Source organism: Rhynchophorus ferrugineus, unplaced genomic scaffold (genome assembly GCF_030347505.1).
Source record: "Rhynchophorus ferrugineus isolate W39M unplaced genomic scaffold, kcgeb_rfMv2 rfM11, whole genome shotgun sequence".
In the NCBI taxonomy this organism is placed as follows: domain Eukaryota; kingdom Metazoa; phylum Arthropoda; class Insecta; order Coleoptera; family Curculionidae; genus Rhynchophorus; species Rhynchophorus ferrugineus.
The window spans coordinates 27,652,782-27,724,870 of record NW_027472590.1 but is presented as its reverse complement, the minus strand read 5'-3'; the positions used below and the strand labels follow the sequence as shown (position 1 = coordinate 27,724,870).

General features: G+C 31.6%; 5 protein-coding genes across 5 annotated transcripts; 4 read left to right on the top strand and 1 right to left on the bottom strand.

Moving 5' to 3' along the window:
* The first annotated feature begins 42,013 nt into the window (after positions 1-42,013).
* LOC143205127 (KIF-binding protein) lies at positions 42,014-44,019 on the top strand. The gene is made up of 2 exons (XM_076418211.1): positions 42,014-42,305; positions 42,360-44,019. The coding sequence occupies exons 1-2, from the start codon at positions 42,095-42,097 to the stop codon at positions 43,940-43,942; spliced, it is 1,794 nt and encodes a 597-aa protein (XP_076274326.1). The 5' UTR covers positions 42,014-42,094; the 3' UTR covers positions 43,943-44,019.
* An 82-nt stretch (positions 44,020-44,101) lies between these two features.
* On the top strand, positions 44,102-51,207 carry me31B (ATP-dependent RNA helicase me31b). The gene is made up of 9 exons (XM_076418216.1): positions 44,102-44,296; positions 44,612-44,772; positions 44,930-45,035; positions 45,473-45,641; positions 45,703-45,845; positions 45,898-46,015; positions 46,074-46,369; positions 46,437-46,632; positions 49,670-51,207. Exons 2-9 carry the CDS (start codon positions 44,726-44,728, stop codon positions 49,930-49,932), a joined length of 1,338 nt encoding a protein of 445 aa, XP_076274331.1. The 5' UTR covers positions 44,102-44,296; positions 44,612-44,725; the 3' UTR covers positions 49,933-51,207.
* A 2,448-nt stretch (positions 51,208-53,655) lies between these two features.
* On the bottom strand, positions 53,656-55,763 carry Tpi (Triose phosphate isomerase). The gene is made up of 4 exons (XM_076418218.1): positions 55,627-55,763; positions 54,550-54,778; positions 54,248-54,491; positions 53,656-54,189 (listed from the first exon to the last, which is right to left on the bottom strand). Exons 2-4 carry the CDS (start codon positions 54,770-54,772, stop codon positions 53,913-53,915), a joined length of 744 nt encoding a protein of 247 aa, XP_076274333.1. The 5' UTR covers positions 54,773-54,778; positions 55,627-55,763; the 3' UTR covers positions 53,656-53,912.
* A 155-nt stretch (positions 55,764-55,918) lies between these two features.
* Positions 55,919-56,490, top strand: baf (barrier to autointegration factor). The gene is made up of 2 exons (XM_076418222.1): positions 55,919-56,119; positions 56,182-56,490. The coding sequence occupies exons 1-2, from the start codon at positions 55,994-55,996 to the stop codon at positions 56,326-56,328; spliced, it is 273 nt and encodes a 90-aa protein (XP_076274337.1). The 5' UTR covers positions 55,919-55,993; the 3' UTR covers positions 56,329-56,490.
* Positions 56,491-56,793: 303 nt separating this feature from the next.
* On the top strand, positions 56,794-70,485 carry Cka (Connector of kinase to AP-1). The gene is made up of 9 exons (XM_076418209.1): positions 56,794-57,292; positions 57,846-58,272; positions 58,332-58,532; positions 58,587-58,697; positions 58,751-58,938; positions 58,989-59,142; positions 59,291-59,544; positions 59,605-59,971; positions 68,539-70,485. Exons 1-9 carry the CDS (start codon positions 57,068-57,070, stop codon positions 68,709-68,711), a joined length of 2,100 nt encoding a protein of 699 aa, XP_076274324.1. The 5' UTR covers positions 56,794-57,067; the 3' UTR covers positions 68,712-70,485.
* The last annotated feature ends 1,604 nt before the right edge of the window (positions 70,486-72,089 follow it).

The window sequence follows — 72,089 nt, the reverse complement described above, 5'->3', positions numbered from 1 at the left end:
ATACTTAACTGCATTTACTTCTTCTATATTCCCTCATTATCATAATATATATATATATATATATATATATATATATATATATATATATATATATATTTAAAAATTTCTGTAGTATGTTTAGGCCTATCAGTTTTTATTATTGTATCACCTACGAAGGTTTTCACCTGCAACGTTTTTCAAGGTTTCCCTATTTTATCTATTTGACATTTCTTTGTTAATTTTTTTTTTAATCCAATACTATTATAAAGAGTGTTGAGATTAATATTCTGCCTTCCGAAAAACAACACCGTAAAAAACATAACAAATTTACATAAAATTTTAGTGGGATCCATAGTTGGGATTAGTAAAACAAATTATAGGCATTTTGTCTCAAGTTGTATCAGTACGATAAGTCTGAACATGTAATGTCACTAAGTTTTTGATGTGACAACGATAGGAACAACATATATATAGTAGCTGCAGTGCTTTCTAAATAGTATAGAAGAACGATAAGCTTTATTTTAAGGGAAAATGACCTCATACAAAATTCACTGAAAATATTATTTCGCACTGTTTCGACATTGTGGTTTCATTAGCATGGAATGATGAGGAAATGAATTCAATATAATAATCGCAAAACTTCTTGTTTTAGTCTAGAATTGCCATTCACATCGACACCGAAGCAGAATAGATATAGACCTGCAATGAACTGATATATTGCTGTGTATATTGTGATAACTACAGAGTATACTGTATTACGAGTAGCTGAAACCGAAAAAAAATTACCACAGTCTAGTGACGCCAGTTTGATGAATACAATGACTTATTGTTGCAAAAGAGACCAACTACAATGAGTAGCAGGCGCTAAGTCATCATCCTGTATGTTACAAGAGTTGTGAAAGATATACTCTTGCAGCTCAAATCGTAAGAAATGCGTGTCGTTTGTTGTATGTTTTAAGTTTTTGTAATAAGTCATTCACTAAAAACTATAATTCACTAAACCCATGAATTACTTTCTTTGGAGATGACGAAGCCGCTAACTCTTTCGCGGTAAGATTTTCAACGAATTTATAGTTTTTTATGAGTTTTATTATTTGTGGGGCAATAAAAATGCCTTCTTTTAGAGATAACCATTTTACTAGTTTTATTCATGGCTTTGACAACATTTCCCATTAAATCAAGTTTTATACGTAAGGGTGAAAGAGTCACATTTTCTTGTGGAATAAGAGGTTTCATATTTAAAGTTTGATTTACTACAAACGAAGCCAGTTTTTTGGCCAATTTTTAAGTTGGTCGTGGTTTTTGATATCTCTACTATCTCAACCAAACTGAGAAAACAACAATATTTCGTGAAACCTCTCTGTAGTTCAAGCAATACAGCAACAACTGTTAAATCAGGACAAACTTTCCAGTTTTATTCTTTGTTTTTGATTAAATTTGAAATTAGTTTCATGTTTTTAGGCGATTCCTTTAAAATCACTGAATATGCAATAGGTATGGAAGGATATGGGCTATCATTGTGGAGTAATACTGCTTTTAAACATAAATAGTATTCACACGTGACGTGTTAGATAACCATATCAATAAACAATATTTTTATCAATGAAATAAAGAATTCACAACTTATTTATATTAGAAAAATTGTTTCAAGTTTCAAGATTTTCTTTTCGACATTCGTTTTGTTGGAAACTTTTAATTTTTTTAATTACATTTGTTTTTTTAATTTATTTATGCTTAATAAATAATTTCTATTAAATATTACTAAAATATATCATTAAATGTCACTAAAAGCTGCTATCTAACCCTATTTTCCGACGACATTCCAATATTAACCATATTTTTGACTAGAGAAACTGATTAAAAATATTTGACTCGGTGCCTTTCCATCCGAATGGGCCTTTACCTTTGAACGTTATGAATCGAGCGTCGACACTAGCCTGCGATACACTTTCGAAGGAATAAAGGAAAAGGAAAAGGAGCAAAAGCGACGGTCGTCAATCGATATCGCAATATCCCATCGATTAGTAAACCACGCCCCTCGTATCGTTCAGGTTACGATGTTTCCACTACGCGTCGGCGACTCCATCCAGAGATACGTAAACAGGGAGAGAAATGATGATGAAGATTCCACGCTATTATCCGTATTGAATAAATGCGATGCAAAATATAAAATAGTTACGAAAATGGAATCAAACGTTTTAGTTCTTCAGTAGTGTATTTATATCTGATCATTTATATACTACTGTATTAGAAAATATTAAAATAAATAAACGCAAAATGGTTGTTTAATTTTGTAAATTTATCACATTTACGAAAAATTACCTTTGGCCTCTTTGGAATGCATTTGTGATGATGTTTTTCCGCCCTCTATAACCTTTGACAAAACATTTTCTTGAATTTACAGGACTTCAACAATGTTAAATCAGACAAATTATTATTATTCTCTTAGCTATTAGTGTCTAATGGAGTTTATGTTATAAAATGGCACCATTTCTTCCTTCCTTTCTATCATTCTTCCTGTAGAAGATCACTTCCATAAGTGACCAGGGACATATCGCACTGAATTAGTTTGTTACTGGAATAATATGGGTCGTCAACGGTATCTCTGAAGGTTGGCTATGTTGGATTTGCCAGTAGTAACTCACAGTTCGATATCTAACAAAAATATCTCAACAAATGGTCGACAGAAGCTGTAATTAAGGAATAGCTTAAAGTACATAAAATAAGTTTCGGGGAAACCATGTTAGAGAATGAACTATTTCAAATTGTGACTTAGTAAATATAAATGAAATATTTAATTATGTTTTATATAATTTAGTTTTTTAATAAAAGGCCTGAAAAATGATACATAATAGTTCAAATGTCTTGAAAATATAGCCACTATATTACATAGGCTAACTTCTTCCTCTCCATTGTTTTGGGATGTGGCAAAGAATAACCACAATGGATATGCAGGTCGAGAAAAATAAACTATCAAGCACTGTTTGGATATCTAGAAAAGACTGTTTACAATAACACTCTTCGGCTTGGATGAACTTCATCAGACACACACAAAAAGAAATTGATAAATGATGGAATCGTAAACTAGTGTTATATTGGAAATTAACAGCTTAGTCATTGACTGAAGTATTGGCTCAGAATGAGACAGTGAGGGAACGAAACTTAAAAGAAAATGAAATGTGAATGAAATTGTTAACTGAACTAATAATGACGATAAATAATTTACATAAAGGAAGCATATGTTTTATATGCCCTTTTACATGTCCTATCCAAATCAAACCAAATTTTTTGTCCGATCTGAAGTTCTCTGATGATAGATATTGGGGCTTCTAGTGTACCTCATGATATAGTTCACACCCCAGAACCATACGGTTTGAGAGTTAACGAACAAAAGACCAAAGTCCTGAAAACTGACGGATTGCCTGCTATTGTAAATCTTAACTGAACTAGTAATGACGATGAGTTCTTTACATAGAGGAAGCAGTTATGTTTTATAAACCCCGTTACATGTTATAAGTCAAGTGATCGACGGATAGCTTTTTCCCCTGGACAAACGCGTAACGTAAATTGACGAACCTTATTCCGTTTGTGTGTCCGTGTATTTTTTTCCTCGGCGAAAAAGGTCGTAACTCTTAAGATATCATAATAAAGAACCTTCCATTTATTTTAGTCGTCGGTCTCAAAGCTCCGAAACTTTTATAGGAAAATATCCGAAAATACGTAACATCGAGGAGGAGAAGAAAAAAAGGTTGTATCTTGTCGCTTCGGCCATAAAATACGAGTTCATTTTGCGTTATTCCAAGCCGAAGATCCGAAAGGCCCGTCCAAAATGACCCTTATCAAACTGCCCATAAACCGCGAACCATTTTTGACGTTTTCGGGGTGGGCGAGGGCGAATCGCTTCGCTCTCACCCCCCTCCGTCCCCCGCGCGTCGCGCCGTCCTGTTTTTTTAGAATAAAAATCGAGCCGAAATTTTACAGGACACTGGGGAACGGGGGGGCCGCAGGACGGTATCGGTTCGAGGTGCGGGAAGACAGCCCCTAGCCTGTTCAATGAATAAAAATGCGATTAACTTGGGATTACCTCGTGGAGGGTAGGAGTGAACCTTAAAATCGTTTTATGGCCATCATAATTTCTGCTATAAATAACTACAACATCATGGACCCTACATATAAGCTGTATTCCTTTTAAATTGCATCAAATATTTTGTAATTAACGCAATGTATCGATTAAAACGTATTTGGTTTCCTATTATATATATATATATATATATATATATATATATATATATATATATATATATATATATATATATATAATTTATTTTAACATTATAGTACATATTTTAACATTCTAATACATATATTATCGAAGGACTTAGAACTACAATTAAGAACACAAGTATAATAGTTTGTAGGTAGATTTATTTTATTTACATTGAACTCTTTTCCACACTACCCATGAGGTAGAGTTTCTAGGCGCGTTTTTTATGTAGTGATATCCCCCTGGAGGCTTAATCCACCTAATTAACAATTGTATATCTGAGAAACGTATTTTACTTTCATTCGAGATCATATTTACTTTTTTCGTTTAGTTCTTGTTTCCTTCGATGGTGTGTTTACTTGGCAAGTCATCTTGGTATCACTATATTTTTATTTCTTCTGCTACTATCTGGGTACACCATTCTTGATCAAATTAATCACAGAATTATGTCCAATGCATTTACCATATCTACAAAACAGTTAGTATTCATCATCTCCTCATACGTTCTAATCTAATGCTTATGTTTAATTTTGAACAATTACAATCATATCTGTGCACACAAATCTTACACGCCCTACAATACCATTTTCTACAGTTATATTCAATTAATATGTGCATACCTTTAGTTGTTTCCACTCTCATCACTCTGTCTCAGGAATTTTCATCATTGCACAGCATTATCACATATCCTGAAAGTTTCCTTCAGTCACTTTCACTTTATGACTCACTGTCCAATTCAATCACTAAACTGTTAATTTCTAATCTATAATATAATAACTAACTATATATCCATATACACAATTTTTATAACATATAACATAAGTAACATCACAGATTTTGAAATCCTTATTCCCCTGTTAAAAACATATTTTACTGGTATGGTTGCTGAACACGTCACATTCCTCAGTAAAAGTGTGAATACATTTAGGCTTAAAACAATATTATCCCACAATGATTTTAAAAGAAACGTTTGAAAACATGAAACTAATTTTAAACTTAATTCTTAGACAGATACAAAGAATACAAGTGGAAAGTCTGTGCTGATTTATAAGTTGTTGCTATATTGCTTGGACTACAGGAGGCTTTTACGAAATATTGTTATTTTCTTTGTTTATAGGACAGTATAGGCACCAAAAACCACTATGATGTTAAAGATTGGCCAAAAAGAACTGACTTTCTTTGTTGTAAATCAACCGAATTTTTATTGAATCGCTCAGAAAAATTGCAAACGATGAATGCTTGCATTCCCATTTTGATCTTCCCCCTAATCTTGAAATTGTGAGTGATGAACAAGGTGAATGCTTTCGCCATGGTATAAAACAGCTAGAACAGCATTTTCAAGGAAGATGGAATGGTAAAATGTTAGCAGATTACTGCTGGTTTGTAATGAAAGAGGATTCTACCGTTCACAAAATGAAAAGTTTATATTTCGTCATTTTCTTTCAACATATATAGCTTATTTTTATTTTTTTTTTAATACATATTTTAAAGTCTCCTTTTACCAACTATGGGTTTATCTGGACTGGGCCTAAAGTTTAAAGTGGGCCCCGAACTACGGTCCTCAACATTAAGCCTACCGACTGGCGAGTGACCAAGTTCTTAAATCATCCCAGAAGACATCCGGTCTTACCCAGCCTGGTTACTGGCGTGACTGGGATCATTTTCCTTGTCGGATTTTACAATCTTGCCTTAGAACATTCACAAATTTTACCCTTTTTTCACCTTTTGATTGATATTTTATGAATATTATTTAAAAATATTAATTTTCATACTGTCTTTATTTATTTATAGTACTTTAATGTATAATAACTTTAACATGGTACGTGTTCCAAAAAATCCGTTTAAGTTTTTGTGTTCAGCGGTACTCAGTTTTATTTGATGTTATAGAACAGAGAAAAAAATGTCACACAATCTTATTGTTCACTATTATGTTTTATTCAGGAAACTGTAACTCTTGCAATGGTGTAACAAACAGTGGATCTAGCCTATTATTTAGCTCCCTTTATTTCAGAACATTTCGGTATTAAATATGTTGATGATGATGTCCGATATTTAACAAAAAAAACAGAATATATCTAACAATTGCTTATTTAAATGAAAGGAAATCTACGGTATTCCTAAGCTAAGCTATGCTAAATCATACTATCAATAATACAGGAAATGTATATCAGTAGGTATATAGAGAAATCAAATTTCAAATTTTCAAAAATATTGTTATGCGTTATATCATATATATCCGGTATTTCTATCTGTCATTTCAGTGCCTAGTGCTACTCGTTGTTTACGAGAATAGTAATTAGATGACATTTTATTGATCAACTATCTCGCGATCAACAAGAAAATAAGCCTGTTAGCTTTTCACACTTTTCAACACCTAATTTTGAAACAAACAGTGCATATAGCCTATTGTTTAGCTCGTGTTTATTTGGAAAGTTTCGGTATTAAAGATGTTGGCTTCCATGGAGGTTTATAAAAATTACTTCGCTTAATTTTTCGTGCATAAATCTTCCATATGACGATAAGCCTTCAATGCTGTACAGCTGGACAGAATTATGGTTTCATAAAAAAAAATGTATCAAAAGTAATGTGAGCAAATTCGTTTTGAAAAACATGAGAAAATAAAATTCTAAGTTACATGTTCCTCTACCCACTACAGTGCTTTCCGATCTTTAACAAAAAACAGAAGATACCTAACAATGTCTTATTTAAATGAAAAGAAACCTACGGCATTCCTAAGCAGTACGAATGTCCGTGATATGTAACGAACAGCACACAATACTGGAATAGAGAAGCGATTTTTTTTTCGTCCTGTTCCCAACTCCGGACTTTTCCCGTAGTGCTCCTCACGCCGACTAGAGATTGACAAAGGGAATTCATTTCGTTCGTTAAACAAAGGGCATCAAACGAACGACCAGCGGACGAATGTCATTGTTGGAATGCAGCGGCAAATCAAGATTGGATTTCAGTCTCGTTGCCCGTCCAGGGGTCGCCACTGCTAGTCTAATCTGGACCTCGCACTCGACAGGGTCTTAACCCACCTCCTTGCACACTCCCACTCCCCCATCGAACTTGTCGTAATCTCCTTTTTTTATATCAATGGAATCCGACCCCGTTTGCCCCGCCATCGAATTTGACGAAATAGTAGCAGTTCGAGGGGAACTAATTATTAAATGGATCTACTGTCGGGTGTCATACAAGAAATGTTCAGATTTTTGTATCATATTATTGAATTTACAAACCAACAAAAACACCGATAAAAAAATTGGTAAGTCATGGAGTGCTGAAAATTAGAGTGAACAAAATTATAAAGCTATTAAATTAATTTCTAATGAACTGTGAATAGCGTCTGCAGAATTTAATGTAACTATAAAAGCTTAACTAGATTTTCATATTTTCTTTGATGGTTTTAAGGTCACATATTTCCTAACGTAACAGTCTATAGTGTTGATCAATATAAATGTAGCGTCATTCCATTATTTAGTCTAATATTCACCGAGGAAGGAACACTAAATATTCTTAGTCGATTGATTTCAAAACCTTATGTAACAGGTCAATTGAAAAGTATCCTACCATAGTAAAAAACATATTTTGGCAAAATTAGTTTTTTTAATCAACATAACCCATCAAGGGTGATACACAGATTATAGTGACCCTCCAACTTTTCGATAGCATTTTTGTAGTACGATTTGTGCTTCAAAATAGGCCTCGGTTTCGGCGATCACCTCTTCATTCGACAAAAATGTCTTCCCAGCGAGCATTCTTTTGAGATCTGAGAACAAGAAATAGTCACTGGGGGCCTGATCTGGAGAATACGGTGGATGAGGAAGCAATTCGATTTCTTTCAGATCAAAAATACGATGGTCTGAAGGATGAAGATTTTACTTTGAGATAGATGAAAGACATACAAATATGGTTTCTAGCCTTTTTGTAAATAATATTTAGTCTTTATGTAAATATGGTTTATGGACAACATTATTTACTTGGTAAACAAAATTACTATTTTTACTTCATAAAAAGTTAGTGATAATTTTCATATTAATATATTTGCTAGTCATTAAATCTTTACGGTTTGCGTTCTTTTTTAGTTCACAGCATTTCCTTTACTATTGCAACATATGTTTGATAGTAGTTTTTAAACGATATACAAAGCAAAATATGCTAGACTAAAATGTTCAATACCAGTTACATAACAAAGTATATGCGCTTGCGCAAAGCTTGCCAGAAGAGCACTCCGACTAGTACTTCAAATAAATGAAAATGCGAATGTGCTAAACCGAAATTACCTTCTGTTTATTTTATTCTTATTTTAGATTTATTACTCCACAATATCTCACAAATATCACCCACCGCCTTTGGCGCATGTGCATATTGAGCTCCATTTAATTTTAAAACACAAAATAATCCGAGTTTGCCTCATACAGCTTTATCTACTTACATTTTTATATTGTGATTATTAGATATAATGTCTAAAATATATATTAAGCAGCAGAAAGTTATATAAACAAGTAAATAGGTTCTGGAGGAAAATAAAAAGCGTAAAATTTTGAAATAACATATTTTATTTAAAAAAATGAAATTAATTTCTATATGCCTTTCTATTTTTATAAAAGCACCATATTTAAATTAATTTACATACTTGAACAATTAACAAGAACTCCAAGAACCATATAAATAAATATTACCATAAAAAAGACCAAAATCGTTTAGATCAAACGCAGCCAATATAGTAAAAACCAAACGAGAAAGCCACCATTATATATGAAAACAGTGAAGTTTTCCTAAGAATCTCCAAATATGATCGCTACTATTCTTGAACCACAAATCCCATTAATGAATCGAGCTTTCGATTAACGTATTGCGCATTTACTAGCCTAAAATGAATGGATTATCGAACTTTTGAGCTAAAAGAAATATCAGTCAATACAGCATTATTTTTACAAAACAATAATTTATTTACTTATACTCTCATATAATAATGCATTGTATTTTCTTTGTAATTAGATCATTAGGGTGTCGTTGATAATTTTATATTTTGTTTATTTGATCCAGGTCTGTTTTTGTTAGCAAATTTAATTATTTTATAATATCACTGTACATTGTTCTTTCATGTTAGCAAAATTCGATCTAATTTGTTATTGTCTGATTCTCTGAATTTCACATTCTTCGACTTTCACTCTCAACAAATTTAGCTACATATTACCTATAAAATAAGATTTAAATCATTACTAAAATATATTGTTTAAAATAAATGTCTAATTATTACCAGTTACTACAATTTTTGCTACTATTCTTGATAGACAAACTTTATTAATGCCTTGACTACTTCAATCACAACAAGAATCATTTTCTTCTCTCTTCTTGTTATAATTAAATTTTGACATATGTTGATACCTATTCCAGGTCGTTGAAAATGATGTGTTATAAATTTGACAGCTAACATTCCCACTATAAATAAAATTGATGCTATTTGGACTTTATAACCTTTAAAAATGTAACTTTACATTCTGCACTTGCTCTTATTGTTCCATATTTTAAAACCTATGTATGTTGGACCACCAAGAATAACACAACAATTTAAATATTATAACACAAGGTCTAAATACTCAAGATTTTGTTGTTGTCTTGACTTGATCGACTGTATCAATCGACTAGAAAAGAATGTCCCGCTATTAGAAAAGGAAGACAATATAGTTTTTTCTTTTCCATACAGGAGAGTGCGCATGCACCAAATCCCGAGATATTTGTGGAGTAGTGTATCCTATTTTAGAGTACCGAAAGGCTGGAAAAACTGGAGCATGCGCAAAGAGTAAATCGCCAATTCTTGTGATGTGCAATATTCTATACTATCTAGACAGTTCCGCCAATGGCTTCAGTTACTTCCAGTGTGCGACGACGTGCAGCCAAAGGAACAGACCAGACGCCAATCGGACAAATTGAAAAATACTCATTAGTTGGATGTTTCACACTCACCTAGGTCCCTTGTCGAAGGAATCCGGTCTCGTATCGGAAGGCAAAAGAAATTAAAAGAACTAAATATCCTGAATTTTTGGCGTCAAAGTACAAAGGCGGCCACGGTAAAAGGTTCCGGGGGCTTTTGTACGCTCTAATTCGACGTTTTCTGTTACCTATATTGCTTTTATTTCCAAATCTCCCCTCCGTCGCCGCCGCCACGACCCCCGATCCCCCCGCCGACCGTCCTTTCTCCATCTCACCGTCCACCCTCCACCGCCGTCGGCAACGGGATATAAATTAAAGATCGCCGAGAGATCGCCTCGGGCTGCGTTATTTAATCAGGACCGTTTCATTGACGAAATCGGTCAACAATAATGCATCGTCAAAACGCTACGAATTAAGTAAAACACTAGATTATTCGGCGAAGTCACGGACATTTCTAAAATTGGACGTATAACAGCAAAAATTACCTTATTTTTTAATGGAACTTTCCACAATTTCATTATAACAGGTCAATTGAAAAGTCCCCGGCCTGCCATAGTAAAACACTTTTTTTGGCAAAATTAGTTTTTTTTATTCAACATAATTCCCTTCGAGGGTGATACACTGATTATAGCGACCCTCCAACTTTTCGATACCATTTTTGTGATGGCATTCTTTTGAGGTCTGAGAACAGGAAATAGTCACTGGGGGCCAGATCTGGAGAATACGGTTGATGAGGAAGCAATTCCAAGCCCAATTCATGGATTTGTGCCATCGTTTTGCACTGACTTATAAAACGGTGCATTGTCTTGGTGAAGCAGCACTTTCTTTTTCTTCAAATGCGGCCGTTTTCGGTGATTTCGTCCTTTAAACGGTCCAGTAACGCTATGAAATAGTCGCTGTTGATCCTTCCTTTTTCAAGGTAGTCGTGAATGATATGATATACACGTTCAGTTGATATAACAACCACTTTTGGGTGTCCACTGCGTTCACCGTCTGCGATGCTCATTTCATCACGTCTAAACTTAGCATACCAATCTTGATATTGATATATATATATATATATATATATATATATATATATATATATATATATATAGATAGAATTAAGTAAAACACTAGATTATTCGGCAAAGTCACGGACATATCTAAAAATGGATGTATAACAGCAAAAATTACCTTCTTTTTTAATGGAACTTTCCACAATTTCATTATAACAGGTCAATTGAAAAGTCCCCGGCCTGCCATAGTAAAACACTTTTTTTTGGCAAAATTAGTTTTTTTTTATTCAACATAATTCCCTTCGAGGGTGATACACTGATTATAGCGACCCTCCAACATTTCGATACCATTTTTGTGATGGCATTCTTTTGAGACCTGAGAACAGGAAATAGTCACTGGGGGCCAGATCTGGAGAATACGGTTGATGAGGAAGCAATTCCAAGCCCAATTCATGGATTTGTGCCATCGTTTTGCACTGACTTATACAACGGTGCATTGTCTTGGTGAAGCAGCACTTTCTTTTTCTTCAAATGCGTCCGTTTTCGGCGATTTCGTCCTTTAAACGGTCCAGTAACGCTATGAAATAGTCGCTATTGATCCTTCCTTTTTCAAGGTAGTCCGACGTTGTTACCTACGTAACAACCACTTTTGAGCGTCCACACACCACATATATATATATATATATATATATATATATATATATATATATATATATATATATATATATATATAGATATAGATATAGATAGAATTAAGTAAAGCACTAGATTATTCGGCAAAGTCACGGACATATCTAAAAGTGGATGTATAATAGCAAAAATTACCTTCTTTTTTAATGGAATTTTCCACAATTTCATTATAACAGGTCAATTGAAAAGTCCCCGGCCTGCCATAGTAAAACACATTTTTTTGGCAAAATTAGTTTTTTTTATTCAACATAATTCCCTTCAAGGGTGATACACTGATTATAGACCCTCCAACTTTTCGATACCATTTTTGTGATGGCATTCTTTTGAGATCTGAGAACAGGAAATAGTCACTGGGGGCTAGATCTGGAGAATACCGTTGATGAGGAAGCAATTCAAAGCCCAATTCATGGATTTTTGCCATTGTTTTGCACTGACTTATGAAACGGTGCATTGCCTTGGTGAAGCAGCACTTTCTTTTTCTTCAAATGCGGCCGTTTTCGATGATTTCGTCCTTCAAACGGCCCAATAACACTATGAAATAGTCGCTGTTGATGGTCCTTCCTTTTCCAAGGTGGTCAAATATTCGTGAATGATACACGTTCAGTTGATATTTTTAGAATGTCTGCTATTTCATTCAATTTCAATTTATGGTCATTTAAAATCATTTATATATATATATATATATATATATATATATATATATATATATATATAGAATACCATATTATACATTATATATATATATATATATATATATATCGATATTACATAGATTGGAAAACGATATTTCAACGAAATCCCGTTGACGTATACGATTTTCCATGTCTCTTTTCCTCCCTCGAATCGAAAGCAACCCCCCCCCCCCCTTATCGCATCTAACCTAAATATTTTTCCGCAAAATTGTTCTCCCGAAAAGCATTTGTTTAGATCGGCGAACGATCCAATCCGAAACCGAGGGAAAATCAGATTATGTATGACGGCGCACGGCTCCTATATTGCAGTCGTCGGAAAATTGGATATTCCTTCTCTCCTTTTGATCTCCACTACACATTAGAGACTTTCTGCGGCGGGCAATCGCCTCTTTCCGTTATAAATATTGGAGCCCAATAAAAGTTGTTACTCTTTTGGATTCTCGTCGGCGAGCCGGGACATCAAAGGGCGGCCCGTGGAACCGATAGGTAAGTCAAAGGGGGTGGCGATAAATAAGGCATGGACTCACGGACCCTCGCCGTATGTATTTTAAATGAGGCCGTTTTAAGAAATAACAGCACGACCATAATAATCTAATTGACTAATGCAAAATTTGATTACACGGGTCAACACAAAATTTGACTTGGACTTTAAAGCATTAAGTTCCAATTCTTTAGGCAGTAATTAGACGAAACAAAAATATATGGCATGAAAAAGTTTGCTTTTTATTTAGGAAACCGCTTGAACGATATTTTTCAAAATCTGTAGTGTTAATTTTTAATTGAAAATGAAACCATTTAAATGAAGATTTTACATATTTTTATTTTAAGTTTTACTATCAAAATAACTTACAAAAATGTAGAGAATAATTTAAAAGTGCACGCTTTTACTTTTTTTTTTGTTCATAGCTACTATCTCTTTAAAAAACCCAAATATAGTCTCCCATCATGTTTTCATTATATTTCGAATTTAATTATTAAAATCTTCTGTCGTAATAAGATGGTGTTTTGGTTGTTCTGGTGTAGGTTAAAACTCCTTATCGGAATTAGTTTTATGAGCACTGAGAGATGAGCTACTTTTCCGCTATAATTTTTTCGGTGGCTCAGGTACTGGTCATGTCAGATCATATGCGACTGGAGCAGAAGAGGATTCCAGATCAGGATATTCGATAGGTTTCGGTTCATTTTTACCTCTACGTCTTTTACTCGGATTCACAATGCAAAAGTAGCAGTCGTTAACGTGATCTTTTGATTCTCGCCAGATTCTTGATGTTGCTAATTTCACTGACCTTTTTTCCCCTCGATACCAACGTAAAATATAGAAATTTAATTCACCATTTGATTAAAATTTGCTGATTACCTTCCAAACATCTTTTACAATTATTACAAGCAACATGTGGAGCCCATGTCTTGTCTTGATTCCGAACAGGACAGTTAAAATATGATTCGTAGGCTTCACAGAGAACGTGAGATGTATTTAATTCGTATTTCACGTCACGAACTTTAATAAATTTCCCACATATATAACAAAATGCATCACCATCATATGTACACTCGACGCGACGACATTTTAAGGTATTCTAGATTTGTACAAAACACCTGAACGTTGTTTATCACTCTAGTGCCATCTATAAGCGCTGCATGAAAGTTTAAACCCCACTCTGATCGCGCGGTATTTTTAAATGTATTAAAAATAATTAAAATTTATAAAAAATCAAATATGAGTATTATTACAACTACTACAAAAGCAATCATTATACCAAAAAAAAGGTATTTTCTTTTCGTTTTTGTTCATAACTAAGCGGAAAATCATAAAATAAACTTTAGGACAAAGAACGAAAATTTTTTCGTAGAGTCGTGTTATTTACATTCATATCATAGAGGTGTAAGGGGGGAAATAGGTCTAGGGGCTTCAACAATTTCAAACTGAATACGTCAAAGTAAAATTCCAAACCGTTTAATAGTTAGGTCGGGCGCAAAATGGGACGCAGCTTGGTGAGGTGACGCAGTGAGGGTCAGGACTAGCATACACGGTTTAAAACTGCCAGACGCTGATACCGCGCAAATGCGATTGCAGTTTTCGCTTCGCAGTAGAGCTCTACACAGTAGTAGCCTTGGTACAATGGCAATTGATACTTTACTAATAAGGACCAAAGTGGAATTTAGTTCAGAACATGACTCGGATGACGAGTTCGAATATGAAATGATAATGTTTATCTCCTAGATGACAAGTAAAAGGTAACTGAAATTAATATTTTTCTTATATTTTTAAAAATTCACCGTGACTTTGGGCGAAAAACTACGAAAAGAACGCTGCGTTCCGCAGGAATACGTTAACTGAAAGTCGTCACGGCAGGCTGCGAAGCAGTATTGTACGCTAACTATTGTTCTTTAAACCCACAAAATCTCGCCGTGGATCCCGCTGCGTCACCTCGCCTCACGGCCTTATAAGTGTTGTAGTGAGTCTATATATTATATATATATATATATATAATCTATATATATATAATATATATATATATATATAATATAGGTGACGCAGCGGGATCCAATACTCGTTAAGTATACGAATAATTTACAAGATCTATAACTTATTAGGTTAACTTGTGAATTCAATATAATTTAATTTATTCTATTTATATTATATTCTTCAAATAGGCGTCTGATTTTCAACAACTGGCAACGATGTAAACTAAAATACTAGTGCGCACGTGGCATATATATATATATATACTCGTTAAGTATACGAATAATTTACAAGATCTATAACTTATCAGGTTAACTTGTGAATTCAATATAATTTATTCTATTTATATTATATTCTTCAAATAGGCGTATAATTTTCAACAACTGGCAACGATGTAAACTGAAATACTAGTGCGCACGTGGGGATTCTCCAGAACTAGACTCTTGTAAATGTTCGTTTCAGATTGTTTATGACGCCAATTTTGTGTGTCTCATATAGAGTACGTTCAACACTCTTAAGACTTAATTATAATCACTATTATTTGATTATGTGTCGAAATAAAAATACGAGAGGTCCTTTTCCTTCGAAGAAACAGCACAAATTAGATAGATTAAAAATGTGTGAGTGCAAAATAGCATCGTTTCTACCTGGTACGTATAAAATTATTTATATAGAGCTTTAGTGTTTATCTATATATGTACAATATTCTTGACAAAAATACAAAAAAAAACAAAATGAAAATATTACCCACAGTTTAAACCCAAAATGTATCCAAATGGGGCGATAACAAAATTACATTTGAGGTAAATGTGTTTCACTACATGAAAAGTTTCAGTACAAAGACATTCAATATATATAGAGCCAAATTTTTTTGCCCTTAAAAAAAGATGTTTGTAAAGTGCCATCAATTAAAAACTTAATTATTTTGAAGGAATTCATTTACTTAAGCAAGTGTATTTTGATTAAGATACTTATAATTAACTTTTTTGCTTACTTAACCGATCTTATTTAATTTAATAGTATTAAAAAAATATGAAACAAAGAGAAAGGCGCTATAGATAATTTTGATTATATTTACTACGAGATATGTTGTGTTTTCAATTAGATTGTAGCCATTTTTATATCCACATTTAATCATTTTTTACTTACATATTTATATTTCTTTAGTTTCTATTATATATATATATATATATATATATATATATATATATATATATATATATATATATTCTTTACAGGGGTCTGTAATGGTAATTTAAACGAAATTCAACTAAATGGCATTCGCAGCGGCTTCTCTCCTAAGTCCACACAAGACTATTCTTAAATTATAGGTATTAAATTAACACTCTATATACTACTCTATGCATAAAACGATTCTTGTATATTGATCTCCAACCGTACTTACTGATAAATGAAAGACCGAAAGTTATAGCCGGATAGAGAAAAATAAACGGAAACATATACAAATATTTTTCCAATTTCGCTAATGCTCCGGGACACTTTCACCCCTAGTGTTTCTTTAACATGTCGTAGTTCTTTTTTTATCCAGGGAACGCGCTGGATAAAAGATTATGGCCGGGAGAATGTCCCGGAGGACTATCGAAAAATTCGGGTCGTGTTTTTAGATAAAACTACTGAAAAAAATGAGTTTTTGCCATTTTTATCGTGTCTGGGATAAAATATGGACGGGCCATAAAACAAAAACGAATCACTTTAGCTCCCGAACTTATCGATGGTACGGTATCAAAATCCTAACAATCAATTGCCGCCCATCTATGTTTAATAAACGTAAAACAAAATAAATCTGCAAGATTTCATCGACAAAACCAACATCAGAATCGAGATACTGCAAAAATAATATAATTATATATAAAAATTCAACTTACAACTCAAAGTACTCAATAGACTTACAAGAAATATTTACACAACACTTTACTAAAGCAACACTTTATTTATAAGTTTTATAAACATCTTATATTGACGTATAATTTGTCATAGTTCCGTTACCATAGTAACTATTAAATATGACAACTGTTATCATGAAATTAAAAATTATTGGAAGGAGATTTTTGCGAAGTTTACACAATCTGAAAAAGCAAACGAATATAAATTATTTATTATTCTCAACACTCATCAAGGATCAGTATTTCAAATAATACGAAAAGTTATAAAGAATTCAATTGGAATAAAAATCCAATTATATCTAAAAGGGAATTCTATCTAAATTGCATATTTCTTGTTTTCCTATTTTTGAATATGTCAAATATGTGTATACTATTTTTAAAAATACTTCTGCAAAAAATATGTTTTCTGGATACATCTATAGATAATATATATAATATAAACATTACCAATAAATTAAAATATATATATGGATGAAGTAATATCTATTTAAATTTGAACTGATACTATACAACCAGCAATACAATTAGTATTAAACTTTCTCAATTACAGTTATTAAATATTCAATTTTTACACAAAATTGTATATATATGGATATAAATATCAAAAATTTACAATTTCATAAGAACGAAAAAGAATAGCGTGTGCCTAAGTCATTTCTAAAAGATATTCGCCAATATTATACCAATTTATTCTTGAGTTATGGGATAAATTTGGCGGATGAAGTTTCTGTACTAACGAGTTCGAATATATAGAGTTATGGAGTTTATTCACGTTTGATGAAATATTATATATAAATACGTACTAATATAAATCATATGTACATATTTAATCTACTAATTAATACTACCATAGTATCATGATCATTTTGAGTACAATTGAAGACGATCCGTTGGTAGCGACCATTATTTAAACTAGGCACACTCTAAATAAGGAATTTCGCCGGTTGCGACCTCATACATATTCCCTTATATTTGGATTCCGCTAGACCTTCGCATTAATGCTGGATATCTTCCCGTGTTGAATACTGTATGAGTTTGTCCTACCCTTACTTTCAGCCCACTAATGGCAGCCACGAAACCCCTTACTTATTGTCACTAACTGATTTACATTTTGGGACCAGAAGTTCTTCTTTTTTTCGTGTTTCATTTTCTAAAGGTTGCTTCTCCTTATCTGAATTTCAGATGGTTTTTTTTTAAGTTTTGGGAGATATGCGCAATTTTTATTCTTAATAAACTAAATATAATAAATGTACACGTAATTTTATGGTTTTCATGGTTCAAATGGGGTCTTCTTCGTATCACCTGTTATTAGTTATTTACATTATAATATCTTATGTTAAATAGTTGATATGACACCATTTATTCTAGTTAAAAATACAGTTTGGATCATTACACCAACCCAATCAGGAATAAAAGATTAGTAACTTAAAAAAGAAGCATTCTAATTCAAAATAATATGATTCTAAAATATGATATTGAAAAGTCCCAATAGAATAATTTTATTGAAATTCTGTCCTTCTTCAAAACAAAACGAATTATTCATTAAAAGCTATATATTTTATTTTAATTGCAAGTAAAATTAGTCAAAAAATATTTTTTAATTACAGATAAATCTATCATTTTAGCCTCACCACAATTTTTCTTGAGAGACCTGTTATGCCATCGGACCCAATTTTACAAATTTCTGAATATGTATTTTATCAAATATTCCATATGTCTCTGTTATTACATTGCATCAAACTTTTTGCAAAAAGTAGTTCTTATGTGAAAATTGAGAAAACATGCTCTTTTAACTTTCGAAATGGACGAAACCCCTTATATTATAGCAGTAAAATATTGGCAAAATCTAAATAAGAATCATTCTCACAACCAACAATACACATTATTGCAACTGTAATGAAGAACAAATACATAACCTATTTTAGTGATGTTTCCAGTTTGTTAATTTGTTTATTAATAATTAAATACAAAGTACATATACTCTTTATAATTAATGTACGCATATAAAAGATAGAAATAAAGGGAAAAACAACAAGCTATGTATTTTAGGAGACTAATCAAGATTGATTAACAATATAATTGAGTAACAAATATTTGTGCAAAAATTATATAAAGTAAGTATTGATCGTTTAAACAGCTTATTTCTTAAAAAATAAGGAAATATTGCCTAATTAACCTTTATATCTTGAATTATCATGCATAATGATATAACTTAAATTAATAGATAATAAGTAAGTTTATACACAGATACAATTATAGCCATTTAAGTATTTTGTTACCAGTTATATTTTATATTATATATGAAAATATGTTATAAAAAAGTTTTACTGTTAAATTAGGTAAATTGTTACATTTTTAAATATACCCTGGTACATAAAATGATGAATAAAATATTTTATTTAAAATTAAACATTTTAATTTATTTGTTATTATTACCTAGTTTGCAGAAATATTTGTTGTTAATTGTTGCCTTTGTTGGTTATTTATCAATTTTTGCATCTAATTTTATAAATATTTAATTGAATATATTTCAGTTTAAATTTATATTTTTCAGATTTATTATTAAACATATTCAAGGATATGTATTAATAATTTAAAACAGATATTAGTCAAGATGAATATTTAAATTAATGTATGCATTATTTTATGATCAATCTAAATTGACTTACCTTCAGCAAAGCAATCCAAAAACACTCAATCACCATTACATTCTCACTTTTTTAGATGATAAATAAACCCTCTCCGATGCAACCCTTGGAGCCTTCACCCTTCCACTGATCCAAATTTAAATATGGCCACCCTCCAGGCAGTTTTTTAGAGAAAGGGGTGGGGCTAAGGAGGAAAATCCACCTTGCAGCTAAGTTGTCACAGGACTGGGACGAACAGTTCGAATGAGGCCCTTCGGTTTAAAAAGCCCAGGAGTGGGGAGCTATTCGTTGTTCGAATAATACTTTAGATGGAGCAAATATTACAGGAGGGTGTTTAACCCCTTTTTTGGTATCATTTGCAAATGGGAAGGGTTTTTTAGGAGAGGGGTCTAAACCCTTCTGTTTGAAAAGGGGAACTGATGATTATCGATAAAAACTGATTAAATGATTTGAGAATATACAGTACAGTTTTGGATTGAATAGTGATATGTTGTACAATGAATATTTATATTTCAATACGTTTGACAGTATGTACATCATTTGTTTAAATATATGACAATATAGATTACTTTTAAGTTAACTTGATATTAAAGGTAACTTCTAGTAAAATATTTTCTGTAGAATACCAGTCCCTATATTTTTAGAAACTGCTTTTGTTATTATTCTTTTTACTGTGTGTGAAAATAATTTTAATTTTATGTACAATATTTTAAAATATGTAGGATTACTAAATAAGGTTGATGAAAAATATAATGTATATATGGATGAAATCTATAATTATTTCAACTAAATATATATATATATATATATATATATATATATACATATTTAATTTTAAAAGTTTTTTATAATTCCAACCCTTTTTTAATCTGGCATCTGTCCATATATATCCTTCCACCCCTAATGTAACAGTGTCGCGTGCCACCCTTTTTATGGCGTAAAAAAGGGGTAGTAAAAAATCATTTCATACCACTATTAGTTTTCATTAAAATATATATAGCTGATTGATTGATAACTATTGGAAGAAACAAGTTTTTTTGTGATATATTTTAAGTAATAAAAGTTCTTTTTGTGTTTTATTCTAAATAAATATTCTACAACTACATAATGATTTAACCCTTGACACAATTCATAATTGTATGACGTGTTGTTTTGTTTTCTTTAGTAAGTTGATGTGGTATCCAATTCTCTAATCGAAAAATAAAGCTCATGATTTGTATAACGTTAATATGACTGAGGCATAATTGTTCGATCGAAGACAATTAAATTTTTTTATAGAGGGTAATTAATAAACCAAAACTAATATTACAGTCTCAAGGCAGTGTGAGTACTGTTTTGGTCGAAATAGCATTATTTCTATGGATTACGTTCAAGGTGGTAGAACGATGAAATAATATTATTATCGTAACCTTTTAGATCAACATTACTCTAACGTCCAATTCTTGAAACGTCTGGCACGCGAAATTGCCAGTTCTTGTAAATTATACGTATATTTAAATAAAATAAATATAAAATAATATAAATATAGTAATATAAATAAAATAAATTATCTTGAATTTAGAAATTAATCTACAATTCTTCGATTATATTATTTAACATACAAAATTCAATTTTATCCTTGCCAAAATTCTCATTTCTATTCTCTTTCATAGAAGCCTTTTTCTTTTTAAAGAAAATAATTTTAATTTTATGTACAATATTTTAAAATATGTAGGATTACTAAATAAGGTTGATGAAAAATATAATGTATATATGGATGAAATCTATAATTATTTCAACTAAATATATACATATTTAATTTTAAAAGTTTTTTATAATTCCAACCCTTTTTTAATCTGGCATCTGTCCATATATATCCTTCCACCCCTAATGTAACAGTGTCGCGTGCCACCCTTTTTATGGCGTAAAAAAGGGGTAGTAAAAAATCATTTCATACCACTATTAGTTTTCATTAAAATATATATAGCTGATTGATTGATAACTATTGGAAGAAACAAGTTTTTTTGTGATATATTTTAAGTAATAAAAGTTCTTTTTGTGTTTTATTCTAAATAAATATTCTACAACTACATAATGATTTAACCCTTGACACAATTCATAATTGTATGACGTGTTGTTTTGTTTTCTTTAGTAAGTTGATGTGGTATCCAATTCTCTAATCGAAAAATAAAGCTCATGATTTGTATAACGTTAATATGACTGAGGCATAATTGTTCGATCGAAGACAATTAAATTTTTTTATAGAGGGTAATTAATAAACTAAAACTAATATTACAGTCTCAAGGCAGTGTGAGTACTGTTTTGGTCGAAATAGCATTATTTCTATGGATTACGTTCAAGGTGGTAGAACGATGAAATAATATTATTATCGCAATCTTTTAGATCAACATTACTCTAACGTCCAATTCTTGAAACGTCTGGCACGCGAAATTGCCAGTTCTTGTAAATTATACGTATATTTAAATAAAATAAATATAAAATAATATAAATATAGTAATATAAATAAAATAAATTATCTTGAATTTAGAAATTAATCTACAATTCTTCGATTATATTATTTAACATACAAAATTCAATTTTATCCTTGCCAAAATTCTCATTTCTATTCTCTTTCATAGAAGCCTTTTTCTTTTTAAAGGGAAAATATGTTGTAATTTAATAATTATTTATTTGTTTAATTTTAATGTTGTGGATTGACTCTATATGACCAACGAACTGTGATTTTGATAATGTACGCTCAAATCGAGTCATAATTAGCTGTACTTTTACTTTCACAGGATAAATCATGTCTAAAAATATCAGTTTGTTGGACACGTAATATGGGGCATCAACGATGACTCGCAACACTTATTCTGGAACTTCTGGAGGATATCTATTTTAGATTTGCTAGTAGTGGCCTATAGTTCAATACCATAGGTCCAAATGGGCCTAAATATTGACTTATACAGCAGAAGCTTGTTATCTAATGATAATTTAGATTTACGCCCTATCAATCTATATATTTGGTTTAGTTTAAGCCCAAGCTGTTTGGGTATTGTCACCATATGTTTTTCCATATCAAACGTCGATCAAAATGCATTCCCAGATATTTAATATTGTCTGTTGCGGAAGTTCACGATTATTCAATTTTACTGAGGGATATGTTCTCCTACAAAGGGTGATGTCACATGGGTAGATTTTGTCTCATTTGCTTTGATACGCCACGTTTTCAACCACAGTTCGACTTTTTTAAGATGAAGTTGGAGGTTTGTTGTGGCTGATATTGAATCCTCGCGTGAAAACCGCTGAATCGTCAGCATATGTTGCAACAATAGTATTTCTTGGCGTCGGTAGGCTCAGTAAATTCAGTATCAGATCAGTAATTCGTAGTTTAAAAATAGCTTCAACATTCCTCTTGTTTTAATTTTAATTATTCTGATTTTTGACCCATGTTAAAAAAAATTTCGTATTAAAAGTTTTTTAAAAGACTGGTAACCGGGGATGGTTGGAACAAATATGTTGATTTTTATGGAAATTATACTGAAAAGGACAGTTATATTATTATACTGAAAAACCCAGTTCACCAAAAAAAACCGAAATATAAGATTACAAAATCTTATATCTTATCTGTGATATATTGACCGGTTCGTTATGAAAGAAGAATTATATTTCGTCTTTAGCGGGGAGGATAAGCAAAAACTTTTCGTCTCTCTCTCCACCCCATCCTCCTCCAGCTCCCCAGCCCAATCCGGCAGCTGCCAAAGCAAATGATGCCAGCTAATTTCCCCGCTTGCAGAATGTCTTTTATTTCATTATGCCGTTATTGATTGGCGTGAATGCGACGAAGATTATCAGGACTGGCTCCAAGTTTTTACCTGAATACTAGTTCTCTAGCAAATCAACGCGGAAGAGTTCATTTTAATTCTTTATAATTTATTAGATTTCATGAATGATTATTGGGACTGTTCATTCACGAAATTAATTATTAATGTTGTTTTCAATACAGATCCTTTCTCTAACCATATTCCGCTTCATTTGACTCATTGTTGAAAATATGTTTCTATCATTTCTTGTGAAATATAACTATATATTCTACCCATTAAAACAGCCAAAGCACGTCATCAAAATTTGTGACGTACTGACTGGTTTATAGTCTTTCTTATCACTAATGTTTTAAATAATTTTGTGAACATTTGACAACATGGTCGACCAGTACAAACACAAATAGAGTTTTTCATAGTCATTCCAATAAAACAGCCAATGAACGCAATTTTTTTTATTATTTAATTATTACATTGCTACTAGTCGTTTCCGTCTAACATACAATTTGTCTTTATGATAAATTAAATCTAGGTATACAACTAGAACCCATCGGCCCTATCTCAGTCTCTTGTGAAATAATGTTTTTCATGTCACTGCTGTATATTTTATTATATGTACCTCACTACACAACATTACACAAGATCAGATGGTTTGATTCTTTTGAGTCTGTGTCCTGTTCTGGTGGTATCCAAAAGCTGCAATGTTTCAATATTCTCATAAGAATGGAGTATTTCCTCATGCCATCCTACAATTCTCTTGATTTCTTGACTGACTGTGGGTATATGAAGGTCTCGATGTAGGTAATCAGTCCTATAGTATTTGGGTGCGCACACAATACCTCTCAGGACTTTATTCTGAAAAATGTGTATTTTATTTAAGTTACTCTTTGCAGAACATCCCCATAATTGAACTCCGTATGTCCATATATGTTTCAGTATTTACTTATATAATAGCAATTTATTATGTACTGATAATTGTGATTTTCTTCCAATTAGCCAGTACATTCTACTAAATTTCAATTCCAGTTCATTTCTTTTCTTCTTTATATGTTCCTTCCAGAGAAGTTTTGCATCAAGATTCATTCCCAGATATTTGGCGTTGTTGCTATATGGAATTATAGTATTATTTAATGTTATTGGTGCTTCTACGGTCTGTTTATAGGTGAACTGCACATGTACATATTTACTTTCATTAATTCTTATTTTCCAAGCTTGTGTCCAGTTATTTATATTGTCACTTGTCTGTTTCGTGTGGCTTCTTCACTATTGTCTCCGACAGCTATAATTGCAGTATCATCAGCAAATGTAGCCTTCGTAATATTCTCCATTTGTGGTATATCACAAGTGTAGAGTAGATAAAGCATTGGTCTCAATACACTTCCTTGTGGTATGCCTGCTTTAGCTTCTTTTATTGTAGAGTAAGCTTCCTCTTGTTTAACTTTAAACATTCTGCTGTAATGTACGATTTTAATAGTTCAATGTGGTGTTTTGGTAGCATTTTCTGTAGTTTATGAACAAGGCCATCATACCAAACCTTATCGAAGGTTTGTGCTACATCTAAGAATATAGCTGAGCATACTTTTTTATTTTCGTAGGCTTTTCAATACCTGTTATTCTGTGGACCTGGTCAATTGTTGAATGCTTGTTAATAAACCCAAACTGGTGTGTTGGTATCAGGTTTTTCCTCTCTATGACTGGTTTTATTCTTTTCAACAGAAGTTTTTCAAAAACCTTAGATATTACTGGCAGCAGTGATATAGGTCTATAGGCTTTTATTTCGTTTGGTGACTTCACAGGTTTTGGGATCATTATAATTTCCGCCATGTTCCAAATGCCTGCGATATGTTTTAATCTAAATGTTGTTTTGATCGAGTTGGTGAGTTCTATCAATCCCTTTCTTGGTAGTTTTTACAGTAATTCCTCTGTTACAAAATCGTAGCCTGGTGATTTTCTGGGGTTAACGTCATAGATGAAGTGGAATATATTGCCAAATGCAGTTAAAATTAAACTAGTTAAAAAGAGACAGAATGCGTGGCAACATGTAACCGAAACAGTCTATAGAATTCGATTTATTTTGGTACTAGAGCATTTGTTGCCAAATGCCTACAAAATTCTTCAAAACCTCGTGATGGTAATTAGAGGTTACAAACCGACAAACGTTCTAAACCAACATTCTAGATTAAAACGGCAACAGTGCGACGTGTTGACGACATAAATTTTGATGACATGCATTGGCTGTTTTATTGGATAAACTATAGATTGATTTGATCAAATGTTTCGACGCATTAGATAGCATTCTATATTTTTTAACTAAAGCAAAAAAAATCAATCCCGCTTTCATTTCAGATGAAGAAGTTAGTCAAAAGTAAATTAGCTTATTCTTTCGGCGACTTGGATGGGATTTTTCCTTATTCTTCAGGAAACCTGTGAAAATACACAGCTTCATTAATATATCAGCATATATATAATATATGAAAGCAATCAGCATTGCTTTGAACTTTATCAATTCACCTTTGTTGGTTTTTGGTGAAATTGGATCCTCTCAATAAGTCTCGGTCACTCTCAAGGTAAGAATATGAGCCACTGTCGTAAATCATCTTCAACGTCTATTCAACCATCATCATTTCACAAAAAATCCTTTTTCGTCTGTCAAGCTCTTGCTATATTCGATTTCAATTTTCATCCAACACAGCTTGTAGCTCCATGTACATTATATTTGTGTATTTATTCAATGAAATTGAATTAATAGTTTTTAAAAAAATATTTTATCATATTTAAGACCAAATTGAACATTCAAAGTCTACAGGGAACACAAAATGTTGTGTTGGATATGTTAATGGAACATATACGCGCTTAAATAAAAAGAGTAATTCAGAATTTCAATTCAGTTTGGTTATGTATGACTTTTTATCTTTCAAAACTCATATTTACAAGATTATAACGTTTGTCATTTTGTAACGTCTAATTATTTTTTTATATATATTTTTACCAACTATGGGTTTATCTGGACTGGATCTATAGTTTAACGTGGGCTCCGAACCACGGTCCTCAGCATTAGAACCTACTAACTGGCGAGTGACCAACTTTAAAAATCATCCCAGAAGACATCCGGTCTTACCCAGCCTGGTTACTGGCGTGACTGAGATCATTTTCCTTGTCGGATTTTACACTCTTGCCTAGAACATTCACAAATTTTAAACAATCACAAACATAAATTTACGACCATGCCCCAGTAGAATTCGAACCCGTGGCTATCGCAACAGTAGGAGGACTGTCCCATCGCCTTTACCACTGCGCCACCAAGCCGGCTACGTCTAATTATTGTAGCTAATGTTTTAAATAATTTTGTAGATCTTTGACAACAGATTCGACCACTACCAACACAAACCAAATTTTACAGATTGATTCGGTTGCATGTTCCACTAGACAGCGTTCTGTCTCTTTTTAACTAAAGTAAAATAAGATAGAAAAATCCATTCCGAGCTTACAATTAATTTTACATTTTTAAAAACTGCATTTTACAGTATGTTCGACGTCATCCATGACGTGCATTGACTTTTTTGTTGGAAGAACTATATATGGAGTTACTTTAATAGTCGACCAAGTAAATTATTTTGTAAATTATATTATATCAGAATGTTTTAGCAGAATTTTTAAACTTAAAGCGCAAAATTTTCTTCATACCTAATAATAATACAGAATTAGTTTGTTATTTCTATATTCATTTCTAAAACAGGTATTTGAGGAATGAATTACGGTCCTGTACACAGAAAGAAGGGGGCGCTGGAGTGCCGCGAGCGCGCTTTCAAACAATTAACCCTGCCAATAATGGAAGGGATCATATTTTTCTTATACCAACTTCCTATATGTGAAATATCAGACGACGAAGGCATTCCTGCCAAAACTAGTTCCGTTTCATTATATATGGATTTTTAATACGTTCTTATATTACCAGATCATGCAATCAAGAATAGCCGTCCAATTGGTACACAAAATACAATAACAAATATTTTAGGCTCTGACCGACGAGCTTTCAGCTCCTACTCTTACCATACGGTAGATTATTCGTCGTTTCCGTTGTACGAGAATTAACCACGGACGCGCAATTTCTAAAATTAAAATCTGGCAACGTTGTACGGCAAAATGCCAAAAGGAAATTTTTAATCGGAATACGAATCCTTGTACTTTACATGTGAAACGATATCAAAACAAAAAGTGAATGAAATAAAGCACTATTAAAAGAAATTATTTAATTTTAAACAGTGTTATTTAAGATTTTGTGTTAGATTCAGTTAATATCATATTGTTGAAACTATTAAATAGTTATAGCAAGTCTAGATAAAGCACGATTAAGTATAACATAATTACGTAAAATTATATTTTACATTTCTTGTAGAGGAAACAAATTAATACGTTCTCTTTATTAGAAGGTACATATCATAGAGAAATAGAGATTTAACATTATAGAAATTTTAGGGAAATGTTTCGCGACATCCAACATCTACATATCGACGGGATCTGATTGGTTCATTTCGTTTTATGGTTTGTTTATTTATTTTGTACGCCATTTTCAATGTGCCTTATATAGAGAACAGTATGGTCAGCTTTTTATATCGTATATAGATTAAATTATTATTTTATTTTATTACTATATATACAAGTCTGTAGTTGAAATGCATTCTCGTTCTAGGAACTAATTCTCTAATTCTGGCCGGATTCACAGATAGTTAGGAAATGCATGATCATTTTCCGTTAAAAAAGTACCCGGTGATCTTTAAGAAATCGACAGAAGACATTAAAAATCTTAAACTGGTTGGGTTAAACATGAAACACACTTATAATCGTTACCGCGTGTCATGGACATTTTTCTGATACAATGATGATGATGAAAATAATACCACGAGTCCAGAATATGTACAAATGGAGGTGGATCAAAATCAAAATGATATAGAAGGTAAATTGGAGGAGTCAGTCACATTTCTGTTCATAATTGTTACCATTAATTTTTAAACTGTCTTACTATATTTATAGTGCCTATTTCCATCGTTCCAGACCCACGATCAGGGTGTTCGAAGCAAGTGTCATCGACATTTGAACAAACTCCAGAAGATAATGGTAAAGTTTATATTCATTCAGTCAGTATCCCCCTTTCTGCTCATTCTTACCGTTAATTACTGGACTCTATAACTTCAGTCCAGATGGTCCTATAATAGCAAATAAAGTTTTACTTTGTACCGTAGTGGACATCTCAGATTATTTAATAAAACTTATGAAAAAAGAAATTAATTGTCATTTTTGTATATATACAATTATGAATAATTCAGTAGACGAACAAATTGAAACTGATTTTATCAATATCTGACAATATCTCGTGCCCCAGACTCCAACAAAATTGTTTTATTATACTGTCAGTAGATCTTGAACTATGCCTTATTTTATTCAGCGATTTTGACACGTTGACATAACAAAATGTTGTCAAGTGTTTAAAAAAAAGTAAATTTAAAACCCTTCAATTATACATTCCATAATGATCTTTCAGATAAAATATTGAAAGTAATAACAAAGTTCGCAGTATATATATTCAGTATAAGAAAACAAAATGACAGAACTCTGATAGATCCTATTAAATTGATGGCACTAAACAAATATGAAAAAGGATTTGCAATACACCAAAGTTTTTTGGTTTTATATATATATATATATATATATATATATATATATATATATATATATATATATATATATATATATATATATGTATATATACATTTTATAGGTACATATACAGCAGTGAAAGATCTCAAAGAATATTAACAAAATGTACTTTTAATTTCGAAATCAGCTTTTAATTTAATTTGATGTCTGATGAACTGAGAACAGCTAAGAACGATGTAATTTTATTTAAAAAATTATGTAAAGACATTATTCTTTTAATCAGCCTGGTGTATTTTTTTTGCAATATATAAGAATACATAAATGAAGTACTGAAAATATGCATCGGTTAAAATGAAACTAACTACATAATTTTCATAGATGGAACACATAAAACAAACAAAACAATTTATGAATTAGTAACTGTAAATTTGTTTAGCATATGCAGACATTTTACTCTTGTATCAATTAATTTGATTATTTATTTTATATTAGAATGTCCAATGAGGAAATAATTTCCACTTATTAATACTTTATTAATTAATGAAACTTAATGGAAATTACATTTAACTAAATGCTATTTAAATAGATTAATGATTGTTAGCTCTTGAGATAGCATGCATATATTTTAATATACAGATATTTATTATTTTAGTTAATTTCTGATCTTAATTGAAAATAGTGTGAAAACAAGTTCAAAAAACATATAATTTTTCCCTTTACTTTATTATGAAAGAAACATGATTAATTTTATAAATTGTGTTCAAACTTCCACCACAGGTCGATCATTAGTATACAATAATTACTAATCCGGAATAGTTTGTAAAATATGGTAAATTTTATTTTCTGCGTAAAAATGAAGGCATGTCTCGCTACATCTCGCCACGGGGGCACCAGAACGGGAGGGGGCCTAAAGATAAGTTGTTGGAGCATCGAAGCGTATTAAAAATAATCACCCCGAGGGAGGTTTATGCTACATTACTTCGCATGACGACAGTTCATGTTCCTGCTTTAAATCAGAAGGAATTCCTCGCAGATTTGGACAATTTGCCATAGCACATGGACCAGATCAAATCTAAACGGAAATGGATGCGAAATTTTATGATAAAATATCGCTAGTTTCGTATATTTATGACCATTAATATAAATATATATACATACATATACATATATATATATATATATATATATATATATATATATATATATATATATTCCACACGGTTCGACTGTTTTGTTCAATTAGTGATGTCAGACGAAGATGTAAAATTCTTTCTTGCATAAATTGTGAGAGAGGAAAGGACGGAGATAATTGCTTGGAGCAGTTGATTTTATATGTAGTTATATTTTTTCAACGGTAACGTTGAAAACGACAATACGTACTAACAATAATACGTACTAATACGTAACAATACGTACGTAACGAATAACAATACAATAGACAATACAATAGAACAAAACCTAAAAACGAAAGATGTACAATAACCATAAATACTAAATAAAAATTAAGTAAATGCTTTATTTATTATTGAACGGAAATATTTTCTTAACAAAAATCAAGAGAATAATCGGTATATTACCTATTATTACCATAAAAACAGTTAAAAGTACTTTACAATTTATCATTCGCAATTTTAATCTTTTTACCCTATTAAATTAACAATCTTGAAAAGTATCATTCCAAAATGCTGCTAGATTAATATACAATATATTGCTATTTACAAGCAAACTACTAAAAATATCATAAAACTACATATATGTAATGTAACTACATGTAAGCATAAATTGGGTACATTTTTATCAAGGTCGCGGCTAGGACGACAGAGCCAAAACGTTAAAAATCAGTCGAATGAAACTAGTAGAACCAAAAATAGTAACTAAAAATACACGACTGAAACAGTCGATAGTAAATAGTAACAAAATCAGTCGGACTGAAAATAGCGAATGACAGTCGACAGTCGACTGAAACAGTCACTGGTAAAAAGTAGTAATATCGGTGGAACTAAAAAAATGACTGAAACAGTCAATAGTAAGAAGTAGTCAATTTCTAAACAATCGATGGTCGATTTCAGTCAATAGTTCCCAACACTAATATATATATATATATATATATATATATATATATATATATATATATATAAATATATATATACATTAGTGTTGGGAACTATTGACTGAAATCTATATATATATATATAAATTTTATTTAAAGGATTTTTTGAATTTTGGAGAAGGAAACAAAAATTAAAAAATTGAATTGAATTCAAAGTATTTCGTAGTTACCTTTCCCATTCTTTAGACAATTTGCGAATTCAATCTTGAAAGAACGATGTATCTTTTTAAACTATCCACGAGTCTGATGAATTATATAGTATCAAATATATATAGTGTATATTATATTTTATTCAAAGTATTGTCAATGGATAGCTGCTACTTTTTCCCATCCTTCAGGCCATTTAAGCATCTTTTAGGGGTATCCACGCATCGACACATTTTTGGCATCTTCATGAAAAGTCCTGCTCAAACAGGTTACAACTCAACACCATATATTTGAACCAGAAGGAGCAAGGTCTGAATGATACGGCGGGTGTGGTAACGCTTCCCATTTTAATGTTTCCGAGTATTTAATCACCGGTCTTACAACATGTGGTCGTACGTTGTTATGTTGAAGAATAACATTGTTTTGTATTCTGACCGCTTTTTGCGTAGTGCTTGATTCAAACGCATCAGTTGTAGACGATAGCGATCCCCATTCATAGTGTTCTTAGGATTTAGCAGCTCATAGTATACCACACCAAGCTGGTCCCATCAAACACAGAGCATTAGATTGGAGCCATGGATATTCGGCTTTGCCAGTGTTATCCTTATATTTTTCGGTTTGGATTATTGTAATGGATCCAGTTTTTATCCTCCGAAGCAACATTTGAGATATGAGCGAAAGCCCTTCAATGTCTCTTGGCTTCATTTTGTACGGCAACAAATATCTATGCTTTTGGATCATACCCATGTTCATCAAACGATTCAAAATGGCTTCTTGTGCTACTCCCAAAAATTCCATATACTCATTCAAATCCTCGTCCTTTTAACAAACTCTTTTTGTTTTTGATGTCAGACTATAATGAAATCGGTGAAGTATGGTTGCCATAGGTTTCACACCATCATTCGACGATTTTCAGTCGCCCTTTTCTTCAAAAATGTAAAATAATAAAATTTCCCGCAAATATAATGTAATCGGCGCAAAATCGGACATTTTAAACGCACTGAAAAAAGAACTTGAAGGATTTTTAAAACCAGTTGTTATGTCAGATGACTAGATATGGAATATAGTATAATGTATTGGCTAATTGAAAGAAAATCACAATTATTGACAACGCTAAATGTCCCGGAATGATTCTTGATGCAAAACATCACTGGAAGGAACATATAAAGAAGAAAAGAAAAAAACTGAAATTGAACTATAGGAAAATGTACTGGCTAACTGGAAGAAAATCACAATTATCAGTACATAATAAATTGCTATTATATAAGCAAATATTGAAACTTATATGGACATACGAGAGTTCAATTATGAGGATGTTCTGCAAAGAGTAACATTAATAAAATACAAATTTTTAGAACAAAGTACTGAGAGTTATTGTGGACGCACCCAAATACTACAGGACTCAATACCTACATCGAGACCTTCAGATACTCACAGTCAGTCAAGAAATCAAAAGAATTGTAAGGGGTCATGAGGAAAGACTCTATTCACATGAAAATGTTAAATGTTTGCAACTTTTAGATACCACCAGAGCAGGATACAGCGTCAAAAGTATCAAACCATCTGATCTTGTGTAGTGTTGTGTAATTAGGTATACATAATAAAAATATAACAGACATGTATAGACATTATTTCGTCAGAGACTGAGATAGGGCCGATGGGTCCTCCTAGTTATATACCTAGATTTAAGTTATCATAAAGATAATTTGTAGGTGAGTCTGAAAAGACTAGCAATAATGTGATAATTAAATAATAAAAAATTACATCGATGCTGTGCATGAAGTGATATATATGAACAATGATTTTCCAGTACACCTAACAGGTCAATTGAAAAGTCCCCAGCCTACCATAGGAAAACTCTGATATATACACTGATTATAGAAACCATACTGACCTTTGCTTCAAAATAGGCCTCAGTTTCGTCGATTATCTCTTCATTTAACGAAAATTTCTTCCCAGCGAGCATTCTATTGAGATCTGAAAACAGGAAATAGTCGCAGGAGAATACGGTGGATGAAGAAGCAATTCAAAGCCCAATTCACGGATTTTTGACATGGTGTATTGTCTTGATGAAGCAGCACTTTTTCGGCGATTTCGTCCTTCAAACGGCCCAATAACGCTATGTAATAGTCGCCGTTGATGGTCCTTCCTTTTTCAAGGTAGTAAATGAAAATTATTCCGTGCAGTCCACTCGGATGGCTGTCGATTGGACTTCGGAGTGAAATGATGGAGCCATGTTTCAGCCATTGTCACAAATCGACGCAAAAACTCGAATTTATTACGCTTGATCATCTTCAAACATTGCTCTGAATCATCAACTCGTCCTTGTTTTTGGTTAAAAACGCTACCCACTTTGCACAGAGCTTTCTCATATCCAAATATTCGTGAATGATATGATATACACGTTCAATTGATATCTTCAGTATGTTTGCTCTTTCATTCAATTTACGGTCTTTCAAAATCATTTTGTGGACTTTTTAAATGTTTTTGTCGGTAACAACCACTTTTGGGCGTCCACTGTGTTGACCGTCTTCGAAGCACATTTCACCACGTCTAAACTTAGCATACCAATCCTTGATGGTTGATTTGCCTGGGGCAGTGTCCGAAAACTCGGCATCAAGCTAAGTTTTTGCTTCAACTGTATTTTTTCACTTCAAATAGCGATATTTTATCAACACGCGAAATTCCTTTTTATCGACTTTTTTTCACAATAACAAAATTTGCTTCACTCAAAATGTTATAATTCACAAACTAATTATGCGAAAGCTGTCAAATTTATACATGCGTCTTTTGAGGGTTGGCGTTAACTAAAAAACATATGGATTTAATTCTACTAGTGCCATCTATGTGTCAGGCCGGGAACTTTTCAAGTGACCTATTGGTATATGACTGGACTATATTTTGGGACTCGAACAGATAGAAACCGAAAATATCAATGAATATTAATCCATATGGAGCCCTAATTGAACGAATACCTGGCCAAAAACTTAACAAAAGCACACGAACTTCCACCATATTCACCTGACTTTTCACCTCTCATTTCGCTTTAAATTCGGATAAACAACAGACATGTCATGACTTTTCGATCAGTTCTTGGTATTCCTCGACGGGATGTACGAATTAATCCTCTCTCATTTTAGTATAACAAAGACTCAACGGAGAGAAATGCATCATTTGATAGTTACGGTGTTCCGAGTTCACGGATTTGCCCCTTTTAAAGTGTTCGCCGTTTTATTTTTTCGGCGCTCATTCCACACTAGCATTAATCACGTATCGGGCTTATAAGAAAACTGAAACTCTTAGAAATATCTATAATAAATCTGTATAGGAATAAAGGGAGGCAGGCGGAACGGAGAAAACGTAATTACCAGAAGATATAATTACAACGGAAAGTTGCACAAAGTTTTGCGCTTCCCATAATTGATCGTCTTATTAAAGATGAGTTAGCTTAGACCCGCTTTTGTCTAATCTGGACGCTCGACCATCGGTACCGGTAGAGTGCCAACGCTATCTCGAAAAATGGATTGAAAATAATAGAGAATTTTCCTTTAAAATATTACTTATAGAATTTAATATTGTTAATTTATTCATCACACTGTCACTAGTAGTAATGATAAAACGCTAACAGCTTGGGCTTAGACTAAGCCAAATGTATTGGCTGATAACTCACATTTGGACCCATGGTATTGAACTGTAGGGTACTACTAGCAAATCTAACATAGATATCCTCCAGAAGATCCAGAATTAAGTGTTGTGAGTCATCGTCGATGCCCCATATTACATGCCCAACAAACTGATTCAACGCGATATCCACTTAGAACCCATAAGGAGTGTTAGTATGATTCGAACTGTTAGTGCAAAGTACTCTGAAAGACTATTAGTGCATCCGAATGCTCTCGCCAAACAGATAAATGCGTGCGATTACATTGTAGTGCGTAGGCTCAAACGCAAACTACCATACGAACTGGTTAATAGACAGATAGAGTGAGATTTAATAATCTCTAGAGTAAGTTAGAATAAGAATATCTAGAAAAAGATTTAGATAATAAGTTGTACAGCATATCACTTACTTAAGTGATCTTCTACATGTCAGGATAGTGATATTAACATATATAACGGAAATCATATGATAATACTTATTGCCCACGGGTAGATTGTTGAAAATCTAAGAGATTAATGAAAAATAATTGTTACTAATCGTTGCCGACTAACCTACCATTTGTCTTCACAATAAAATTAAATCTAAATTTAAAAAGTGTACGGGAAAGTAATTACCGGTTATTCTAACATGTCCCTAAGCTTAAGTAGTCAATATTATAATTTGAATTATATGTCATTTTATTCTAATGACATCAAGCTTCAAAGCATTACCGTCACACATTTACACCTTTGTGAAAGTATCAAGTTTCCTGTCTGAAAACGTGCATTTGCCGTACGCATTACTTTTCTTATTCAATCAAAAGAAAAAAGCCTCTGAAAGCCATCGTTTGCTGGTAGAAACTTACGATATGCATGCTTTAACCTTATGCGTAAGATAAATAACGTTCTGGTAGCCCGAAAATGTTTGAACATACGGAACTCCAATAGTTATTATATGACGACCCAACCGAAACTCAAAAACAATTGGCAGAAGCGTTAAATGTGGCCCGATAAGAAGAGAAATGATTAGCGATCGATTAGGAGCAATGGAGAAAATCCAAAAGATGGGAAGATGGGTATCACATCAATCAATGACAGGTAAATAGAAAATCGAAAAATCGTCTGTGAAATGCTGCTTCAGAGGTATGATAGGAAGCCATTTCTGCATCGAATAGGAGCGGGTGATGAAAAGTGGATTTATTTTGTGTGTGTAAAAGTGCAAAATTATGGTCATCACCTGACGAAGCCGGCCAATCGACTCCAAGGCCAAATCGCTTTATTCGCAAGACTTTGCTCTGTGTTAGGGCCCGAAGATACCGTAAAGATATTTTATAGCACGATGACGCGCCGTCTCATAAATCAAAACCGATAGACTTAGATATTAGATATTACATATTAGATAATATCGCACCCACCGTACTGTCCAGACCTTGCCCCGTCTTACTATCAACTATCCGCATCAACCGGCCTTTTTGGTATGGCATTCATAAATTGCCTGAAAGATGGGAAATATATATAGAATCAAATGTCCGATACTTTGAATAAATAAAATTTTCCATTTTCTTGAGGATTGTATAGTTTTTCCGAAAAAAAAATGGTAACAATTTTCTGGTACAGCTGGTATAATTAGGAGGACCCATCGGCCCTATCTTAGTCTCTGGTGTAATAATGTGTATGTATTAACAATGTTTTTTTTTCTGTTAAATAAACCTCACTACACTACCCTACACAAGACCAAATGGGTTTATACATTTGACTACGTGTCTTGTTCTGGTATTCCGTTCAAGAATTGTATTATTTCTAACACTTCTAACACAAAAATATTATTTTACTGAATAGTAGTCTACGCTGGGTTAGTTCTGTATTACTTTTATAGTTACTGTATTTACATAACATATATACAGTTTTTAAAACAGTAAAATTCCTCTTAAATTCTGACCAGATTTCATCCATTTCATCCTAGATAATAAATGATATGAAAGTATAAAAATTATGAAACATAATATATTCAATAAAATTTGTTACGGTTTCAATATATAATTAAGTAACTAACAGATCAATTGAAAAGTCCCCGGCCTATCATAGTAAAACACATTTTTTGGCAAAATTTGTTTTTTTTAATCAACGTAATTTCCTTCAAGGGTGATACACTGATTATAGAGACCCTCCAATTTTTTGATACCATTTTTGTAGTACGATTTGTCCTTTGCATCAAAATAGGCCTCAGTTTCTTCATTCGACGAAAATTTCTTCCCAGCGAGCATTCTTTTGAGAACAGGAAATAGTCGCTGGGGCAGATCTGGAGAGTACGGTGGATGAGGAAGCAATTCGAAGCCCAATTTATGGATTTTTGACACGGTGCATTGTCTTGGTGAAGCAGCACATTCTTTTTCTTCAAAGGCTGTCGTTTTTAGGCGATTTCGTCCTTCAGATGGTCCAATAACGCTATGTAATAGGCGCTGTTGTCAAAGTTACTCAATAAAAATTATTCCATGCGCATCCTAAAATACAGATGCCATAGACTTGCCAGCCAACTGTTGCGTTTTCCCACGCGTTGGAGCGGGTTCATCGTGTACAGTCCACTGGGATGATTGGACTTTGGAGTAGAATGATGGAGCCATGTTTCATCCATTGTCACATATCGACGCAAAAACTCGGGTTTATTATGCTTGATCATCTTCAAATACTGCTCCGAATCCGAATCTTTGGAATTTTTGGTCAAAAGTGAGCTCGCGCGGCCCCCCTTTGCGCAGAACTTTCTCATACCCAAATATTCGTAAGTGATATGATGTACACGTTCAGTTGATATCTTTAGAGTGTGTGCTATTTCATTCAATTTCAATTTACGGTCATTCAAAATCATTTTGTGTATTTTTTAAATGTTTTCGTCGGTAACAACCTCTTTTGGGCGTCCACTGCGTTCACCCTCTTCGATGCTCATTTCACCACGTCTAAACTTAGCATACCAAAACTTGATGGTTGATTTTCCTGGGGCAGTGTCCGGAAACTCAGCATCAAGCCAAGTTTTTACTTCAACTATATTTTTCCCTTCAAAAAACAATATGTTATCGACACGCGAAATTCCTTTTTATAAATTTTATTCAAAATAACAAAAATTCCTTCACTAAAAATGCTATAATTCACAAACTAATGATCCGACAGCTGTCAAATTTATACACGCATCTTTTGAGGGTTACCTGTTAATCTATCAAGAATTACAGACAGTGTCTAAGTAATTTCATACTCTAGCGATCAAATATCTCAGGTTGCCATGGACAACAGTCTGCGGCTTCAACTGTTATATTATTTTTGTTCATATATTCGAAATGCTTATTGTTTCCTCAATTTTGAATTAAAATTGAATTTATACAATAAAATTGCAGCTTCAAAATTAATTTTATGATCTATCGAGACCTGTGATTTCGCAATAAAATTGGATTTCAAGTGATTATGTCATATATGTAAACCCTTATTAGAATAAAAAATTTAAGGGTAAATACATTTAGTTATTTGATAACTACACCATTCAGTTAAGTAAAATATAAAAAACTATTATGTCTGAAAAAAATGGGTATAAAATTCCTATTTTGATAAATATATTATTAAACCATTTTTATTTGTAATTATTTTCAAAGAATAATTTTTCTATTAAAATTGATTGAATCTACATTTATTCTATTATGATTCTAATTAAAATAACACCTTGTACTATGAATATTATGAATTATTCTTGATAAGTCAAGGTAAGGTGGACTATTCACTGTATGGGATAATCAAAAGTATTATTACTATTGATAAATAAATAAACCAAGAAAAACACCAGTATTATTTATTGTACATATAACAAGGCAAGTTTATATTTATAACAATGGTGTTGGGAAACATTTCATTGGGTTTTTACTGATAGATGCCTTTAAAAGCCTTTAACCTATTTTATTCTTAAATACTTTAAAAAGTTTTTTTATTATTTTATTATATTATTATAATTATTAGTCTCCAGGTATATTTTTTATATTGCCAGTAATTTTATTAACATTTATGGATATCAATTAATCATTTTGATATTATTCTCTGTAAGTTTTTATAGATAATAATATATAACTTTACTAGACTCTTACACAAATATTGGAATACATTTATAAGTACTATTATAAGTTATAAAAGTAAAGAAACTAAAAAATAAATAAAATCTTCTTTATCACCTTTGAATTCTTTATAGATGATATAATATCCATGCCACACAAATCCAGAAATTTTGTTAGAATAAAAAAAAAACCTTTGATGTAGGCTATTCAAGGATACTATATTTTAGGAATTTATATTATTCAATAAATGTTAAAAGTTTTGTGGAAAGCGTTTTAAAATAAAATCAACAACTTCCCATGGACTAACATGATTTACAATCCTTTTGAACAATTAAATGATCAAATCTTGTAACTTAAGAAGAGTAAAAACTGAAATATTTTCATAATAGAAATATATTTAAAGAATAAGTTCTGGAAACCCATTCAAAAATAATGCGGGATTCTTATTTATTTTTTAGATTTTGATTAATATCTTGCCAATAGTAGTAATCATTTTAATTAGCCAATATTATGAATAAATATTTAGCAATATATTAATATCTGTTAAAACTAATGTATTGATTTATAACATATTATTTTAATCTCCTTTTACCTACGAGGGTTTATCTGGACCGGACACCTGCAGTTTAACGCGGGCCTGAACAAAGGCCTATCGACTGGCGAATGACCAACTTGGAAATCATCCCATGGGATCATTTTCCTTGTCGAATTTTACACTCTTGCCTAGGGACAATCACAAACATAAATTTACGACCATGCCTCAGCTGGATTCGAACACGGAATTATCGCAACAGTATAAGGACTACATCTATTTCCCAGTTTTATATTGCGAAAAATTAAAAAAATATTCCGATTTCAAAACTCTTTTATTACTACCAAATTAAAATTATAACATATTTAACGTGGATTTTTGATTGTTTTCTGCCAAATTACAAATCATCCTTAGAATACAATTTGTCTACTACTACTAACTTTTGTTTACTAAATGCGCCTTTACATATGATACGCGCTATCGGGTGGAGCACTCACTACTTTTTTACCATTAACCAAAATATCCATTTCTATCGTTTCTGAAACTATCTCCTCACTGGTGGTACGTCTGTAGTTCAGAGCGTTTACGAATAGTTCTTCTATACTTTGGTATGGTATGAATCGTCTTAGACTTGATTGATTGGAACCCGTTCTGACAGCACATCCATTCTTCGAGCTTCTGCTAATGGCACTCTTGTTCTTGATACCAAACATGTTGATGACGTTTTGTTATTTAATGAAATATAATAAGTCTAGAAGACTACACTGCAAGATTCAAAACCCGTCTTTAACTGTATCTTACGCTGTGACTCACATTGGTTATATATCAATTTTGAGGGCTCAGGTAGACGGTAGTTAGGTATTATAAATTCATAAAATAATATATATTTTTTATTACAATTTATTTTTTATTTCGAATAATTTAACCATTTACCATTTTTTATTAATTCATTACGTTATAAAATTTATTTATTTACATTATTAATACGTAATTTTTGAGGTATCATTTTCAAAACCTTAATACTTAGGTTTTATTTTTTATATAATTTTATAATTTATGATTTTGCTTCAAGTGTATTTCTGGTAATTTAATTTATTAAACTATTTATAAATAGGCAATTAAGTATTATATGTACATATATATGGCAATTTCTATTATTTATCTCATATAACTGAAATAAACTAAGAATTTTCAATATACAATTTTAAATATAATACTGACGACAAAAACGCGGAGGTGCCAAATATATATAAATGATAATTTTAAGAGAGTATATACTTCTATAATAGTGTTATCTTATAAATATATTATTTATATTTAGACCCTTAGATATCCTAATTTAGTTTATCAGTTTAACTGGTCTGTTTTGTTTAAAGTTTAAAAGTGATATTCTTGCACCATTTTACTAATGTCTCTAGGTATTTGATGCAAATATCAGTTTCGGATTCTCATTTCCTTTCTGGAGTTTCTATTTGTATTTAACTACATTATATTTCTAAATAGCTTTGTGATAAAATGGCGAAGGATATTTTATATCTAATAAAATAAAATTTATATATTATTACATATTTTTTCATTCTATTTAAGCCGACATATCGGTCAAAATTAAAAAAACAACTTCTCGTGTACAATAGATTTAGGATATGACAAGCTTACATCCATAACTTTTAGTAATTTAATGTAGTAAATACTTTTATTTATACATTTATACATAATATAACTATTTAATTTAACAGTAAAAATTGATATCCAATTTTCTTTTGTCATTTTGATAACATAGAAATTATATTCTGATTTACACGTTAAATCCTAAACAACTTACATCTTGTCGTTCCCTCGAGAGTAATATAAAAAACAACTCCCCCAACATATTTTTTCTTAAATACACTGGATCTGCGAATATTTCCTTAAAGTTTTAATAAAAGAAAAATTATTATTCAACACTATAAATATTAGAATAAAATAATATAATACATGAACACATATATAATATAATATAATATTAATGTAATTAATAAAATAATTGCTTTCGAACAATGAATGAAAAAAATTTACCTTCAACATTTTCTCTGAAAACATGAAAATTAAATGTCTTTGTAGATAGTTATAATACAATTCAGCTCGGTGCGCCCTCTTCTAGAATATGTTAGTAGCCTTTTAGGTTGGTGAAGAATTCTACTTTGCGCATTCTTGCGACATCGTACGGGATGTCTTTGAAGACAACTATAACTAATTAAAGATTCCTTTTGGTTGTCCAACTGACATTCACGCAATTCCCGATAGATGCGAACATTGCTGGATTATGTCAGGTAATAAAGAATTCTATTTTATGTATTTTGTTGCCATCTTCCAATCATAGCTTGAAGCTAGTCATAATCGCCAGAAGATTTCTTCTTGCTGCTAAGCAAACTTTCGCACATTTTCCGATAGATGGCAACAATGATTGTATTGATTGGTCTTGTCATTTATATTTATGTCAAATTATTGAAAATTTCTATAAACATTATAAATTAAGATTTAAAATATTAAATAGGAAAGCCTACATATAAAATGACTATTAACAAAGAAGCATTCGTTGACTTGCAAGAAAAGTATGAAAAGGTTATAAAATTGCTTCTAGAAGGCCCCAAAACAGACCCCGAAAATGAACCGTTTTTATCCAAATATTCTGCCCGGCAAATTTTAATTGGAATGAAGGCGAATATCGAAAATCTAATGAGGACGCACTCAGCGGACACCGTTGAGAATACAAAACTCACCGGTATAAAGCTTATTTGAATCTGTTTAATAGTTTATCTCATTGTTTTCATTTTAGCAATGTATGGTACAGTTCATCTGTACCTTGGAATGGTTGCCATTGACACTGAAGAAAGTTCTTCAGGGGAAAAACATTTGGAGAAATGCAAGGAATTATTGGAGCCTCATGAGAACCTTCCAGAAGTTATTTTAATTGTTTTAAATATGTATAATCAGTTTGGTATATTATGGTCATTGCGGGATCCTGAAAAGTCTAAATCCTATTTGGAAAAAGCTGAAACACTTTACAATGATTTTAAGAAGTCTGGGATAGTTCCCATTGATATTTCGGATTTGTTTGTATCTTCTATAGAAACGTATAATGAGGCAGAAGCTATAAAAAACTTTGAGAAATGTCATACATTAACTTTATATTATTTAGCACAAATATTTGGTAAATTAAAGGAGGATTTTAAGAGTGCTATATATTGCCACATTACTTTACAGAGACAATTGGAAATGAATGATTATGAGCCAATCGATTGGGCATTGAATTCAGCTACATTGTCACAATTTTTCATGGAGAAATGTGGTTTTAAACAAGCTAGGCACCACTTGGCAGCTAGTAGTTATATACTGGATAAATATAAGCGAGAGGAAATAGATATTGATTGTGAACACAATGACGAGTTTGATGCCAAACTAGAAACATTTAATCACAGAAGCGCCGATGTGGCACGTTGTTGGACGAAATATGGTATTTTTCTCTTATCTAAGTCAAAAGAGAGGCTCTTGGCTCATACGGAGGATATTGATGAGAGATGTCAAGCCGTGTCAGATTTAGCACTTATTAAATTAACAGATGATATGAAGGTAACAGCAGCTGATTTGCAAAATTTGTCTTTTAGTGGTATTGATGTTACCAAATATGAAGAGCAAATTTCAGACCAGTTTATCTTACACTTGGGCGATGCAAAAAAAGTCTTCCTCAAGGCCCAAGACTGGATTAAAAAAGCTCAGGATTATTATAATTTGAACACGTTGGCTTCTGATTATATTGAAATCATTCTGGACCAAAGCCAGCTGTATTTAAACTTGTTGTTTTTTGATGATAATCAAGATAACCAGGCGAAATTGCACAAGAGAAGAATTGACTTATTGGAGTATGTCATCAACAATATAAACTCGCAATATTACATGAGCTACTGCAGGCAGATTTGGTTTGAATTGGGACAGAGTTACTCAGATATCATTGATATTAAACTGGAGAAATTAAGGGAAACTAAAGATAGACCCAAACCGCAAGCATTAAACAAAGTCAATGTTTTAGTTGAGAAAAGTATCAGACATTACGAACATTTTTTGTCTTCATTCAAAGCAAATGTAGATGAACGAGAAAAAATCTTAGATGATGCAGAAAAGGCTTTTCTGCGAGCTTATTTTCATGTGGCAGCTTTGTATGGTCGATACATTACTTTAGACAAGGTAACACAATTAAAATATACCGATCAGCAATATGAACATTACAAGTTTATAGTTGATTATTGCGAGAGACACACAAAAGCACAAGAATTAATTCCTATGGAGTTAAGTATTTGCAAAGAAATGGTTATGCTTCTTCCTGTAAAAATGCTTAGAGTAAAAGAACAAATGAAAGCTTAATTTTGTGATATTAGTTTTTAAGTTAGCAATAATGTTATATATTCGCATTTAATTCCAAATAAATTAAATTTCAATCAGTTTTTGTGTATTTTTAATGAATACACTCAAAATTAAATCTCCCGCCGACTTATTTGCTAAATTCTCCCAAAAGAGCGCGCCACCGCAGCAGCTCAAGGCGCAGCCATTTTATAAATTTCATTTTCTTTGCGAAGAGTAAGGTGAAACGAACGGCATTTTTGCAAAATACTTGTGACTTCATAAGAAATAAATGTAGGAAAAGTAATCAAAAAGGAAATGTTTAATAACTTTGCAGTTTTCGAAAACGCATCGTCGACGGAAAGGGCATAAATCTAGGTAAATACCAAGAATTTTATTGTACTTGTTTACGATTTTCTTTAATCATTGCGACGTAGAGGAATACATAGACATAAGCAGCCATTTTCATTTTTGTCTTGATAAAAATTTTCACTTCCGTATAGTTCGAAATCATCGTAAATATATTCCTAATTTTTATATTTGGATTCTAAAATGTTGTTTATTGTTGTAGTATTTTAAATCGACTTGTTACGATTAGTAATAGTTCGTTTGTCCAAGATTAACTGCTGGACCTATTTTTTTTATCTCCAATACTTTTGGTGATTACTAAGATTCATTGTTCTTATATTCCAGAAACGCCAATTGGTTTCTGTAGGGATCCTAATTGGTCCATCATCTTGAAAAAATAGATTTGGGTTTTATAAACCCTATTTTTGTTACTGAAGCATTTATATAGACTTCTAAACTATGATAACGGACAGAATAAACACGAATCATTTGACACTGAATAAAGTGTAAGTATTTTATGTGAAGTAGTTGTCGTTTAATATTTATATTGATACGTATGTGTAACAATTAGATTTATACTGGTTTGTAATTCTCAGACCTTTTTTATTGCTTTTACATTTTTAAACACATTCCATCAAACATTTCTGTTTTTTTTATCTATAGGGAATTTGACTCAAAAATGGAAAACAAAGTGGATTCGAAGATTGATGATCTTGGATGGAAATCAAAATTAAAAATACCTCCAAAAGATCGAAGGATTCAGACCAGTGTAAGTATTGGCATTTATGTTTTATCAATACTTTGCTGTAGATAAGGCATATGTAACTTAAAGAAAATTATTTGGGTAATAAGAAACTATAAAATTATTGCTTAGCTTTTATTTAACAATAAGATTTTTTTTAAAGGTCTTATTTCAATTTTTTTAAATATAGTAATGAGCATGATGTTACTGTAGATTCTAGGTCACAAGTAATCTGCTTAATATTAACTTTCTTTTTCCAACTTTCTTAATATTCAATTTTGGAAGTAGCGGGGCACATTATAAGTTTTAATTAACTGTAACATGGTGTATGATATTAATGATGAGGTGTTTTGGATTCCCCTTCATTTTACTATAAATGAGAATTCCCTTACTGATCAAAACATTCTAAAAATATTTTCATTAATTAATATCATAGCAATTTCTATAATATATAATTTTATTAGGATGTTACGAATACAAGAGGGAATGAATTTGAAGAGTTTTGTCTCAAAAGAGAACTTTTGATGGGTATTTTTGAAAAAGGTTGGGAAAAACCATCACCTATACAAGAAGTAGCAATACCTATAACACTTACTGGAAGAGATATTCTTGCAAGGGCAAAGAATGGAACAGGTACATATTTTGTTTTGTTTTACAGTAAGGTGTTTATGAACCTTATTTTTTTTATGAACAGGTAAAACTGGTGCTTACTCAATACCAGTTTTGGAACAAATTAACCCTACAAAAGACTGTATCCAAGCTTTGATTATAGTACCTACGAGAGAATTGGCATTACAGACTTCTCAAATTTGTATAGAGCTAGCTAAACATTTACAAGTAGGTTGTTTATTATGTTTTTAGTATGGATTTTATTGTGATTTTTAAATAGATTCGTATAATGGTCACAACTGGAGGTACCAATCTGCGAGATGATATTATGAGAATTTATCAAAAGGTACAAGTTATAATAGCTACGCCTGGGCGTATATTGGATCTCATGGAAAAGGGTTTGTAAAAATTAATTTAATGGTTGCATTGTTTTTATTAAATGGTTTTATTTTTTAGGGGTGGCGACAATGGATCAATGTAAAATTCTTGTACTGGATGAAGCGGACAAGCTCCTCTCACAAGATTTCAAAGGCATGTTAGATACTGTAATTAAAAATTTGCCCCAGGAGAGGCAGATCCTGCTATTTTCTGCTACATTTCCACTGACGGTGGAACAGTTCATGAAAAAACACTTGAAGGATCCATATGAAATAAATTTAATGGAGGAGCTTACATTAAAAGGAGTTACTCAGTATTATGCTTTTGTACAGGAAAGACAAAAAGTCCATTGTTTGAATACTCTTTTTTCTAAGGTTCGTGTAATATTTTTCAGACTAACGAGGATGTTTTGTTGAAATTATCCTTCATTCTTTCTTTTAGTTACAAATAAACCAAAGTATTATATTTTGCAATTCGACTCAAAGAGTGGAATTATTAGCGAAGAAGATTACAGAGTTGGGTTACTGCTGTTACTATATTCATGCAAAAATGGCACAGGCCCACCGAAACAGAGTTTTCCATGACTTCAGAGCAGGTCTTTGTCGTAATTTGGTGTGTTCTGATCTATTTACAAGAGGTAAATATAACAAGTTTCTATATTAATTGTAAAAGTTGCATATCTAGTAAGCCTGACTTGCTTAGGTGATATCAAGTTGGGGGGATACGTATGCTACACAATCAATTTGGTTTACAGTAGTATTTTGGGTGACTATAATTGTTTCACAATAACGTAAACCACATACAAATATTTGTTACTTCTACTACTTTAGTTTCCTATTACTGTAAAGAAAATTGAACGTTGAGGGAGAAAATCATTTGGATGCCTTAAGGGGGTATACCAGTCTATAATATTTATTCCTATAGTTGTAAGGTTAATTAGTTTTAATGTATGTCAAGGTATTTTTCGGAGTTTTCATCAGTGTTGTGTTCTAAGAATTTTAAATGTTTTGACAGAGAACTGTCTGCCATCTTCAGGTCTCGTCTATTTTTTGGTTGTTTCTCTTTCTACATTATTGCTAGTGTTATTTAAATTCACTGTCTTCTAGCACTAGTTTTCCAATATTATATCGTCTTTTGTGGTGAAGTCTCTAGGATGTTTTTCTATTTTTATTGTATCCTGTATAGCATTTTGATTTTTGCAATAGGCTGATATTGGTTTTATGTTGCCAGAATCGATCATGTCAGAATTAATTCGTTCCTAAGATTCCTAATTAATCGTTCCAAAGACAATATTATTTTGTTTAATAGGCAATTATATTCCTCCCTTCGCATGCTTATTCTTCTATTGGTTTGCTCTTTGTGGGTGTTTTGACAGTCATATGTATATTGTTAGAACCGATTTTGTGAAGGTGTTTGGGCTTCAACTGAGTCACTCTCTATTTATTTCGACAAACATATCGGTCAAAGCCCCAACACAGAATGAATCAAGACGGCGGGATCTTCGTCCTGTCCGGATGGCATTAGGACGACCATGCGCCGTAGCGTTTATTATAATTAACAGGAAACTACTAATCGGCTATGCAACCATATATACATCGTCAGAGGACGTCAGATGTAGGCGCACCCACCTAATTATTTATATATCCAACAATATATATAAACTGCTGGGTTTGAGTTGGGAGGATAATGCTAATTTTACTGTTTTAATTCTGTGTCGCCTGAAGACTACTGATCTTATTTGTGGTGGCTTATGTAGAGCAAGCAAGTTTTTTCTATTGTTTTTATTTGTTTATTCTTGGTGTTTTTCCAACTTGGCCTTGCGTTCTTTTTATTTATTTCTTAAAATAATTGCATACTCCCCATATATTACTATGTGGAAGGGGCAAATAAATTGCTCCTGGATTAATTCCTAACGGGGGTTCATACACACAGTACTGCCGACCCTTTGTGGCAATTTTGTTCCAATACTAAGACCTCTTGCGGTGTCAAACATGCCGATTCTTGTACTCCAGGTAACAAATATTTCTGGTTGTGTTTTCTGTTTTTATGTTATTTGTATTTTAGTGATATTCGGGGTTTTAAAGAAAATCTTCAATGTCGTTTCTGTCTTTTTGGCGGGGCATCAAAAGGTGCCGGTTTTGTAGTGCTTTTCTACCAGTCTGAAGCTGGACGAAAAACTTAATATTTGCCATGGGGGGGGGGGGTATCTATAAAATTATTTAAGAACATAATGTTGGAAATTAAGGTAAACTTTAACAAATTGTTTAAATTTTCCATTATATTCAACTGGCAAATTGAGGAAATCCTTCCAAAATTGCAAAACCAATGAATGATTTTTTAATTTACAACCAGAAGTTATATAAAATATCGATTTCGATATCTTAAAAAATATGTCGATATATTGGCGAATAAATAATGTCGATACCAAACCGTGTCAAACAAAACAAACAATTCACTTGATATGTGACAGAAGAGATATTTCAAAACAAAAGTTCACTGTACATGTCTAGCTTTTTCCGCTCCAATCCTAGATTTCCACGCAAAATTCACTTTATCGTGGTGAGAAATCCCTAAACAAAAGTTCCATACTTTCCTTGGAAAATACTAAGCTTTTAATATCGATATTTTTCACCAAATTATCTTGTTAAAACATTCATTTTATTGTAAGGTCCTTTATAATTTCTTATACCCGCTCTCGATTCCTTTGAACGGTTTAAATTGAGACGTTTTTACTAATGATTAATGTTATTACGCCGGGTCCATAGGTACTTTTTTTCTTTTGTTAATCCTTGAAAGCTTATTTCATTTCTGTGTCCTTCCACACCCAAATTGTGGCAATCTTAATTCAGACTGTAGTTCTAATATCGTAACATAACAAAACAGAACTTTATGTATTATAAATTAGCGCTATTTTTGTACATGTCTCTTGATCTCTGGTAACAAGCAGCTACATTACAATAGACCCAGTGACCCTTAGTCCTTCCAATAAAACAGTCAATGCACGTCATAAATGACATCGAATATACTGCCAATTGTTTTAAACTTAGAGGAGATTTTTCCTTCTCATATTACCCAAGTTAAAAAGATGCAGAATTCTGTCTGATGCGTCCGAAAGTGTAACCGAATAATATTCGATTTGTGTTGGTATTGGTCGACCATGTTGTCAAATGTCTACAAATTCTACAAAACATTAATGCTCGCCAACAAAATTCATGATGTCAGCGTATCGCAATCATGTCCCATCAAGTTAGGATTTTAATTTTAAACGTTCGCCGATTTCTAACCTCTAATTACCATAAATAATGTTTTTTAAAGAATTTTTTAGACATTTGACAACAGTGTCTACCAATACCAACACAAATATATACACGAATATTATAAACTGATGCGGTTGCGTGTTCCGACGCATCAGACAGCATTTATTTAGCTAAAAGTGCTCCGAGTTTAAAAGAGATTTTGTTTTTATAAACTGAATTTGGCAACATTGATGACGTGCATTGGCTGTTTTATCGGAAGGACTATGCGTGGGTAGGAACGAGTTTGTGTAATAAACAATTATTCAAGGTGTCACACATAAACCTCCTTTGATCTTCATATCATCAGTATAATACATTCATTTGTTATCTTAATGATGGTTATATGTGAAAGGTACTAAAACAGGTTTATTCATACAGGTATCGATGTCCAAGCAGTGAACGTTGTAATAAACTTCGATTTTCCCAAGATGGCCGAGACATACCTCCACCGTATCGGCAGGTCAGGACGGTTCGGGCACCTGGGTATCGCGATCAACTTAATCACCTACGACGACAGATTCGCACTGCATCGCATCGAACAGGAGTTGGGGACGGAGATCAAACCCATCCCGAAAATAATCGATCCCAAGTTGTATGTAGCCAAGCTGGAAGACGATGACGGCGAGGAGAATTCGAAGTAACGCGAAAGGTCGCAATGTCGTGACTACTCTCTTGTAAATATGTACGAGAAAAGGACAAGGAAAATAATATTATCGTGGAGAATTACGTTTTAATTTTGATAAATACAGAAAATAAAAAAATATTATTTTTTTTCGGGATTTATGTAAGAAGTGAACTCTCGCCTCGACATATATCGCGAACTTGTACAGGAAGAATTGACAGTTTCTTTTTGGTCGTCGATGAAGTTCATGCGGTCGTGCCGCGTTGACGGTGTCCCATTGACTGGCGTTTAATTGATACATGTAGTCTGTGATAAATTCTCATGAAACTCATTTTCATACTATTGTAGTATTATTTGAAATTCAACAAAAGAAAATGGACGATCCGGGGCCCGTCAATGGTGTCGTTTAGGTGGGCGTCCAGTTACCCAGCGCCCATTTTAAACCTGTTTAAATTTCATTTGCGCATCAAAAGGGAGTTGTCGATTTTATGATAGTGTTTTACCGGTACTTTTCGTGTTATTTCGCCATCAGAATCTCCGTTAGCACGAAAATGATCGTTAAACGCTCGTACAAGTTGTGCCGCAGTAAAATGTGCACGGACATAAAGTGATTCGAGTTAAGGGGAGCGTTAAGGACTCCCAAATAAAGTGAAACGACTGAGATTGTGATTCGGGTTATAATGTTAAAATATCGAGAAGAGGAGCGCGACATTTTACGTTGCCTCCATTTCGTTTTTTATAGAGGAGATTCTTCGGACGGTTCTAATTCAATGTCGGATTTCTCATGACGATTAGGACGATGGCGTGTTATCGGCAGTTTTTCATTTTTTCGGGTTTTTCAAAATTTCTTAACATTGACAACACACGCAAGTGAAATGTGAATAACAGTTAAAAACATCAAAATCGATTTGCATTTACATATCCAAGTTTGAGTATTTATTTATTTATTTTTTTGTTTTTTACAGTTTTGTTTTCGGGGGGGTAATGAAAATAACTTTTGGCGTTTCCAAAATTTAAGCGTTTTTCATTTTTGTCAGTTAAATTGGGTAACAAATTTTGGCAGGCCAAAGGAACAGATGAAATATTTTGTTATAATAAAATCAGGAAAAAAAAACGAAGAGTTCTGAACTTTACTTTTCAAAAATAAAAACCATTGTGCAATAAGTGACTTGTCGTTAACAGTGTTTTATAATTTTCCAAATAAGTGATATATATTTTTTTTAATTCATTTTTCAATTTGTCTCTTTGTAATATCAACAAATGTTCGCAATAAACCTAACTGAACTCTTCACAATTATGTGTTTTATTTTATTTATATGGTGTAAGCTAGTGGTGTCAGCCGCTCAGAAAAATTTTGATATTGATATTTTAAAAGCAACAACTACAAAAAATACCGGTATTTAACAAATAACATATCAATATTTAAAGAAAACGTAAAAAAATACATATAGGCCCAAAAAACATAGACACTTCTAAATATTTTAATAAGCTTTTAAAATTAGGTACCAAAATTCGTTGACCTTTAAAATTAAATACCGATTTAAAAGGTTTAGTGGGAATAATTAAAAGGTTTTTTAACGTTTAAAGAACATTTTTAATTTTTTCGGCATCCCTAGTGTTAAGTGTTACAGACGGAATTGGCTCATGGCTCGAATACTACCCTGTGTGGGTATACCCTCTGAAGTTACCACTACATGCTTACAAATAGCTGAATCATCCTCGTCTCAACCAATCGGCTCTTTCCTCAACATATTTCATTTCCCAAATCTATATTTTATTACCTTATTCCAAAAAAAACTTTAAGTAATGATTTTACAACCTCTAAATGACACAATATTAAAAAAAGAAAATTCCAAAACTAATTAGGGTACGAGGTGTATTTAGGAAGTAACTTGAATTTGGTTGGAATCAGCACAGGTTCAAGTGCTGGGATTTTATCTGCGACTGATGCAGAAATTAATTTTCTGTAAGTAATGGAGTTTGCAATCATATGTGGTGCAAGAAGGTTTTAAATACTGTTTTTGTTGAATCTGCAATAGGCAGAACCAGAGTTTACGAGTGCTATACACATTTTCAACTTAAACTAATTAATTATAAATAATAGAATAACAGTTAGAGAAGTTACTGATGATGCTGATTTATTAATTCGTAAATTTTACATCAGGATAATGCATCTGCACGATTCTTATCAAAAACAACAATTATTCGTATCCAAAATTTAAAACACTGACACAAATCAGAAAGTTTAAAGCTATCACAAAGAAATATTTTGGATTGGAAAAGGTACTGGCATAATATCTAATCGGAACTACATAATGAAGCTGCATATTCATAACATTAATGCAAATCAATGAGTAAGATTCTGTCTACGAAACCGTTCCGTTATTTTTTGAGCACACCTTGTATAATTTTACAAATCTCTTCATGCAATGATTCATGATACTCAAGTAATATTGATTTTTGTCGATATCAGAACACACCGATTCTAGATTAAACGTAGTTTCTGTTTAAATCGACAGAATTTCTAAAAGCGTTTCCTCATTCACAAAATTGCCTTAAAATTAAATGGAAAAACTATTATTGCTTAAAGAATATATTAAAAATCTACATCATAAGCAACCATATATATGTTGGATCAATAAACGATGTTAAATTTTTTAAAAAGTAAGTTTATAACAAAAGACACTGGGTAGGATTTTTTACTGGTAACACATTCCAAATTGAAAAAGTATATTCACGGGTTAGGTCATCGCCCAACAAACAGATTAAATAGAATTGAATCCATAGCTTTATTCATGTGTATTGCAATTAGGATTATAATGATGTAAGTTATTCTTTCTTCAGAGTTTTCAAAGCCACCTTATTTTCTCGATGTTCATTTTTTTAATCAGTTTATCTATATGACGCCCCGATATGGTTCTTATATTTTCGCACCAATAGGCGTGCAGACAAACAGCCCCCGAGCAATCCCGAATGCACCTTGGCACATCAGAAACTCTCAGTCACACATAGTCATTTTACCATAAAATGGAAACCCAACTATCCCTATTAATCTCCCTTTAATGCCATGGTATCCGATACTCATAAACATCAGCAAAAATTCATATGGCTAGCTGAAGCTGAAGAAAAAAGTTGATGATCATCTCTTTTTTGTTACAATTTAAATTCTTTTCATAGATATAATAATTTTTAACTTAAACTTATAAAACATTATCTAAATTAGACGCCAAAAATGTGAGAGCTATCTCAAAATATAGCAGGGGTATAACATAGAAACAAAATAGTAGAGACATAGGTAGAGAAATCTTATCTAATCTGTTTATAAATATTTTGCTTGTATGGGAAATAACAAAGTTCAAATGAAAGTGATAACTATTATATTGATATATCATGTCATAAATTCAATAGTCTCTGACTTTATTTTGTAACTTGAACTATTTTTTGATTGATTCAAGTCAAAAAGGCATTGTATTTCCATGTCGTGACAATATGCATTTGAATAAAAAAACACCCGTTCAATGAATAGGTCAAATAGGCCACATACCAAGTATTTATTTTTAATATAGACTTAAGCATCAAACAATATTGATCTTTAGGTAGCAATCCAAACAGCCTGAGCTAACGGCCTTGTGTTAAAAATAACCATCAATTCCTTTATTTGTTTGTCAAAGGACGGTATACCTGCTACTTTATTATACCTGTTAAGTTGGCTTTGTTGGGTGAAAAACAAAAAAACACGTGCCTACTTATAATCGGTTTATTATCTTAAGCAATTCTTTTGTTTTTAAATGCTGCCTTTCTCTAGTTAAAATAATTTCGAATCTTCCTAATGGTTTTATTAGGTCAACATTTGTACATAAAACAATAAAGTAAAAATAAAAAGAGTATTTAATACTTTGTATCATCTAGTAAAATAAAATCAAATTTTGACGCTAAGGTACCATGTTTAAGTAGAAGTTGGCGGTGATCCATAAAATTTAACAATATTTGAAGAAACATTTACTGTCTTGCGTTAACGATATTTACAAATTCAGGCTTCAGTGAGGCCCCACCCACCAAAAATCCATCGATATCGGGCTGAGATCCCAATTCCTTACAATTAGCTCCTGTTACCGAACCGCCATATTGGATTCGGATCGCGTTGGCGACTTCCGCGCTGATGTTCTTTGAGAACCAATCGCGCAGTGCTTTGTGTACATCTTGGGCCTGTTGGGGTGATGCAGTTTTGCCAGTACCGATAGCCCATACGGGTTCATAAGCGATAACAACATTAGACCTGGAAATTTCGAGCAATGTTAAAATGTTCATAATAACTTGAATAAAACGCCAATTACCAGTCTTGGATTTTGTCAGCAATAGCTTGGGTTTGTCTGAATACTACAGCCTCGGTTTGTCCAGCTTCGCGTTCTTGTAAGGTTTCGCCAATGCAGGCAATAACCTTCAGTCCATTGCTCAAAGCAAAAGCGACTTTTTCGGCGATCAGCTCGTCGGATTCGCCGAAAATCTGCCGACGTTCCGAATGACCCAAAATTACCCAATTTACACCTAGATCCTTCAACATGGCTGGTGAAGTCTCTCCTACAAAGCAACGCAATAAAATCAAGTATTAAATGTTTTGTTATAAACTAAAATGTACCTGTAAAAGCTCCTTTCTCGGCTTTATAACAGTTCTGGGCGGCTACCTCAACATTAGCAGGTGCATTAGTTTTTACATAATCCAAATAAACAGCTGGAACACCAACAACAACCTCAGTATCCTGGTTTAATGGTCCACTTTTCAAGAAGGCTAATATATCATTTATTTGGGCCTTGGAGCCATTCATTTTCCAGTTACCCCCAACAACAAATTTCCGGCCCATTTTGCACTAAAATTAAAAAGAAATCACAATCATTCAAACGTAATAGATATTAACTTCCACCATTTGATATTTGAATCCTACACATGATGTCATTGTGAAAACTCTGAACTTTAAAAGTTTAATCATGCTATATGACAGTACTTTGTGTTTTTATAGAAACATGAAGCCTTAGTGACAAACACTTCCAGGTAAAACCCATGAAAGCTAATTTTCTCATTTTATTAATCTGTTATAATATATAATTAATTATTTAGCTCTATTATTTCAATATAATTAAAGAAAATTGACAATGGAAACTATTATGATAGTGGCCCTGTTTATACAATAAGTTATTTTTTAAACATTAAGATAAAAGTTCATTAGCTGTTATATATAGTAATTATATAAAAATAGCAAAATATTATTAAACATAGTTTGGTATGATTCATTAAAGAAGTATATCAAAATCTGAATAATCTACTGCGTTAGATGATATTTTAATACAAAATAGAGTATAAATACAAATTTTTGTTTTAAAAAATTAAAGTCAATATCTTAATATGTTCATAAATAGCTTATATTAATTACAACTAATAGATTTTAAACAGAATTATAAAATGTAAAGTATAGTTATAAACTGAATAGTAAAATTTTTATGTTATTATTGTATTAAAAAAGTTGTTGTATTATGGGTTCAATATTAAAATACAATAAAATATTACATTCCAAATTTAAATAGTCCAAAGTTATTAATTACATTTTTTTGTAACAATGCGAAAGGTGTCCACATAAATTGCCATAGTGATTTAAAAAAACAATATATGCTGTTTTAATACTTATTTTGTAATTATTTTTATAAAAAAAAGATAACTTACCGATATATTTTAAATACCCTCTTTTACGTGAACTTCTGGTCGCCAACCTATTCAATAATGACCTCTAAAGCTTACTGAAGGTTGAAAAGCTCCACCTCCGTACTACATACCTCTACTTTTATATTTACTAGTATTATGATCCCTGTTATATATGATTTAGTTCTTGGCATGTTATTAATTATTTCCTATTTAAGATTGCTTTGAATTCCTTAAACTAAGTCATAAAATTAGTTTTTTAATATTTTGATTTTTTTCTTCTTCTTAATTTCGAGCATTATAAAATAACCGTTGACAGTAACCTAAAACTCTCATTTTAATTTTAGGTGTGTTAGGTTTGGAAATTACATTTTCTATTAATTTTTTAACAATGTCGAGCACATCCCAGAAACATAGAAATTTTGTAGCAGAACCTATGGGAGAAAAGCCTGTCACAGAATTGGCAGGAATTGGCGAGACTTTGGGGAATCGTTTATCACAAGCAGGTTTTGACAAAGTAATTTAAAATAATTCATCGTTTTCATGTGTCCTTTATTAAACAGATATCATTTTTTATAGGCCTATGTAGTACTTGGTCAATTTCTGATTTTAAAGAAGAACCAAGATTTATTTAAAGAATGGATGAAAGATGTCTGCTCAGCTAATTCAAAACAGTCTACCGACTGTTGGCAGTGTCTTAATGATTGGTGTGAAGAATTCCTGTAAATGTTTATGCAATAATTTGCAATGTTTCATTTGTAATAATATAAAATATTATTATGTAAAATATATTTAACAAAAGTAACTTTTGTTCACATAGGTTAAGTTTCTAACTTTCAATATAGATGTCTCAATATTTATATTTTAATAAATTATTTTTGAATTAAAGCTACTGTTTTGTTTTGGGGACAATATTTCTGATTAATTTATTAATTAAAATGCTGTAATGTATGTCCTTGGTATATATTGATTTTTCAAGAATATATTCAAGACTTAATTATTTAATATCTTATGGGATTTTAAAAAGAAACCTAGTTTTTTGACATAATTCATAATTAAAAAAGAAAAAGTTCAATCAAATAAATTCCTAGAAGGGAAATTTTATTCTGCTGGAGCATACAAAAAGTGGAGGGGGAGTTAATCTCGGCATAGAACGCATGTCCGCCATGACGACTAGACAGAGATAGACTTATTTGTAGCATGTAAGTTCCTTGGTGCTAGAAAGAAACAAAGTGCCAGATGTTAATGGGTTGGTTAGGGAGAGGGAGTTGATTTGGAAACTTTTCTTTAAAAATCTAATTTTTCTGGGTAGTAAAGTGCATCTAAATTAATTATTTACCTTATTTTTTTGTACAGTTTTTGTGCGAGTGCGTTTTCGGTGTATATTAGTGTTTCGTTATATTTGTCGAGAGAATACGATCTCGACTAAAAGTAAAATGGCGATTTGAATAGAAATGGTAGACGTATGAATCCTCCTTGTGGGCCAGCTACAATGGAAGATACCTCACTTAATCAGAACGGAGGGCAGATGGGTTCGCAGGCTGCAAATTCAACTAACAATAAGCAAAACGAAGACTCACAACAAAAAACACACTATTCTATACCAGGTATATTGCATTTTATCCAGCATGAATGGGCTAGGTTTGAACTGGAAAGATCACAATGGGAAGTTGATAGAGCTGAATTACATGTAAGTATTTCTAATATTACGGTTTTCTACATTTTTGTGATCAATGCTTCAAATATGTTATATAGCATTTAGTGTTTGTGAATAAATGTTTTTTTTACTTTTGCATGACTTGATGTTTGTCTATTTTTGGTGGCTAACAGTATATCATTGTACGTATTTAAAAGTGTCATTAAAGAATATTAATTAAACTATTATGTTTTAAGGTAGTTTTATCAATAACATGTCAAAGTTTTACCAAGCCGAATTGTTTATATAATTTCTAATTTATTTTAAACTAAATTATTATCCACTTCTTACTTCTTATAGTTTTATATCATATTGACAATATATCATATTAACTTGTTATGTCTATTTAGTAGAATTATTAAAAATCTTTCACAGAAATATTTCAATATAGATTTATATTATATTATATATGAAGAAGTATTTCACCTCTAAAATTTTAATAACACAGTATGTATTTAACTTGAATTGTCATTCCTGGTGTTCCTTGTGGTAATAATTTATTCTATATCTATTATAAATATTTAATTTATGTGTTTTGATTTGTCAGGCCAGAATTGCATTTTTACAAGGAGAAAGAAAAGGACAGGAGAATTTAAAAAACGATTTAGTCCGTCGAATAAAAATGTTAGAATATGCTTTAAAACAAGAACGGGCTAAATTTCATAAATTGAAATATGGCACTGAACTTCTACAAGGTGACATGAAGCCCCCTGTTATCGATGAAACTGCAGAATCACAGATCGATCCAGACCCTGGTTATGTATCTGTTTCTAATTCAACATGGAAACAGGGGAGACAGTTGTTGAGGCAGTATTTACAGGAGATTGGATATACAGATAGAATCATTGATGTGAGGTCAACTAGAGTAAGAACTTTATTGGGTTTAAATAATAACAATGCAGACCAAGAAGAAAATCATAATAGTAGTTCTGTAAATGGAAACGAATCTAATAAGAGAGCTAGTGAAACACAAGGTATTATTTATTTTTGTATTGTTGGGTTACCTATACTTTAACACATGTCGAATTAATAGGAAGGAGAACACCAGCTAAAAAACCTCAACCCAGTTCTTTAGCTGAAGCTATGATGTTAGATACTGAAGCTGCAGTTATGGTTAACTTCGGCTTTTTAGGTAATCCAGATGTTGAAATGGATGATGATGATGACATGAGTGATGATGGTGATATAGATCCAAATGTTGAGATGGAAGATGAGGTTAAAGCTAATAAAAAAGGTGAAATAGGCTGTAAGTGATATGTTATGTTTTTATTGACAACTATTGTTGCAGAAGGGGAAGATGTGGATGCTCTAGCTCTAGAAGTTTTTAATGAGTTAAATCGGTTATCTGAAGCAGAAAAAAAGCAAGAATTAAAAAATGATTCCGCTGATTGGAACAAAAGTAATTTACTCTGATAGCATAATTATTTGTTTTTATAGAAGTTTCTTTTATAGCCCAAGTACCAAAACGACCTCTTGGTATTGGAGATGAAGACAATATAGATTCTACTTTAGGCTTAGGCGAACTAGCGCAGTTAACTGTAAACAATGATGCTGAAAGCACTTACGACATTGCTAGTAGCAAGGACGCATTTCGCAAAACATGGAATGGGAAATACACTTTGAGAAGTCACTTTGATGGGGTAAGTTAATTTTGGCTTTACGCAGATACATTAGTTAACATTTGATTTAGGTTAGGGCTCTGGGTTTCCATCCTACGGACCCAGTTCTTATAACCGCCAGTGAAGATCATACCTTAAAATTGTGGAACCTACAAAAAACTGTTCCGGCTAAAAAAAGTGCTAGTTTAGATGTTGAACCTTTATACACCTTTAGAAGTCATGCAGGTAAGGTCATCGGTTTACATATGTTCGTGCATTTCAGTATATTTCTGGAATATTAATTTAGTATATGCAGCAGCAAAATACTATAATATAAATTCATGAGTGTTGTTTTTAAAATTAAAGAATTACGTAAATATTTTATCTATTATAGGTCCAGTTCTATCGTTGGCAATTTCTGGAAACGGCGATTATTGTTACTCAGGAGGCCTGGATGGTGTGATTAATTGTTGGGCTGTTCCGAATTCAAACATTGACCCATATGATCTCTTCGAACCCGATGTTTTGAGTACAACACTACATGGGCATTCCGACGCAGTATGGGGGCTCTCTGTCCTGAATTTCAAGTCGCTGTTACTGTCTTGTTCCTCAGATGGAACAATTAAATTATGGTCGCCTCATAATAAGGTAAAATCAACTCGTAAACCTTAGAAAATACGTTTATTAAATATTGTTGTATATTTTTAGGTACAATTATTAAATACATTTACTTCTGAACAAGATGGGATACCATCGAGTGTGGATTTCTCTGTCGAGGATCCAAATCGAATAGTGGCGTCGTTCGCGTCCTCGCACTGTGTCATATTCGATGTCGAAACGGGTAAACAAGTTTTACGAATGGAGTCCTCCAGTCAGGACGGTGTCAATCTGGCCGCGAAGCAGATCAACAAGGTCGTTAGTCATCCGTCATTTTCGCAAACGATTACCGCTCACGAAGACAGGCACATTCGATTTTGGGATAACAACACCGGTAAAATGATTCATTCTATGGTGGCACACTTGGACGCAGTTACTAGCTTGGCTTTGGATTCTCACGGGGTTTATCTTCTTTCTGGTAAGCATCCATTGATGTTTTTTGTTTTTCATACTTCTCTCTGCCTATGATGATCAGCAACAAAACATAATTTACACAAAAAACATTGCATATTTGCTGTACAAGAGCTGGTTTTCGAAGGTAGACAGTTATTTTTAGATTTCATTGTATAATTAATGCTTTAATCATGTTTTGTATTTACTTGACATTCAGCATTTTTGACCTTGAACGTTAAGAAATTATTACTACATACTACAGTATATTAATTATATATATATATATATATATATATATATATATATATATATATATATATATATATATATATATATATAATTAATATGATATATATAATATATATTGATTTGTATGTTTTTACCGGTTACACTTGTTAGAGAAACGGCAAATTAATATTAACTGAAAAACTACAAACTACGCTTCCCGAGATGACTGTCAAAACACCCACATATATATATAGGCAATGGTATTCCTCCCATCGCATGCTTATTCTTCTATTGGTTTGCTCTTTGTGGGTGTTTTGACAGTCATCACGAAAGTCAGTCATTGAAAGTCATCAGGAAGCGATATATATATATATATAAATATATAAATATATATATATATATATATAAATATATATATATATATATAAATATATATATATATATATATAAATATATATATATATAAATATATAAATATATATATATATATAATATATATATATATATATATATATATATATATATATATATATATATATATATATATATAAATATTTTATTGATTTATATGTTTTTACTGGTTACACTTGTTAGAGAAACGGCTAATTAATATTAACTGAAAAACTACAAACTACGCTTCCCGAGATGACTGTCAAAACACCCACATATATATATAGGCAATGGTATTCCTCCCATCGCATGCTTATTCTTCTATTGGTTTGCTCTTTGTGGGTGTTTTGACAGTCATCACGAAAGTCAGTCATTGAAAGTCATCAGGAAGCGATATATATATATATAAATATATATATATATATATATATAAATATATAAATATATATATATATATATATATATATAAATATATAAATATATATATATATATATATAAATATATAAATATATATATATATATATAAATATATATATATATATAAATATATATATATATATATAAATATATAAATATATATATATATAAATAATATATATATAAATAATATATAATTCACCTCAGGTAAAAAACAAATTCCAGAAATTCGAAACACTTCAAACACTAACGTAACAAACATGCAGACGACTAACAAATATATATATACTACTATATATATATATATATATATTACTATTATATATATATATATATATATATATATATATATATATATCTCCTGTATCTTTCTTGTATTATGATAAAATTCCAGTATATCGGTACTTCGATACTCAAGTCAGTATAATAAAATAATACTAATCTCATTTTGCATTTAAAAAATGAGCTAGAGTAGAGACACTAAGTATGCTAAAACAAGTTAATATGACTCAAAAATTTTAGTCATTTTGAACTAGAAAATACTACTGGAAAATGAGATCTGAATTTATTTGTGAAACTTAGTGGAATGGTGTGGAGGAATGGAAATGAGTGGAGGTTTAGGATGTACTTGCATTCTTCGCGATATAATTCTTATTGCTTTGTAGTTTGGGAATAAATGAAGGCAATAACCAGAATAAAATTCGTCTGGACTTTATATTGGGTATTGAGGGTGTTAAATAACATGAGAGTTTGAAGTTATTGGATTTTAAGACACAATATCACTCCCTTTTATGTCTTAGATTCAACATGATACAGGCATTATTACCGTATTGGTTAATCTGTTAATCAGGGCGCCTTCACCATCCTTCATATACAAAACCCGTAGTAATCTTTAGTTCAGTGATCATCCGGTTTTTGCTTCGAACAAGTTTATGTTCATATGTAAAAACATATTTTTTAGTCGTCTGCATGTTTGTTACGTTAGTGTTTGAAGTGTTTCGGATTTCTGGAATTTGTTTTTTACCTGAGGTGAATCTGCTAGACAGGCGCCTTCACTATCATTCTAATATAAAATCGATATTATATATATATATATATATATATATATATATATGTGGGTGTTTTGACGCTTCCCGCGATATATATATATATATATATATATATATATATATATATATATATATCGCGGGAAGCGATATATATATATATATATATATATATATATATATATATATATATATATATCGCTTCCCGCGATGACTGTCAAAACACCCACATATATATAGACAATGGTATTCCTCCCATCGCATGCTTATTCTTCTATTGGTTTGCTCTTTGTGGGTGTTTTGACAGTCATCACGAAAGTCAGTCATTGAAAATTATCGGGAAGCGATATATATATATATATATATATATATATATATATCCTGTATCTTTCTTGTATTATGATAAAATTCCAGTATATCGGTACTTCGATACTCAAGTCAGTATAATAAAATAATACTAATCTCATTTTGCATTTAAAAAATGAGCTAGAGTAGAGACACTAAGTATGCTAAAACAAGTTAATGTGACTCAAAAATGTTAGTCATTTTGAACTAGAAAATACTACTGGAAAATGAGATCTGAATTTATTTGTATTCTCCGCGATATAATTCTTATTGCTTTGTAGCTTGGGAATAAATGAAGGCAATAACCAGAATAAAATTCGTCTGGACTTTATATTGGGTATTGAGGGTGTTAAATAACATGAGAGTTTGAAGTTATTGGATTTTAAGACACAATATCACTCCCTTTTATGTCTTAGATTCAACATGATACAGGCATTATTACCGTATTGGTTAATCTGTTAATCAGGGCGCCTTCACCATCCTTCATATACAAAACCCGTAGTAATCTTTAGTTCAGTGATCATCCGGTTTTTGCTTCGAACAAGTTTATGTTCATATGTAAAAACATATTTTTTAGTCGTCTGCATGTTTGTTACGTTAGTGTTTGAAGTGTTTCGGATTTCTGGAATTTGTTTTTTACCTGAGGTGAATCTGCTAGACAGGCGCCTTCACTATCATTCTAATATAAAATCGATATTATATATATATATATATATATATATATATATATATATATATATATATATATATATATATATATCGCTTCCCGCGATATATATATATATATATATATATATATATATATATATATATATATATCGCGGGAAGCGATATATATATATATATATATATATATATATATATATATGTGGGTGTTTTGACGCTTCCCGCGATATATATATATATATATATATATATATATATATATATCGCAGGAAGCGATATATATATATATATATATATATATATATCGCGGGAAGCGATATATATATATATATATATATATATATATATATATATATATATCGCTTCCCGCGATGACTGTCAAAACACCCACATATATATAGACAATGGTATTCCTCCCATCGCATGCTTATTCTTCTATTGGTTTGCTCTTTGTGGGTGTTTTGACAGTCATCACGAAAGTCAGTCATTGAAAATTATCGGGAAGCGATATATATATATATATATATATATATATATATATATATATATATATATATATATATATATATATATATATATATATATCCTGTATCTTTCTTGTATTATGATAAAATTCCAGTATATCGGTACTTCGATACTCAAGTCAGTATAATAAAATAATACTAATCTCATTTTGCATTTAAAAAATGAGCTAGAGTAGAGACACTAAGTATGCTAAAACAAGTTAATGTGACTCAAAAATGTTAGTCATTTTGAACTAGAAAATACTACTGGAAAATGAGATCTGAATTTATTTGTGAAACTTAGTGGAATGGTGTGGAGGAATGGAAATGAGTGGAGGTTTAGGATGTACTTGCATTCTTCGCGATATAATTCTTATTGCTTTGTAGCTTGGGAATAAATGAAGGCAATAACCAGAATAAAATTCGTCTGGACTTTATATTGGGTATTGAGGGTGTTAAATAACATGAGAGTTTGAAGTTATTGGATTTTAAGACACAATATCACTCCCTTTTATGTCTTAGATTCAACATGATACAGGCATTATTACCGTATTGGTTAATCTGTTAATCAGGGCGCCTCCACCATCCTTCATATACAAAACCCGTAGTAATCTTTAGTTCAGTGATCATCCGGTTTTTGCTTCGAACAAGTTTATGTTCATATGTAAAAACATATTTTTTAGTCGTCTGCATGTTTGTTACGTTAGTGTTTGAAGTGTTTCGGATTTCTGGAATTTGTTTTTTACCTGAGGTGAATCTGCTAGACAGGCGCCTTCACTATCATTCTAATATAAAATCGATATTATATATATATATATATATATATATATATATATATATATATATATATATATATATATATATATCGCTTCCCGCGATATATATATATATATATATATATATATATATATATATATATATATATATATATATATATATATCGCGGGAAGCGATATATATATATATATATATATATATATATGTGGGTGTTTTGACGCTTCCCGCGATATATATATATATATATATATATATATATATATATATATATATATCGCGGGAAGCGATATATATATATATATATATATATATATATATATATATATATATATATATATATATATATATATATATATATATCGCTTCCCGCGATGACTGTCAAAACACCCACATATATATAGACAATGGTATTCCTCCCATCGCATGCTTATTCTTCTATTGGTTTGCTCTTTGTGGGTGTTTTGACAGTCATCACGAAAGTCAGTCATTGAAAATTATCGGGAAGCGATATATATATATATATATATATATATATATATATCCTGTATCTTTCTTGTATTATGATAAAATTCCAGTATATCGGTACTTCGATACTCAAGTCAGTATAATAAAATAATACTAATCTCATTTTGCATTTAAAAAATGAGCTAGAGTAGAGACACTAAGTATGCTAAAACAAGTTAATATGACTCAAAAATTTTAGTCATTTTGAACTAGAAAATACTACTGGAAAACTTGTATTCTTCGCGATATAATTCTTATTGCTCTATAGCTTGGAAATAAATGAAGGCTATAACCAGAATAAAATTCTTCTGGACTCTATATTGGGTATTGCGGGTGTTAAATAACATGAGAGTTTGAAATTATTGGATTTTAAGACACAATATCACTCCCTTTTATGTCTTAGATTCAACATGATACAGGCATTATTACCGTATTGGTTAATCTGCTAATCAGAGCGCCTTCACCATCCTTCATATACAAAACCCGTAGTAATCTTTAGTTCAGTGATCATCCGGTTTTTGCTTCGAACAAGTTTATGTTCATATGTAAAAACATATTTTTTTAGTCGTCTGCATGTTTGTTACGTTAGTGTTTGAAGTGCTTCGAATTTCTGGAATTTGTTTTTTACCTGAGGTGAATCTGCTAGACAGGCGCCTTCACCATCATTCTAATATAAAATCGATATTGATGTCTAGTCTCTTTCTGAACCTGCAGCAGTAAAACCGTATTTTTCAGTCTTCTAGACTCTTACATCAGTGGTAGAAGTGTTTCGAAGTTCTGTAATTTATTTTTCAAACAATTTTATTTTTTCTTGTTAAAGGACAAAACAATAACTCAGTCAACTGAGTCAATAACATATTTAGTAACAATTACAAAATTATTCTTGGTATGTATGTTCTTTACAAATAGTTTTAGAGCATGTATTACACCAGTGAATATTTTAGTGATCTCACTTTCAACTTCTCATTAATATTTGTGTTGACGAGTAATTGGTTTTCCGGTATTGTTGCTGTACATCGAATTTATTCTTGCAAGATTTAGAAATGGACAAAACAGTGCAGGTGGCTACTTGTTTACTCTTGTAACCCTTGTCAGGTAATAAAATGTATCAAATGAATACTTGGTTATCTCTAGTATCTAAATCTAATTCAAAAATAAAACCTATTATGGGTTGTATTTTTTGGAACAACGTATTTTGGAACATTGTATTTTTTGAGGCTAGACATTCTTGAAGCCACACCCACTGCTCTTATTTGATTAAGAAAAATGTAAAAATATTAAACAAAATCTAATTTACAATCAAAGACTTTACAGACTCAGCAACAAAAGGTATTGAACAACTGAGTCAATGACATTTTTAATCACAATTACAAAAATGGTAAATAGCTCGGTTGAAAGGTTACAATCTATGTATATTTGAGATGTTGAAGCCATTCCTTTAGTCAGTTAAAAGTCATTGATTGGTGCTTTAAAAGTAATTATCAATAACATTTGAAACCATACAAACCTTCGATTGTGACTATTTGACAACTATTTGAGAAAAATATCCGGGATCTTTCCCTAGCAGTTCTGCTATATAGGGGACTCTGGCGCAAAGTTTTGCTTTGCCCAACATCCAGAGGTCGCATAATTGGTCATTCAAGTAATTTCATTGGTTAATTTAGATCTCCATTATAGGCACCTGTAAGAAGAATATTTTACTGTGAAGACATTTGATTGGCTCATTAGTAGTGCTTAGCACGTGACAGCCATATGTTATGTTTAATTGACCAATGAAATTTAAATAAAAAACTATTTTTTTCTCAAATAAATTTATTAAATAAAATTCAATTATATATAAATATATGTAAAAGTAAATAAATATAAATATAATCGATAACAGTAAATATATCTATAAAACATATATATATATATATATATATATATATATATTTATATATAAAACTATAAGCAAAAAACTTTGGTGCTTTGCAAATCAAAATTATCTCTTCCATCTTTTCCCTTTTTTGTTTTGTCCATATTTGTTTAGCGCCATCAATTTAATCTATTAAATGATATCTATTATGGGTTTTATCAAAGGTATATAGCACACCTTATTATTTGTAATATTCTATATGAAAATCATTTTGTAGTGTTCAATTAAAATAAAAGGTTTTCAATTTACATTTTTTAAAGATATTTCACAAAGATATGTTATATTATTAACTAAAAGAAGAGGTTAAAAGAGTCCTACTGACACTATAATGAAACAATATTCTGGGGCATAAGATCGTCTATACTTGGCTCGTCTATTCATATAGGAACATCTGGAAGTCATGGCCCACATGTTCTTTCTCTTCACAATTTCCTAAAGGCCAATGAGATAAAAAAAAAACTTATGTTAAACGATTCAAATGACTTCTAAAACATACTAGCCGAGGATGTGTATTCCTGAATCCATTATCCAAAAAAATACTATCTTGGTTAAATAGCCTTAAGCCAATATATTTATTTGGATAATTAAACTTTTTTCTTTAATGAAAAGAACCCCTCAAGGTAGTTATTAAATTGAAGTCACTTTAACAATTTTTCTTACTTGAGCAATACATTTTACAGAAATATTCCTCGTGTATTGAATATAGGTTGACCTACTCTTAATAGATTTGCATTCAAGAGTTACTATTTATTTTATTGGAGCTGCAACTATTGATCCAAGAAGAAAAGTATATACCCGTTTGCATAGGTTCTTTTGGAAGGGGATTAATTTCTAAAATTAAAAATATCAATATTTGATTTTTGAATATATATGAATAAACTTACCCCAACTTACAACAACAAAACATGATGTAACGATCATAAATTTCTTTGATACTTAATTCATTCGGTTTGGATTTTTAACATTATCAACCATTGTTTAATGACATCCAAATACTTCTTCGAACGAAAACGATTCAGCATTTCTTTACTATCTGTGCATCTGGATACACAACACTTCCTAGATCAATAATTCACTTTACTTTTTGTACTACCGACTTATATATACTAATGAACTAATAATTTAATCTCTAAACGCACTATTCCTTATGACAGCCATATTGGAAATGGCGCTCAAAATAAATAAATAACAAATGTACCATAGAAACGAAGTCAGCCAATCAGATTCCGTCGCGGCTTATAGCGTAGCGATTAAAGCGAGTAATAAGTTAAAAGTAGCGACATCTGCATGTTGGACGTAAACATTTCTCCAAAATTTCCTATTAAATCTCTATTTCTCTATGTATATAATCCTTCCAATAAATAGCCAGTGCACGTCATCAAAACTTATAATGCGATCTTGCCGCGCCAAATTTAAGTTTTTCTTAGTTTGACTCTAACAACAAAATACTAATGTAAATAAATTAATTAAATAAAAGTGATTATAAAACATCTAACGCATATTTATTGAAAGAACTACAGTTAATTAAACAGCCACAATAGCTTGTTATAGGTTAGAGTTATTTTATTATATAGTTTGACATGACAACGATCAATCAGCTGATCGATCAATACCAATACAAATCGAATTTTATAGACCGATTAATGCGAATTAGAAAAATGCTCTGAGTTTAAAAGGGATTTTACGTTTTTATAGACTGAATTTAGCAATACGTTCGACGGTGTTAATGGCGTGCCTTTGGTGTTTTATTGGAAGAACTATGTCAAATAATGAAATAAAGCATCTCCCTTTTATTTTCAGGTTCGCATGACTGTTCTATACGGCTGTGGAATATAGAAAACAAGACGTGTGTGCAGGAAATAACGGCTCATCGCAAGAAATACGACGAGAGCATCTTGGATGTCGCATTCCATCCAACTAGGCCATACATCGCTAGTGCGGGCGCTGACGGTTTAGCAAAAGTGTTTGTCTAATTTAAATTAAAACCGAAACAAGTCAATAAGTGTGATCAAGTAGATAATTAAGGTGATGTAGAATACTCACTACCAATCCTGTACAAGTATAACTTTTGCAGTTTGGTGTGGAAATCATTGTCGAGCTGAAACTTTTATTTAAATTCATTAATCATGTATTTATTAAAAGGAACTGTAATTTAACCCGAATAAAGGCCGATTCCTTTTTAAAAAAAGGGGGTGATAGGGATACACGTCGTCTTCGAGGACGATACACAAAGATGACTGTTTCTCTGTCCGACTTGTGTAACTATTTCTTATTTCTTTTCACGTGATCGCTAATATCACCGAACCTCTTACCTACCACAACTAATTATTTAAAAAAAAAATAGTCAACATCATATTCTAATATTATTGTAAGAATCTAAAATCTGAATTATTATCCTTATGAATGTATATGGTCTAAAAAATGTCTGTTATAGGTTTATGTTGTACATAATAAATATGCAAATATCTAATATTTTATTTTAATCAGTTTAATAAATTAAGTCGAACATAAGCAACGTGTGATCTGATATTATTCGCAGTTATGATTCAAGTCAATTAACCGTATCATGTTAGTTGATAAAAAAAATGAGTTTCGTATTGTGTTTTGTTTTATTTTTTTTAAAGCTGAACGTCGGCGTACTTGATTTTTTAGAAACATTTAAACGGATAAATAATGTTGGTTTTTTCATCAACAAATATGATGTTATTTTATTAGTTAAACGGTGAAAACCACGAAATTAGGAAGGTATATAAATAAGTAGACTGTAGCTGAACAATAATAAAGTTGTAAAACATTAGGACCAGTACTGCTTTTTCTTTTCATAACAGTGGCAGTATTAGAAGCTTTTTGTGAGGATGGAGAATGGCGGTAATATCTTTCGCTTTATCACTGGTGTATAGAAGTTGATGGTATTGTAATATGGTGCTGACTTTTGAGTTTTACGAGCGTTACTTCACCATCACAGTAGTATTTACGGACATTCTCGATTATAACATAGTTTTCGGATATAGGTGCTATATAATATATATTTTTATGGGATTGTTAGTACTTACTAAGACCATCACTTCGATTATTTACTTTCCACGTTTGAGGAACGAGTTGCTTTAAATGTCGGTTTAACTCTAAATAAAAAGAAGTGCAAATTCTGAACCCCCATAAAATAATATGCATGTTAGTGTATGTCTTATTTTTACAAATCTAGTACTCTTTGGATTTTTTAAGTTGTATTGCTTAGCCTAGAATATGTATATAAAAGTCATATTGATTTGTATATATAACATTTGTTTGTCATTATATTACGCCTTTTCTTTTGTAAATAACTATTTATTTTTTACCTATAATATAGTTTAATGTTTACTCGAATTCACTATATTACAATGAAGCCCGCAACAGAAAGTAACCTGTAAATAAACAATCTTACTAATTGAACTTGTAGATCCGTGTACAGGGTGTTTAGTTTCCTTCTCTCCGATGTTGCCGATCCGGTATCATCATCTCATCGTCGTTTTTTTATTTTTGTATTTAGGCACAGACGATTTCATTGGTGGAAAATAAAACTGCCCTTATTAACGTATGTTTTCTTAAGCACCCTGTACCCTGTGAATGTTATTCGGTCAAATGTAAAGCATGCATTTGAGTACTACTGTATAAAGGTCTATTATTAAATAAACTGTGTAAAATTAAAAACGTGAAAACCAGTGTTCGATAATATCTAGTATATACAAATATATTCAAATTACACACTGCTGTTGTAGCCCATTTTAATATCTCTTGATACACATCCTTCCACACGTCGTCATAAAATTCCCAGCCTGCGTGATTGTTACTAAATGATTCAGACTCCTTCATCGAATTATTATCTTGATGGAATAGTAATAAACATTTTTTAAGGTGATTGATGAGTCTAAATTATCTTCAATATTTGGGTTTATTTCATTAATAAAAATACTAAGAACCTCGATTTTTTATTGTTCAAAATCTTACTGACAATATAAATATGTTTTAACATCGTTACTTGTTAAATTTTATTTGAGGATCACTTTTCAATATATAAAGCAAACCAACTAGGAAATATTAATTTTTATAAATGTTGTTGAAAATATTCTTGGAGTTAAAATTAAGAAAAAAAGATTTTTGGCATTAGTAAAAACTAAAAACATAAAGTTAAAACAATGTAATAAATCTATTTGTACTGTCGATATGTATGTTCTTTCTAAATTGTTTCAGATTATGCATTATACCGGTAATTTCTTGGACAGACTGAATATTTTAATGATCTCGCTCTTAACTTCTCATTAATCTTTCTAATTATTTGTCGCTGTTTCTCTGATATTGTTATACATTACACTCGAATTTATTCCTGCAACATTTATCAATGAACAAAACGGTGTAGGTGGTCCCTTGTTTACTCTTGTAGCCGTTGTCAAGCAATAAAATATAACAACTGAATGCTTGGCCGTCTCTAGTATCTAACAAAGTCTAGAAACACCTATTATGGGTGGTATGTCGGAACAAGTGACTAGACATTCCTGAAATGTAAAAATATTAGACAAAATCTAACAATGCAAATGAAGGATTAACAATTCGTGATAATTAGTAATTCTTTTTGACAATCAAAAAATTCTGTGAATGGTTGATAGTTCCTTTTGCAGACTCAGCACTGACGGCTTAAGCTGCTTGCTTCAGGCTATTTTTAATCATCGCTGGATGCTATGATTAAATAAGTATCTTGAACTGAACGTAATTATAAAAGTGCTGGTTCATAATATCCCCGGCCTACCATAGTAAAACACATTTTTTTAGCAAAATAAATATTTTTATTCAAAATAATTCCCTTCAAGGGTGATACACTGATTATAGCGACCCCTCAAATTTTTCGATATCATTTTTGTAGTACGATTTGTCCTTTGCTTCGAAATAGGCCTCAGTTTCGTCGATCAACTCTTCATTCGACGAAAATTTCTTCCCAGTGAGCATTCTTTTAAGATCTGAGAATAGGAAATAGTCGCTAGGGCCAGATCTGGAGAATACGGTGAATAAGGAAGCAATTCGAAGCCCAAATCATGGATATTTGCCATCGTTTTCACTGATTTGTGACACGGTGCATTGTCTTGATGAAGCAGCACGTTCTTTTTCTTCAAATGCGGCCGTTTTTTGTTGATTTCGTCCTTCAAACGGTCCAATAACGCTATGTAACAGTAACTGTTGATGGTCCTTCCTTTTTCAAGGTAGTCAATGAAAATTATTCCATTGCATCCAAAAATACAGACGCCATAAACTTGCCAGCCGGCTGTTGCGTTTTCCCACGCTTTGGAGCGGGTTCATCGCGGGCAGTCCACTCGGATGACTGT

Coding starts and splice junctions, on each gene's coding strand:
- LOC143205127 (XM_076418211.1), top strand. CDS start 42,095: ATGACTATTAACAAAGAAGCATTCGTTGACTTGCAAGAAAAGTATGAA. Junction 42,306..42,359: donor TGAGAATACAAAACTCACCG/GTATAAAGCTTA, acceptor TTTTCATTTTAG/CAATGTATGGTACAGTTCAT.
- me31B (XM_076418216.1), top strand. CDS start 44,726: ATGATAACGGACAGAATAAACACGAATCATTTGACACTGAATAAAGT. Junction 46,016..46,073: donor ATTGGATCTCATGGAAAAGG/GTTTGTAAAAAT, acceptor TTTATTTTTTAG/GGGTGGCGACAATGGATCAA. Junction 46,370..46,436: donor TGAATACTCTTTTTTCTAAG/GTTCGTGTAATA, acceptor TCTTTCTTTTAG/TTACAAATAAACCAAAGTAT.
- Tpi (XM_076418218.1), bottom strand. CDS start 54,772: ATGGGCCGGAAATTTGTTGTTGGGGGTAACTGGAAAATGAATGGCTCC. Junction 54,492..54,549: donor CGAGAAAGGAGCTTTTACAG/GTACATTTTAGT, acceptor GTTGCTTTGTAG/GAGAGACTTCACCAGCCATG. Junction 54,190..54,247: donor GCTGACAAAATCCAAGACTG/GTAATTGGCGTT, acceptor CGAAATTTCCAG/GTCTAATGTTGTTATCGCTT.
- baf (XM_076418222.1), top strand. CDS start 55,994: ATGTCGAGCACATCCCAGAAACATAGAAATTTTGTAGCAGAACCTATG. Junction 56,120..56,181: donor CACAAGCAGGTTTTGACAAA/GTAATTTAAAAT, acceptor CATTTTTTATAG/GCCTATGTAGTACTTGGTCA.
- Cka (XM_076418209.1), top strand. CDS start 57,068: ATGAATCCTCCTTGTGGGCCAGCTACAATGGAAGATACCTCACTTAAT. Junction 58,273..58,331: donor GAGAGCTAGTGAAACACAAG/GTATTATTTATT, acceptor TCGAATTAATAG/GAAGGAGAACACCAGCTAAA. Junction 58,533..58,586: donor GGTTAAAGCTAATAAAAAAG/GTGAAATAGGCT, acceptor CTATTGTTGCAG/AAGGGGAAGATGTGGATGCT.